General features: G+C 43.5%; 1 protein-coding gene across 1 annotated transcript; it reads right to left on the reverse strand.

Annotated features, from left to right (window-relative positions):
• Positions 1-5,451: 5,451 nt before the first annotated feature.
• On the reverse strand, positions 5,452-40,499 carry PDGFRA (platelet derived growth factor receptor alpha). Its single transcript, XM_042053396.1, has 23 exons — positions 40,250-40,499; positions 32,986-33,046; positions 31,303-31,617; positions 28,307-28,570; positions 27,469-27,599; positions 25,958-26,129; positions 25,669-25,858; positions 25,049-25,164; positions 24,445-24,571; positions 23,439-23,632; positions 22,899-22,993; positions 22,656-22,788; positions 18,480-18,584; positions 17,683-17,793; positions 16,782-16,935; positions 15,507-15,673; positions 14,251-14,366; positions 13,574-13,696; positions 12,897-13,008; positions 10,991-11,090; positions 10,764-10,869; positions 9,833-10,068; positions 5,452-8,831 (listed from the first exon to the last, which is right to left on the reverse strand). Exons 2-23 carry the CDS (start codon positions 33,032-33,034, stop codon positions 8,684-8,686), a joined length of 3,264 nt encoding a protein of 1,087 aa, XP_041909330.1. The 5' UTR covers positions 33,035-33,046; positions 40,250-40,499; the 3' UTR covers positions 5,452-8,683.
• Between the last annotated feature and the right edge of the window lie 31,590 nt (positions 40,500-72,089).

Here is a 72,089-nt window from a genome sequence, read left to right on the forward strand (position 1 = left end):
AAACGAGAGAGAGCTTGGAGGGGGAGTTTGCCTATTCTTAAATGTGGATCACAGAGGTGATCACAACTTTAAGTGGCTTAGAGAATTGTCCATATTCAAACTGGCCAGCTGATAGGTTCTATCAGTTCCCAGAGGAAACTGTAAGCACCCCTTAGCAAGGACGTCCCTTCCGGGACTATGCTTGCTAACCTATGACAGATGGTCTCAGGATTAATATGTGGCAGGTTGGCAACATCTTTTATGAGCCCTGTCCACACAGCTGGCAAAACACAGGCAGGACTGGTGGCGTCTCTGACTGGTGTGGAGTTCTAAGGCCATGGTGGGGCTCAGAGCCCTCCTTCATGCTACTCCTGGGCCATAAAGGTGAGGTGCCCATGGGCAGGGAGGAGCAGGCAGGCGCGTGCCCACATACCAGTGCCAGTGCATTATGCTCACACACGTGGGCCCTTTGTCAGGGACCCTCTCGGGAAAGGAGGCTCTTGCTGGCTCCCAGAGCCGACTGCCACAGGGCAGAGCAGGGGAACAAAATACATCTTTCATGCCTGGGCATCCCTTATCCACAGCCTGAGCAGCATCCCAGCAGACACAGCTCTCATGCCCATGTCCTCTCTCCCAGCATTTATTTGGAACCTCAGGAGGGAGGAGGTAAAAGTGGATTTCAACCGGGCCCAAAAAACCCAATAGCTTGCTTTTTACTCCATAGCAAAAATGGAATTTTCAGGAGAAAAATCTGAATACCAAAATATTCAAGCCAAAAAATAAAGTTTTTAATTTTTGGCAGCTCAGGACAGGTTTGGGCTGCTCAGTTTTTGACAGTAAAGCAACATATATTCGCACCATTTTTTTCGTCTTCTTTTACAGTATGCTGACATTTTCAAATGCATTTTCTCTCGAAATGCAGTTTCTCTTGAACATTTTCAACAACACTTTTTCACGGTATTTAATTCTCAGGGTTTCTCACTGCCAGGGGAACAGCCAAGGATCCAGGGAGGAGCCGTGGAAACGCATTAGCTATGCTGGCTCTCAAGAGCAGCTTGAAGTGGCACTGGACCCCTTCGATTCTGGCCCTTGGCAGTGGTTGGTGTTGTCCAAGTTTGAAGTGGGGCAGAGATGAGCAGAGCTCACAGCCCACCTCTGGGGGAAGCTGAAAAGAGTAGGCGCAGGAGAAAAGAGCCAAGTCAAATGCACCTTTGATCAAATGGCGCAGTCTTAGCAAGACAGCAGAAAAAACAGACTATGTCATGCCCCAGCATTGTCTCACTACGTGTGCCAAACCTTGCAGTCAAGAGAGAGCATCTCCTGAACAGCCCACAGCTGTAAGAGAGCATGGACAGTCCCCTGTACTTGCAACCAAAGGCAGTGTCGCAAGAGTCGGTGTTGCTACATTACGTTGTAGTTGGAAATGCAATGGAGGGTCCTCTATACATTCCTGCTTTTGCATACATAAAAACCAAGGGCAAGCAGGTCTGACCCAGCCCAGGAGGGTTTGGCAGTGGCACCCCTCCCGCTCTTCACAGAGCAATCTCTCTGAGCCAACCAACAGGGAGAAACAGCTCAAAGAAGCATGAGAAGGTCTCGTGACAGAGTGAGAAAACACATTTAACTAAATGCACCTGCATTTTTTTACTGAATGAAAGTGTTATGCCATTTTTTTTCCTATAGGCACCTTTTCTCCTTCAGGCCAGTCCACCTCCACTAACTTCTAGCTAGAGGAGGTCCCGCTTCATATGCAGAGTATCAGAGTGATGCATACACGTAACCGGCCACAGGCAGACACCAGGAACTACACTAAAAACGATTAAAATATGCTGATGAAATCCCACTTCTCAGCTCATCCAGCCCATCAGACTAGAAATTGATGGGGTTTCTGACCTCCTCTGAGCTAACAGCGTGAAAATATAAGTCTTGGTTTGGTGCATGCCCAGAGTGTTGAACTAATAACACTTGTCTCATATGTAAGCAGCTGCAAAACCTGATATTTACACAAGGATTCACAGAGATGAGAAAAGACTGCTTTTTTTTTTTTTTTTTTTCCTGCATGACAGGCTCTGGTTCAAATGGGAATTAATTTGGGAAAACCCTCTTCCCATACAGCATGCCAGGTTAAATGACTAGAGTAGACTCTATTTTTTGGATAATTGAAGATTAGCTTTAGAACATTGATATCGCTCCCAAATCAGTACAGGAGCATTTTTAGCTACCAAAGCACCCCTCATTTTGCATGTCAAATAGATTGTGAACAAAGTAGAACTCTACCTTTAGCAGCACTCAATCAACAAGATCACAAATGCACTTGGTATAAATACAATTACACCTAAATATGCTTGCTGGTGAGAGCCGCTTTTTTGCAGAGCTGTCTCTGGGAACCCACACATGCTTGGCTTACCTTCAACAAGGTGGCTGCAATTTCAAAGCTTAGAGCTGCCTTTAAATAGGCTTTTCTAAGACTCAGGTATCAGCTGGCACAGGCTTCTGCTGGCAACACAAGGTCTGTTGTCTCAGGTACCCAGAAGTAATATGCAAAAGATGGCTTTTATGAGGCCAATTAGTAGAGCTGGAAAACACAACCCAGGTTTTAGCTACCCAAGCCTTACCTCAAGACCTGATGTGAGTTTCTTCTCATTTTTTTCAGATTTATAAGGTGGTCTAATCTATAAGGTGGTGCAGCAGAGCTAATGGCAGGGTGGATACAGCAGTGTCTGATACATCAGATTGCTGCAGGGAATAGCTTGCAATTCAAGGTAATGTCAAACCTGCATGCCTTCTGGGGGTTACAGTTTGGGGGTCTTGGTACATACATTAGGCTGGTGCCAACTATTTTTTGAGTATCACAAAGGCACATGAATCTGGACCTCAGCTCTGCAGTGCTTCTAGTTCCTCATCTAGCACCAGCACAACACTAGAGCAACAAAAGAATGAATGCAGAGAAACAGACTTCATCTCAGGTGATATTAGGATATTTAAGGTCTCACTTCTTACCACACTTAAAATCATATTTTATTTTAAATCCCTCCCTCTCTCTCCATGAGAGGTAAGCTTTTTGAGGCAAAAGGCAGAGTGCCCTTCAGCACTATCAGGGATAGCAAGGCAGTTGCCAGTCTCATCCTGTAAAAAACTGTGGTTATCACAGTAGGTTCAAAGTTCTTCCAAACAAAACAGCTGGAGCTGATGGACACTGTATGTTCTTCCTATTGCTTTAAGAGCTCCAGCTGCCCTGCCTCTGCAGTGGCAGTACGTCTGTGTTGCTGTGCAAGCAGAAACAGAGAAAGGATGAGGAAAAGAACAATTTCACATATTTTTGTCTGTTGCTTCCATCTTGTGGCCAACTCGGAAAAGAAAAATTTGGGTCTTTATTTCAATAAAGTTATTATTAACAAATGAAAGGAAACGCTGGAAATTTTAGAGGTGGTTCTAATCCTTACCTCCAGTTGTTTGGATGGGAATGAATTGGGGTTGGAAGTTAGGTTTTCCCTTGGAAAAGCATTGAACATCAATGCTGGCAGACGAGGGGGCTGGTGCCTCCTCTGCCACACACTCTGTTTTGGTGTCACACAAGCTGCTGTGCCAAGGGGTGCAGGACTGAGATGGCATCAGGAGGACAAGCCCATGAATGCTGAGCCCAACCCCTTACCTTGCTGTAGGCAGCAGTGATGGGACTCCCACAGAGTATGGACTCTGCTTCAGCTGCTGGCTTCATGAGCTAGCCCAGATCCATGAGATGACTTTCTCTCCTCATTGTTTTTGAGCTGACAAAGGCTTTTCTTTGTTTCCCTTTCACTTTTCCTGGGGACTATGCCAGCACACAGCTCCCATACCACACAACCTCTAACAATGGGGATGTTGATGGGACTCAGCAATCTTGCTGAGACAGTTGCAAAGGCATCATGCCTCAGGTTTCCCGAGCCACTGGGAGCATCTCAAGGTGGCTGGGTAACTTCTTTCTGGCTGGTGAACATGCTGCTTCCTTTTTGCACCACTCATAGCCATACAAAAGCTTAGCTAAAAACCTTTTTACCTGCATAACCTAAAGCCATTCCCTTCCTATCCTCCTGGCCAGAAGCCTTCCCTTCTCTGCTCCTGGCAGAGTTCTGCTCTCTCCCAGCTCCTCTTTCCTGGGCAGACTGCCTCTGCCGTGTGCCAGTGCACTCCCTCAGCACATTTCCAGCCAAATACTTGCTAGGGATAATACTACATACATATATAGTATTATTATATATGATATACAAATACAGCCTTGAGACAGGGAGCAAGACGATGTCGGATCCCCAGTCTGGTGGAGCAAGGGGACTTTTGCCCAAAATGGATCTGCTTCAGCAAGAAGGTGAGAAGCTCACTACCAATGCTCCCCAGCACGGACAGATATGCTCACAGGCACACACAGCCGTACCCTGTGCTTGTGAGAATGCTCTGTACCCAGGCTCTTGCATAGAGAGAGATTTTGGTACCCCCACCCTTTATCCCACACAGCACAAATAACAAGTCCATTAGTCCTCATGTCTCACACAGCTGCTGAGCTTCCAGAAGAGCAGGTGCACAGCTGAGCAGGATGTAAGGGCATAAACACATCCAGGACTCTTTCCTGTCCCCCTGTGGTGACAGGAAGTGGTGTGTGTCCGTGCAGTGTTACAGGATAAAGAGTTCTTTCAGCAAGGAGACACAAAGGAGAGACAACCTACTCTCTTATCTAAGGCAAGGGCCCAGGATGCTGCACCCCATTTGAATGAGGAGGGGGAAATGTTAGATGGAGAGTTTATCTCTCAGCAAGTTCCCAGCAAGAACAGTGACTGCCACAAGAACAGTGACCGCCCCAAGGACAGAAGGTTGCTAACCTACCTATCCACAGGGCATTCCCACAGCCAGCCCTGCCTAGCTCCCACTGGAAAACCAAGACAGGCTTTGGTGCAGGAAGTGCAGCTGTCAAGTTTAACTCTGACTTCAGGTTGAAATCTTGCAAATCTTCTCAAATTCACATTCACTTAAATACACTGTGTAAAATTGATTACTGTGGGAGCACAGAACCATACTAAAAATCTGGTTTGATTCACAGAGGAGGTGAGTTCAGCACAGGTTCAAAAAACCCTGTAGCCAGAGGCCTTTCCTGAGTGTGTGCAGACCAGCAGGCATCAACTCCCCCAGCACACATGGTGCCAAGGCCAAGGGTTTCATCTTGTGCAGGGAGCCCAGTGCCCACCCACCCACTCAGTGCTGAAGCACCACACCTGCTGTGTCTTGGGAGGTAATATGACTCCGCACGGATGTCACTTGCTATCCAGGTCATTTGCTGCCAGCACTTCCTCACTATACCCACTGGAAGGGCTCGGAGACATACTTGTCATTATTGCTTGATGCCTTTGCAGAGAACTCAACCAAAAACCGCTTGAGGGAAAAAATCCCTGAGTAAGACTGATTTTTTATAACCATCTTTCAATAAGTGAGTATAGACCCCTCACATATCCTTAAATTATATATCATTTATTGAAATATAGAGATCTTAATTTACAAGATTTTTTCAAAGACAAAATATCAACAGGGGCATTTTTGAAATACATTTTGTGCCTACCACCACTCAGGCCAGTTTGCCCTTCTTCAAACATTTCACAACAGCCATCATTTTGGAAACACTTCCTTTTTTATTATTCTAAAATATAACTTTTGGACATTCAAAGTGCAACAGTTAACGTGCCTGTGGAATATATCACAGTAAAAAAAAATATAAACAAAGGCAGTGATATAGCTGTCATAAATGTTTTGGCAGTATTCTAGAAGTCTATATAAAAATACTTATATACATATTGATGTATAACATCATCATATCTCACGTCCTTCATCATGTAATAGGACCATTTTGTACAAGTTGCAGACCACGCTGTAAGGAATTGGTTGGCCATTCCAAATCAAAAGCTGCATTTCATAGGATAACACTGATTGTCGTTATACAATTACTGTAGCAAAAGGTTTGGGAATATCTCTTCCAGTGGCTTCTCAAAAAGTAAGCCGTAAAAAAAAAAGTCTGTAATACTGATAATATTGTGAAACTAAACAATTCATCCTCTCACACTTCTCCCTCTATAGTAAATCCTCTGTCTTCCTCTCCTTCTCATTCCAGTTTCCAGGCCAGCTTATCTGATTCCAAGCCTGCAGTGAGTTGGGTTTGGCTAGACCCCTGCCATGGATGCAATTCATCTGCAAAATACTATGACAAGATGGAGAATTAACATTACCGTGTACCAGAAAGTGAGCCAGCTCTGGTTCACCATTTGAGTCTAGCCTGAGATGCACTGTGAGATACAGAATGAAGCTGGTGAGGGGAAGGCAAATCTGCATGAAAATGTCCTTAGATTCCAGTAACTGATATAGTAAAACATGCTGGGGCTGATTTTCAAACCCTGAAGAACACTAGGCCATGTGCAAAAATGCAGGTGAAATTGCTTGCCTAATTTGAATGTCTAGTTGTAAAGACTATACATGCAAATTAAGGCACTTGTGCTCTCAAGTGGCCATACAGATATCTGGGATATCCATAGTTAATTTGTGTTTCCTCAATTCATAGTTCGTAACCGGAGGGAGATTTCACATTGTCTCATCTGTCCTGGCTGCATCAAGAGTCTGTTTCACAGTTGTCCCCATACAGAGCTCAGTGATATGCTTGGCTAAAGCATGGTCCCAGGTAGACACTCGGTCTTGATCTGTCAAAAGTAGAAGTAGAGAATGCACCATCATTCACCATTCCTTCTGATTGTCAGCTTCCGTCGGGGTTGAAAATGTGGGGGCTCGCTTCAGGTCCTGTTTTCACATTTGCTGTGATCTTGTGCGCCGCCTCAGCCAGGTGACAGTTTGAAACCCAGACCCAGAATTATTTGCCTGTGTGGTGTCCCACACCATAACACTGCCAATATTGCATTTGATTTTATTTGGTCCAAAACTGTCCACAATAAGTGAAGTCAAGGGGACTTGCGGAGCTTTTTGTAGGGCCATTTGAAGGTAAACTGTAGTTTAACATGGCAGCATGTTCTGTCAGTCACTGCTGGTCCGTCTTTCACACTTCCTAGGAAAATACTGCAACACAGGAATGAGTTTGCACCACATTTGCATTGGTTATGTTGTAACCGAGGCTGGGCACATCCTAAGAGGTGCTCACTGCACTGAATTAAGGCAAAGTTTGAAAGTTGAGCATCAGAAAGGATGGGGCCCTTGGCAGCGATGTGGCTTTTTTCACATGTAAGTCTTCCAAAGCATCATATCTCAGTAACACATTGTACAGTGATAGCAGTAATCATAATACTTTGCTCATATAAGTGGTGTCAAAAACCAACAATTGCAGACTGAGAACAGGTTCATTTTCATGCACCTTCTTCCAAAAACCACTCCTAGAAGCATTTACCTTTTGTAGTTGCAGTCTGCAAAGACAACAGAGCTTTCTGCTCCTGTTTAAACTTGAAAACTAAGACAAGAATATTTGCTGCAGAATTATTTCTGCTTATTTGAACTCGAGTTTCAGTCTCGTATAGGAGATATGTCTTTATTTCTTGAACAGTTCAAATATCGAATCAGTTCTTCACAGCTAACCCCAGGATAAGATTTTGAGTACCCATGAAACACTAATAATGGGATATTGCTGGTGGTTTATCATAATCTTCCATTCCCCAGCATCTTGGGAATCTGTCATAATTTTTTTTTTTAAATTTAAATTTTTAGAACCTCAGTCAGAGGAAAACTAATTGCTTCTAGTATATCTGATTAGAAAAGCTCCTCAGCTCATTAGAGGAGAAAAAATCTTAAATTTTTTCTCCATTAAAGTAGTTTTAGCTAACCAGAACAATTATCATTCTGTGTAGATCAGAAAAAAAAAAGAATTGTTTCATAAAAATTTTTGGGCTGGAATTTTCTCCCCTGCACTTAAAAAGCTTTTACTGAAGGACAATGGATTTTAAAATATACATTTAGTGTTACTGAAAGCAGTAGTAGTATTATCTTGAAAACAGCTACCTTCTATAGTTAATAAAGACTTACTAGGTTCTAACACCTATTATAGACTGACTTTTAATTATCATTATTATTATCATTATTATTCCCCTTTACTTGCACTAATGGTAAAAAGTAACATGTTTTATAGTACCAGTCAGTCCCTTGTGGTTTTAGACCTTTTTGGTCCAAAAGTGGTTTTTGCATGTTCTTCAATTCACATGATAGTTCAACAGCAGCTGACATTGAGATTGAGGGAGGAAGTACACAAAATTCGTGAGTGACCTCTTCTGAAATCCATGGCATATGTTCAACGTGCACCTCAAAAGATCCTTGAGTAGACAGTTATTTACATAATTACAATGGTGAAGTATTGCTGCAGTGGAAAATTGATCCATCAAAGTCATATGAATGCCCTTGAAACACAGAACTGGTCTGTTTGTGGCCTTTTCCTTCATCCTCCTACCAGTTCGAATGGCAAACAACACTGAGATGCTACTGAAGTACTGCAAGAAGCAACACTAAAAAATCCATCTTCAACATGTCTCTTTCATTTATACTCAGGCTGATTCCTCTGCCCATTTCTGGGAGTTCCTCTCTACAAATCCACCTCCTCTTCACATCCTTGACCTTTCAATAAAGTGGTTTTCTCTGTGGAGCAGAAGTCTGTAGACAACACAGGAAGCTTCCCGTTGTGCAGAGCTGGAATGTGTCGGTGGGGTTACAGGAAGCTGTCCTCCACCAGGTCTGAGGAGTCGATCCCAATGTCATCCATCATGTCAATGTCCTCAATGGTCTCGTCCTCTCTCTTGATGAAGGTAGAGCTACTGGAACCAGTTTCAATGGCACTTTCTTCAGATGTCTGTGAACTGGAAGAGACAAATACCTCAGAGATAAGGTACATGGTGACTGTGGCTGGGTAAATATTCCAGTCTCTAGCAGAACCGAACACTACCACCAGTTTCTTAGGACATGACAAATCTCGTATATCAGAGGTAGTGAATCACCTTGGATTTCAAAGGAGCAGGTTGTTCTTATGTTCCTCCAAGCACTTTCAGCCAGACTCTTGTTGGACAAATAGTTTTATGACACTACTGTGACAATAGGTCACTTAGGTAAATCTAGGGAGGTCAGGTGAAAAGAAGATAGCAATAACAGACAGTAAGAGAACAGAGAGAGGTAATATGTCTTAATTTTGATAGTACTTTTAGGGACTTCTTTCTTCCCTCTCTTGAATAATGCACAAAAATATACCCCAAAAAAAAAATTTCCAGGTTGCTGATTCTATATACTATGAATTAAGTGCTGAATTAAACCTGCGCCATTCACAATTAGCGTCACACAGTGTTGTGTTGTAGTGGAATTGGTCACACAAGTTGACAAGAGAGAAGTAAAGAGTTCTGGATACCCTGCTTTCATAGAAAACTATACCATAGAAGATATTATAAACAACTTCTCCAAAATTTTGAAATTTGTCTCATACAAAAAAATCAATCCTTTGAGATCTCATATGAAGCTCCAAGCTGTTGAGCTGTGGAGGTAAGATGTGCTGCAAAATGTGCCCAGAGAGCTACCAGACAACCATTGTGACTTGACCAAGCTTTTAAGGGAGTCCCAGAAACACGCAGAAGCACCCTACCAACAGTCCCCTTACCCTGGCAACCACAAAACAGGCAAAATTATTTTTTTCACATTGGAAACACTGTGGTCAGTCATGCTACCATATTTATATGCAACTCCCCCAATAAGTAGTTTCAAGAGAGCTAAGGAAACCATTTGCAGAGTATGATGCTGGAAAGTGTAAATGGACATTGCCAAACATGATCCCAAATGGTGACTATGGGCTACGGGATCTGTGAACTGCACCTACCTGTGTCTGTTTCTTTTGCCAAGCTCATCTTCAGAAACAGGGTCAATGTCAGGCAGGGGAATGATGTATCCACTGTCAGCACTCAGCCTCTGCTCATCAAATCCACTCTCCCTGTCCTTTAGCTTGTCTTCGTTCTTGTAGGTTACACCAATGTAAGCATTGTCACAATCCCCTCTCATGCGTGTGACAGCTGGGTGATCACTTTTCAGGAAGTCCAGATGAATCTTCTCATAGCTCTGAAAATAATCATTTCAACCCCCTCATTAGATGCTATTCACTAAGGCTGCCTTTCTTCAGATGGGCAGCTGTGATTCATTAGCCTAGAAAATATTCTGCCCTATGAGCCAGCAACATTGGATAGAGAAGTCCAGAATCTTTAATTGAAGGGAGAAGTGACACCTAAGTTTTAGATGATGCAGGAGCAAATGTAGCAGCACAAAGCAGACAAATAGATGTGAAAGAAGTGTAGGGAGAAGGGAATTAAGGTTGGTGGGGAAAATGAAACACTCAGTGATGGGGCAGACACAACTTGGCCAGAGCTATCAGAGGTATGAGGGGAGAACTTGCTGGCTTCAGGGTCCAAGGAAAGAGACAGGGAGATTATACACATGGGCCAAGAAGTCCCTTTTATAGAATTATTTCACTGCCTACAAAATACCATGAAAATACATAGTTCTCCAGTAGAAAAATTGAGTTGATAGGATTTAATTAGACAGGAAGAGTTCTGCTTCCCAGTTAATACCGCAGAGCTGCTTCTCTCAGTAAGCTCGAATGAAGAAACTGAACGTGCAAGGTCCCCATGCTAATCACACAATTCACATAGGTTAGAATGTGCCGGTTCAGCACTCATGGCTCTGATGGCTGGAACAATTCTTATAATTCCCTCTGAAGCAGTATACAGAAAACACGAAGAAAATTAAAAAGAGCAAACCTTTTTGTACTCTCCAGGCAATAAACTCTCCACAATTTCACTCAAATGGTAGAAAGAAGGTCTCTTCTCTGGTTCACTGTTCCAGCACTTCACCATAATCTCATACCTGCAGATAAGATGGAAACCAATTTAACCAACTAGTAGAGGAACATAACCGACCAAACAGAAACTAAAGCCAAAATTCTCTGGAGACTGGCCAGGTGTGGAAAAGCCAAATGCACACATACACTTCATTGGTAGCATGATCGGGTTTGGCCATTCGGTATCCACTCTTGATCTTATTGTAGAAAGTGGAATCGACCATCATGCCAGGATACGGTGTGCCACCTGCAGACAAAAGAGAAGCAAAAGTACTACTCTGTACTTGCCTATCCATGCGGAGTTCCCAAATACTGTCTTCCTGTTCATGTCACGCAGTGTTAATGCTGTAATTTAACATGACATCAGAATGATTCTTTCTTAGCCAGTGTTTCACATCAGGGCTATTGTCTTGACGACATTAAGCCCTAATGTGAAACGCTGGCTAGGAAAGATTGAAGTAGTTACTAGTTAGAAAAAAAATATTTTTACAGTGTTTATAGAATGTATTGGGGACAGAGAGTGTATGATACCTGGATGAGGTCATCAGCCTGCATTTGGCATGGCTGAGGTCACAGCTCTGCCCTGCCACTGCCTTTCTGTGAGAACTTAGCCCAGATGCTTGCTCTGTCTGGCATTATTGTCTTTGGCACCTGTAGGACAGCTGAGAGTGACACAGCCTGAGTAACACACCTCATCCTGGCTGCAAGCCCAAAGCCTTGGTGTAAGTCCCCTTCGTACCCCACTCGTCCCAGCTGGGCAGCTGGCTTCAGACAATAGCTAACATGTCACATGCATGGGTTGTCAAAAAGTTAGGACTTGGCCCAAGCTGACACAGTTAACTAATAATTTGGGGCTGCAGCACACAGACATCGTTGCACTCATGCTTGGTTGTTGCTGATGTGTAAAAGGGTCATTCAAGCTGAAGTCAGCATGGTAGCAAGATGTTAAAATGTTCTTAACAAACACTGCTGAGGATATGTTTTACCCTCCAAGAAAAAACAACTTTCCCAGATGGAGGAGGCATACAATATTATTACTTCAGAAACCTCAGCCCTTTCAAAAGCAGGATTTTCACCTAAAACTTGGCTTCAGAACCTTCTTTAAAGGTAGGGCAGCAAACTACAGTGCTTCACATCCTGAGCTATCTAACAGCACTCCCATGCCTCCAAGGGGTGTTGGGGAATGGATATTTACAGCATCCTATAATGCCCAGATATTACAGTAATCAATACCATAAATAGTGGTGCAACTGTTGTTTTCTGAGAAGCAGTTATGTGACAACTTATTCTAGAAAATAACATTAGGCTTGGGCTTGCCGTGGGGTAGCAGTAGATCCCATACAGGCATGACTAATTCTGCTGGCAGTAAATCTGGGCAGTGCATGCTCACTGAAGCGGGCCATCGAACCATCCAGGAGGCTAATTAATGAGGCTGATGAGAGAGCCAGGCTGTTCCCAGCTGGGAGCTGTACATTGTCTGTAACTGCTATATATTGTCATAACCACTTTATGCTGCCATAAACCAACTGTGTGAACAGTGTTGACCTGCAAATGAGAAATCAGTGTCCCAGAAGACTGACATTAATTTTCATTCTGTAATGGGACTGAGACAGTCTCTTTTGAAACGGGTATGAAGAGACTGTTTCAAACCAGCTGCTGAGCTGGGCTGCAGCCCCAGGCACCCCATTGCAAGGGAGAAACATGTTCCTTCTCATATTAGACAGAAAATCAATCCTGTTGTGGCACACCAATACTTTTCCACAAAAGATTTTCACACAGTTTTTTTAGTTTTATAGAAAAAAAGTATATTTCAAAAACAAAACCCCCAAACATTCGAACAAAAAATCCTCACCAAAACTAAAGAGAACTTTGGGAGAGTATGGACATTTCACTTCACACGCAACACTGGAATCTGAAGCCCCATATAGAAGAACAACTAAGAGTGGGTTTCACACATATATTTTTATGTGTAGAATTTGAAATACTTCATGTAGAACAGTTTGAATTGAAAAAACTTAATCACTATACATAGGAAAATATTCACGGTACATACCAAGAGAAAATATTTCCCACAGCAGAATGCCGTAAGACCAGACATCACTTAATGTTGTGTACAGGTTGTCAAAAATACTTTCAGGTGCCATCCATTTTACTGGGAGGAAAGTCTGTAACGAAAAGAAAGAAAGCCCAAACACACAGATTAGTCATTAAAGAAATGCCTACCATTGCAATTGTTGTTTGATAGCCAGGACTAACCTCTCCCTATAAGAAAAGTTATATTAACCTTGCTAGTCTTTATTTTTAATTCAATTTAATACAGAGGTACCAGGATGCTACTCGTTGCGCCTCACAAAAACTAGTTAAACCATAACTGTATTCATTTTGTTACTAGCAAATGACCAGTCTGATTGAAGGTATGATGCAAAATCTGGCACTGCTGAACTAGGTCTGATATGTCATTGTTTGACAGTTCCTGAATAATTTATCCAGTCACAAAACTTGCCGGTTAAAAATGTACGACTCCGAAGTACTAAATGTGTACTTTTTGGCTTTAAAACAGAGTCAGAAAAGTTACAGGAATTAATGAACTGAAGATAAATTGTTCTGAGGAGCATTCATCCCAACGGTCAATTACTGTAACCAACACTGAATGGCAAGAACATGAAATAGCATTTAACACCAGCAGTTTTCAGCTCAGTTAAAGCAGAGCTCTGGAGATTAAGTACATACGCTGCCCTTGGAGACATAGTTGGAATCATGCATGATGTCTCTAGCCAGCCCAAAGTCACAGATCTTCACAATTTTTCCTTGAGCCAGGAGGACATTACGAGCGGCCAAGTCACGGTGCACACACTGTATGGAGAAAAATGAAGTTGTTCAAGGACATGCTTATTCCATGGGAGCCATTGCCCTTACAAAAGGGTTGACTTTCTAGGTACAGTCCTAACAAGAACTTCTACTGAACAAGCACCTGCTAACAGGGGCAGGAAGGCACCAGTCCTCAGGACCAGCGAAGTCTCACATGGATGCATTGTAGGGGGGACGCAAAAGTGAGGTCACCCTTTCCCATTGTACCCATCATGTACTAATGATATGCCTATGCTTCTGACCATGCTGGTCTGTGACTGTATGGACCCTTCACCCAGACTCTGCTCTGATCCTCCAACATCTCTGACACCTTGACTCCAGCAGTGCCACTGGATGCAGCAGGAGAAGAGGCCAGACTGCTGCTTTGATTTTTTTCCCACCATGGTGATCTCTATCTCCAGGTAAGTGAAAAAGCTGTCTATATCTCCAAAAAGAATACTATATTGTGTCATATGCTCAAAATCTAATTTAAAACCCATAGCTGCAGAAGAAAATTTTACACCTTTTTCCATTTTACCTGCTTTTTTAAATTTACTTACATTTTTAGAAGCCAAGAATTCCATTCCCCGTGCAACCTGGTAGGTGAAGCTCAGCAAATCCAGTAGGCTGAGGCCCTCTGAACTGTCATCTGAAAGAAGGTTTTTGACTTCTGATTCTATTGAAAAAAGAAGAAAAATATGGTTTTGCTGTGGGGTGTGAAAGTAGCATTCATCTTTCCCTACCTATCATGATTCTGAGATGATGATTTAGAGTACCATGACCAAAACAGTCTTTTCGTAGTAACTATTACCACTTTTAATGTCTGCATCAGTCACTGACACATACTGCATTCTTAAAAACAACCAGGGTTAAATAAAGGTTTTGGGTTTTCTCCTGTCTGTAATTTTTTCCCCTGGGAACGATAGGAAAAAGTAAAGTTAAAAAAGTTTCCTGGAATGTCACACAGGTTGTTTATTCAGTGTGTAGTACAAAAATATTTATTCAGAGGTGATGCCTTCATTAGGATTTTGTGCATGCATGTACATTTTTATCTGTTTATTTTTGCTGAATGTTGTTGTTTCCTAGGAATTATTCACTGGGCCTAATCCAACACCAGCAAAAAGGGTCAGGAATTCTATGGCAACAGATCTTATTTCTTTCATGAAAAATGTCAGAAAAAAACAGTCAAAAATTCAGTGATTCATTTTCCCCGACTGTCCTAGAGCACAACATGAGTGCGTAAGTCTGCCATGTAAATCTGGGACTGGATATGGTTCCGTTTCTGGGGCCTGGAGGCAGAAGTGACAGTGTCTGTTTTTAAACAAAAGCATATTTGCTTTCTGAGAACAGGGACAGGGAATGGATGCATTCATTAGCTTCATTACATAATCCAGGAAAGTATTTGGGAGTGTTCTGGGTTTGGTAAGTTTCAGTTAATGTGAAATGTAAGTGGAAACAGAACAATATAAACTACTATTATTATTGGTCATTGCTATTGCTCAAAATCCTTCAAACTACAAGACTGATAAAATCACTGCCTCCAAAGAGTGCCTACAGCCCCATTGCAGAGCACAACCACCCAGCGCTTCAGCACAGAAACAAATACGCAACTGGATCCCTTCTGCTCCAGCAACAAGCACTCCTACCCCCAGAGCATAATGGAAGAGCACAACCACAAGCTTTTAGCTTACAGCTTATGCTCTTGCTGAACAGAGCTAAGCAGTTTGTGTGCATTTAGAGGACAAAAATAAGATATGTGTTTACACTAGAGTAATTTGTATTAATGATATATGCAGAAGGGACAGTCCTACATTACCTGTCATGGATTTCTTTTTATACGAAGCAGGCCGATCATACACAGATCTCTGAATATCAGAGTATTTAGAGCCCTCCTTCCTCTCCAGCATTGGCACATACTGAGTGGTATCAGCTTGTTTCATGTCCATGTATTCTCCAGTGTTTTCAAACGATAATATCACGTAACTGAAATTGGAAAAAAAAGTACAAGTGTATTCAGCTAGTGACTTCCCTGTCACAGCATGCATGTATCTAACAGTTCGCTTAAGGTGTACCACTGTACTGATGTGAAATCCAACATCTGGCTTCTTGTTAGGGAATACATATATATACATATATATCATTACCACATATCATATATATAACATAACCATCACTTATTAATACATGTTACTGTGTATCCTGTAGTCAAACACAAGCACTTCAAATGTAGGCTTTTGCCAACAGTCAGGTATGTAACCATGCCTTATGTCCCAAAATCCCACTGAACTCAAGTATCACTACCTAGGGCTTTTAGCTCAAAGTATTCCAAATGATAGATGTAATTTATTCACCCAGACAGTTTGCATCAAATCCAGTCCTGCTGAACAAACCCATGCCCAGATGAATAGTCCTGGCTTTACTCAGCTACCAAGTCAGTTATCTACTTGTCTGAGTGGTTTTTTGAATGAATCTCTGTTTACCTTTTAAATCCTGGCTAGTTTTATGGCATTGCTTTATTGCTCAATGCATGATGACAAAATTCCTCAACCATCGTCTGGAAAAAGCTATGGGATGAACATTAACCATTAGGAAACTGTCGAGAGTGGCTATTGGTAGATAAAGGAGAGGACCTGAGCTTGGAGAACAAGCTCTGCCAGATTGTTTGAATGGAAGGAGTTTTAGACAGTGGAAATTCCCCAAGCATGGAAACAAGCAGACAGGTAGATGCCCTTTACTTTTAAAAGTTTGGTGTGTAGAGCCAAAAGGATATTAAAAAAAAAAAAAAAGAAACACTGGGCTGTGATTTATTAACAAAAATCTTCTTTGGGATGTCAGGGTGTCTATGGAGAAACCACAGGGGTCCTTAGACTGCAGGCATCTCTACATGCAGGTAACACAAATCCAGGACAGGAAGACTGAACAAGAACTATTGAAACCTTCCCAGACCTATGAAACCTGACAAATAAAGGTCTAACGAGAAAAACTAGGGAGGGCTTTAAACCAATGAATGAGAGTAATGGAATAAGGGTTAATAGTGACTTAAGTCCTTAAGTTGCATATCAGGTATTTCTTTTTTCCTTTTTTTCCCAACCTTCTTGTGCTTTCATCAGCAGGGTTCATCCCAAAGATATCCAAATCTTTTTTTGGCTTTTCTGGGTGTCGGTTCAGGAAGTTGTCCCTGTTCTTATGCAAGTAGTTCACCAGATCACCATAAAAACAGTATTCAGTAATGATGTAAATAGGACCTGTTAAAATAAAGCAAAATTATGCATTATGAGTGGGGTCTTTGAAAAACAGAAACAAACACAAAAAGACTCCAAAAGTAGTAGAAAATGGAGTTGTGAGTTAATGCATTTCTATCTATTAAGTTATGACTGCAATTATTACCAAATATCAGGCAGGTTTCTGAAACCTATATTTGTTTATATTTGTTGGTAAATCCTTTACTTGAAACCTGTGTTTATGCCTGGAAATAGAACACAAACTTTTCTAAACAATGTCAGAACAATAATATAAGAGCAAACATTTACTTGAAAGCCTTCGGGTACACAATATAGTAAAAAAAGTGCTCCGAATTAAATTTGTACAATTTTATAAGATCTGGCAGTTAGAATATGTAGCCAATGTTATCCAAACAGAGGAGCAGTTGGTTAGATAATCTCCTGCCTGGATTCTGCCCCGTTGGAGCTCTCCTCCCAATCTCCTGCCCTACCTTTGTTGTGTCTATGATTACATGGTGCAAAAGAAAAGGTCCTTAGTAAACTAACAGGCAAGACTAAATAAAATGTTTAAAATGCATCAATAAGCATTTGTTCGCTGTGGGAAAGAAAGCTGGGAAAGTACTAGAAGTTATACCTAGGCATTTAACAGTCTACAGAGCTACAAATACATGAAGATTACATAAAAAGCCAAAAATCTTTAGGCATCGATGTGCTTGTTAAGTGCTGAATGATGACCCCACAGCAAACCTTTATTTTGTCAACCAAACCCACCTGATTTCGTACAAGCTCCAAGCAGATTTACAATATTGAGGTGGGGGCCAAGATGTGTCATTATCTTCAGTTCAGACATGAGTGCCTGTTTTTCACTGGATCTAGCTGTAGCTGTAGAAAAAACACAGTAGCCACTCAGTGGGAGCAATCACCTTTTTCATATTAACAAACAATTTCTCCTTGCTTGCCTCATTGGAGCATTGCTGCCATGGTTTCTTGAAGAAGACCATATCCTTTACTTGATAAGTGTCTTTCTTGGGACTTGGAGAGGAGTCACGAATGATTAATAAGGGACTCACTTGATGTGGCTCAGTAGCTGACCCAGTCTGTTTGTTCCTCTCCAGGGGTGTAGTGTGGCACAGAAGCACTCTACAAGCTGCTCATTCAACACAAGCAAGCGCCCCATGGCTCCTACAGAATCACTGCATCAGATTCTCAGTTCTCATGAACTAGGAAATCTTCAGTGAACTTAAGATTCTTACACAAGACCTGCCTATTTCCCTTTGTTGTGTAGCTCTCATCTGTTCACAGACATTCATGGTTACTTTAGCTTTCTCAGTATTTGTTGAGTTATTGTGGCTGCTCAGCTAAACCTGAACTTTGGATGTTTTCAAAAGCCATGTACCTTCATGCTTGAAATGCCATAAAACAATCTAACATATAATTTTAAAATCCAGTCATCCCACCATTCATTTTCAACTTTAGATATGAAGAATTAATTTATAACAAGCAATGTTTGAATAACCCTGTGGGAACCTGCCCTACCTAGCTTGGGAAATGGAACCATGATGACTTACGTTTCAGCATTTTCACAGCTACTTTCATCACTGGCTGAGAGCGACTCAGTCCATATGCAGTCCCTTCAACTACTTTTCCAAATGCACCCGAACCAAGGATCCGACCTGAACACAAAGGAGAGCATTATTTATTTCAGAAAGTAACAGCAATTCAGCTCCTTTCCTGTCTCCATTCCTCTGCAAGTTGATTCTTGTGTGGAAAGGGCACATTCCCTTAGCCAGACCACTGGTATTATTTCTATTCCTGTTGTTTCTAAGCAGAAAAAGCAGATATGAAATACTGTCATTAAGTACAATTCTTAAAAAGATGCAAGCAAACATCAAGAGCACACCTGCACCTGGAAGCTCAGCTCATTGAAATTCATTTCTTCCTGTACCCTGCCATCTTCACTTTATCCTCTCTAATCATGGCTTGTCCTAGGCTCAAGCTGACCTCTTTGCCTCAGTCATCACCTGATTAAAATATAGGTGTGTACCTGACTTACAAATCTGAATTGGGTCCCTCAGCTGTAGTTTTGTTCTATTATGTAATGCTGGATACATCCAGCAGTAAAATGGACTAAAGCACATCAACAGCACATTCAGAAATAGACAGGCAGGACCACTGCAGATCTGCAAGAAGCTGAAATGCATGTTGACCATGTATGAAGGGAGACTTCTCTGAAGTTTAATGTACAAGTGTGTTTCATCTGCTGGAATAAATTGTATTGCAAATTTCCAAGTGCTGCAATGAAACACCTAATATTTATAGATCCTTTACTCTTCCCACAAATCACTTTAGACAAAAATTTTGGATTAATATATCCTGTCTTCTAATATGGATACAGTCTCCAGAAGAATTGTGTACAGATTGAGCAATATTTTAGAGAAAAATGAACTGTACAAACATACTCCAAAATACTGTATTTCATAGCTTCTGCATTGAAAACCAAGTTCATCAAGGCAACACTTAGTGAATGAACCTGCATGAGGTCCAGATGCCAGAATATAATCATATGCCTGACAAGCTGTCACTTTGATTTTATGTTACTTTTTGACTTTGAGCACAGAAAGAATTAATAGTGACTTTTACTATGGAGATAAAGCATTTTGTCTTTGACATTCGTTTGCAGTTTGAACTTGTCACCTTTTACACTTCTGAAGGTGTTATCTGGCATGCAATGCCATATGTTTCTGTTATCCTCTAGTTACTACCCCCACTTTTATTGTACACATGCTTTTGAAAGAAAATTTCCAGCCTAACAATATCTACACCATTAACAAGCACAAGAAATGGTTAGAGAATGCTTAGCTGAGTTAACACTGACAAACCTCTCCAAAATTATGACAGCATAGTTTGTCATGCCCACAGAAACTACGTGATTTCTTTTCAAGATTCCCATGCTCCAAAGGTTGTCCTTTCCAATCAGAATGTGAGAAAGCTTCACACTAAATTTCAGACTAATTCAAACAACACGAGTCTGAAATTTGGCCCCTGAAACTTTTCAGACTAAAGGCCTGGGAGCCATATGGCAGGATGCAGCCCTTCAGAATGTGATGGCATTTGCTGATGCTCCTTGATCTTATTGTCTTCACAAGCCAATTCCTCCCCAAAACCATATTGTCAGCTGAGCATGAGGCACACATCTCCCTCTCCATCACCTCTGCTGGGCTGGGGTGCATGTGGAGACAGTGAGAGCACTTCCGGAGTGGCAGGGAGCCATCACTGCTATTTCCCCTTTTCAACCCTCTCTGCAGATGTAGCCCAAGCCCCATTTCTTTTACATTTGAAATTTGGAGCCAGGTGGGAGCTAACTGTTCAAGAACTGGAAGCATCTGTAATGCCATCGTATTCTTGATGAGTGCTTCATTGAAGCTCAAAATTATAGTGGGAGTTTACTTTTCAGTATAAAGGCACTGCTATGACCTGCTTGCTGAAGGAGCAATGCTGCTTCACCACCATAGGGGGACTGTGCAGACACAGCAGCAGCTCAACACCCCTCAAACTAATGGAGGAACAGCAGCTGATTCAGCCTCTGTACCCATCCACAGAGCTTATCTGCTGTGGCTGCCAGAGAGGTGCTGCTTCTCTGCTCAGAGAACAGAAATACAAAGGTGAAGTCTGTGAATTTGTTCCAGATGCAACCATCTCAGCTGGGTGCTTCTTTTGCTAAAATTGACCTGGGATAATCAACCCACCCCAAATGAAGCAATAAGTCTCTTGGTCTATATTAAAAGCCAAACAAGCGTCAAACTTTATAATCTACCCAGTCTAGACTCATGAAATTAGGTACCACATCTCTGAGTGCTGTGTGACTTGAATCTTAACTTGCCTTTTTCAAATGGGCATGGGTCTGATTCTGTGTCAGACCAGCATTTCATTTTGTTGAGGTCACCAGGACAAATGAGTGGCTTGCTGGGAAGTGATGAGAGCAATTCTGCTGTCTCTGTACAGCCACCCTAGTATCCTGAGCAGCAGCACTCAGACCCCATTCCTCAAAAGGTGCTGCTCTCAGCTCTGTCAGCTAGACAAGGAGGTCCAAGTCCTGCTGGAACCTCACTAATTCTCAGCAGAGCCAGGAGAAGGCAGTGGTGTTCAAACAGCTCATGGCATTACTGCACTGTTCCTTCTGGTACACATCTCCTGGACTTGCACCAGTTAATGGGCCCTTTAAACAGCAGTATCAGCATGGCAGATACTGTGGATCAGTGAGTGCAAAGGGAAATTTGCAGTGTAACCCAAATTTATCAATTGAGGCTCCATCCAGCCAATGTTCAGAGTTGGCATTTAACACAGCACTGCACTCCAGGAACTACTGGCTAGAAAAAACAAATAAATGCCAGCTGGCTTACACAGCTAGGATGAGAAACACTCATCTGGCTGAGCCGAAATGGGTTTGTAACCTGCTTCAGAGCCTTCCTGAACTAAAGGTGTAATTGCTTTGCTGTCATCTCCCACTTAGATAAGAGAAAATCCACACAAACCAGAATTGTCAGCCCTGGAAACAAAAGAGGGTCCCCCCTCACCAGCAAGAATTTAATATGACAGAAGTGCCAGCGGGTAAGTATGTCAAGAAAAGCACTTGTGCAATCCAGATTGCCAAAAGGATATGGAGCATTGGGTTTTAAAGTTACTGACTATTCTGAATACACTTGTAAACAAGAAAGCATTAAAGCAGGCTGGTGCTCATGAGTCAGAGGGAGACAAAGTCACAGAGGTGGTCTTTAACAACTCAGATCTGACAAATCCTATTTAGGCATATAATTAAAGTCTGGGTTGTAATAACATAATTCCATAAAACATCCACCCTCCTCTAGTCTTCAATTAGCAACATGAATTTAATTAAAGGATATTGTTCCTGAACCAGAAATTTTTGTCTTGCTTCTTTCAAGAATTAACTCTTTCTCTCTGATGGTGAAGAACTACACCAGGGGAGTATGTTGAAATATATCAAACAAAAGACATTTCTTCTTCTTCTCCTCTGTTTTGTGATACAATTTGGTGCACAGATATCTCCAAGAGAGGCAAGCCTTGTATGTTTAAAGCACTATTTGGATAGAACATTAAAATCTTCTATAGTCATTACTCTTTCAATTGATATAAAAGCGAGATTGGGCCAGCCTTGAGGAAGTAATTACGACTGAATTCTGTATGAATTCCAATGAGGAACAGCAAAGCAAGAAAGCAGAAGGGGAAGGAAGAAGGACAGTAGCCACAAAAATATGCAGTTACTCAGCACTGATATGTGCGTGGCATGGATTAATAATTGAAAAAATATTTTTAATAAAACTACATAACTAGTTGCAGATTTTCTTGGCCTCTGCATGTAAGTATATAAATGTCTTGCGATAAAATATACTGACATCCTTCTTGTGGATGCCTTAGCAGAAGTGAGTGTTGAAAAGGGCATTTAACACTGAGACAGTCCCCTAAGTCACATAGGGGTGGACACTGCACACAGGGCATGTGGAGGAGAACTAGAATGGAGGCACAGGAGACACTAACACAAAGACCTCAGGGCTGATGCCACTGTAGAAGAAGAAGATCAGGAAGGAGAACTGAGGAGAACAGACAGACACAGAGAGACTGTGGACTTTGTGGCCATAACTTCCATTGCAAATCCTGCAGAGACCTCAGAATGGTCATTAAATTTCTCCCCAAAGAAGGGTGAGGTTATTCCCTTACAGAAAACTTACCAAGCACTAACCCATCTCGAGGAAACTCCCATCTGGAGTCATAAGGCAGTTGCATTGGGTCCACATAAATATACTCGTGGCCATCAGGGCTGATAGACTCAATGACTCTCCATCTAATCTCATATCTCGGCTTCTGCAGAGCACATTGAATGCAAAACCAAGCATTAGTCCTGTACCCAACTTTAGAGCAGATCAAAACCCAGCAGGACTCAGCACCCAAACTGAAATACTTTTCTACATTACCTGTTTCCATATGATGACCAGGACAATCAGTGAAATTATCACGATCACTAACAGCACTAAGACAGCAGCAGCCACCGTTAGCTCTGATCTCAAGGCTGTGGAGTAAGAAGATAGACCATATTTTCCTCCTGAACCACAAGGAACATCACACACATAAGACTCTCCTATCACTGCAGTTGCCATGTCCTGCAGAAGTGGCAGGAGCAGTTCCTGAGGCTGGTGACTGTAAAGTCTTTCCAAGGCCAGAACTGCTCTGCCATCTTGTTTCAAAACCAAATGCAGATAGTCTAGAAGAATGTCCCATAGCCAGTGCTAATAAAATGGCAAAATGAATTATGGAGCCACATAGTAAGCAAAAAGCAGATGCACCATAAAGACCTGTAAAATGCCTTACCCTCAGAAGTTCCAGGGTGGGAAAAAAATCCAATTTAATTCACTATCTACAACAATTCACATTTTTAGCCATTAGGAAAACTGGGGTGAGTTAGAGGAGGGTCGGACTGGCTGCTGAAATTGCATAGAAGGACAAAGCAAACTCACTGGGAGCCACAAGCTTCAGTTCTCGAGTAACAGCACCAAGGTCATTCCTTGCCACACATCGCACCGCCAGGGTTTCCTCTACCTTCTGGAAGGTCACCTGGCTTTCCACCATATTTTTCTCATCCAGGTGGGCTTCCATGTGAATATCAGAGATATTGTTAGTCAAAAGAGTCCATGAGGTGTCATTGCTGCACCTGCAGAGAAGAATAATGGGGGAAATAGGCATTTGGTTTAAGTATGGGTAAATAAGAGTGAACAGAACAAAAATTACCTTTCCCTGCAAATTTCTTCTGACAACAATACATTTAAGGGCCAGAAGGGTCTTTAGATTGCCTCTGTGAAAAACCTGCACCTTTCTTCCCTCAAAATAATTTGCATACTGATCCTCCTTACTGTTGATTAGAGGGCCCAACAATGCAGCCCAGCAGGTCTGGTAGAGATAGACCTTGGTGTCACTGTGTATCCAGTGGAGTTATGGCACTGGATGGATCTCTATTTCTCACAGAATCCTTAGCACTGGACAAGGCTTCTGGGGGCAGGGCTAGGAGGACAACCGTCCCACCAGGCAGTAAGTAGTTTCAGCACAGTAAGAGGAGAACCCAGCCTCCTAGCCTTCTTCCATGCATCATCTACCCCTCCCTGTTGGATAATATCCTAAGGAAAAAAGCAGCTTTCCAGTACACACAGAAAGAGCCAGTATAGAACTAGCAAAAATGGGAGCAATTACACCACATGTCTAAAATACTTAGAAGGTGAAAATTATAATTAGGGGGGAATAATTACAAGTGAAAATATAGAAACACACAGGAGTGGTAATGAGGCAGACTGAACTGTTTGGGAAATTAAAAATATTCCCTGAATGGAGGGACAGCTACTTCTCAAAATCCTTACTCAAACCAGGACTGTGAAATCCACAGAGTTGGCTTATTGAACAGAAAGCTAATTATGTTAAGCTAATTGAGGATACAAGTCATTTTTCAGATAAGAAACCACCCATTCCTCTTACTTTTTAATGTCCTTGCAAACCAGCCATTCCACATCGGGAAGTGGGGTCCCCTCTGCCAAGCATCTCACTGTCTGCCCACCTGCAGAGCCATGGTGATCATCCACAAGGGCTGAGATCAGAGCTGGAACTGGGAAGGAGTCAGAAGTTTGTTAAACTATTTGTCAGTGCCTACAAAAAAAACAACTTCAAATTTCAAAGCAGGACAGGTGTTGTTTGGCCAACATCTTAGCGAGAGCTACAGGCACAGACTCATCCAGGAGGTGCTTGTCTCCTGTAGGACAGAGTGGATTCTAGGCCAGAGCAATGAGAAGGAAGTGCTGCAGTTGTGCCACGTCTCCATGTCATGCTAAATTAGCTATCATTCTGCTGTCAGCTGGAATAACTTAGCTGGGAGGATAAAGTTTCTTTTTGGCTCAAGGCCAGTGCAGAAGTGAAAGCCAGGATCAGGGTAGAAAAGCTCCAGAGACTAACACACACGCACTCCTCCACTCACCCTGGTTCATGCCTTTTGTATATCCATACTCCAGGCAATCCAGTGTGTAAGTGGATCAAGTCTTTGCTGTGTGGCATGACTTCTGGAGGGCAAGGCTTTGGGGTTCCTTACCTTGTATTAGCAATGAGAAGGTGTATCTTTTAATCTCATCTTCATTTTCAGCAACCAAAGTGTAGTATCCACTGTCTTCCTCCTTGGCCCGTATCAATTTTAAAATACTCTGAAACCTGCAGAAATGCAAGGTGTTGTTTGTATTTTTAATACAGGCATAACAAATCTATTTTGGTGCAACACATAATCTGGGTATGTTGCTATTACAATATAGTGACATTTAGCATTTTTAGCACGCCTTTAACTAAAGTCATTACTCAAGTGGTAAATAACTATCAACATACAACTGAGAAAGAAGCGGCCTTAGTTACTTTCTGCAAGGACCTGACAAAGCCCTGATTTTACTGGAAATAGCTGCAAATTTATTGGTGTGGAGACATGTTGAAGGGAGCAAAGAGGTTTAGTGCTCAGGAACCTTGAAGAGGTTGATGTTATGGAGGGAGTAAGAAGAAGTAAATTAGACATCGCCTTTTAGAATAGAAAACAAATAAACTATTTTTAAATGCTGCTGAGGAAGGAGCAACAAACCGAGGTGTAAAGAGTGAGCAGGAGCAGTGCCCAGGTTTCTTGGGGAGGAACTCGAGTCAGCATGGCAAAGTAAGGGTCAGAAGGTTTTTTACCTTGTTTCCTGGACTCTGTTGGAACTAGTAACAATCTCTGTAAGATTTTCAATCAGAGTCACATTATCCTTCAACCAGTACATTTTTGGTGCTGGGTAAGCCTGCACATCAACAACAAAGTTTTTGACTTCATGAAGGTTGACAGCTTCTAGAGGGCTAAACTGAGGCTCCAGGTGAACAAAGCCTTTGTCTGTAAATGAAAAAGCCTTGGGTAAACAACACTATGCAACATTTTTCAAGAATGGTGTTTTCCAATGTGTTAATAATTTACACTGAAATCAGACTATACCATGAACTGTAATGACTACTTTCTTATTTTCCTTAACCTCCTTGGTTGCATGCCGAGCAGTACATTCATAATCTCCTGTGTCTTTCACTGATGCCTCAGGAATGGTCAAGGTGTAAACCAGCTTCTGCGATGGGACTTTGATATCATCAAGTTTTATCAGACCTTTTTCTTTCTGTAGTTTGGAGAAGGAAAAAAAACCTTGCTTAAGTAACTGAACTGAAAGCACATCATTGAGGATCTTTGATACCCCTGAAATGAGAACAACCATCTAAATCCTGTGTTGCAGAAGACTTGTTTACTCAGTTAAGGATGCCTTTTTCAGCCACAACAGAAGAGCTGTGCCTATAAATAGACCCTTTTGGGGGCGGGCACAGAAGGTTGAGGAGGTTGAGAGCTGATATTTTGTTCACACGAAACAAATACCTTTGAAAAATTGGGTAAGCAACTTGAAAGAGTGATTCACTGTTTATGCACTACCTTTTCCTCAGATGTGAAAGGCGCTTGACTCCCCTTTGTTCAGTGCCCATGAAGTAAGATTAATTTTTATCCCCTTCACCAGACAAAAAGTAACCAGTTACTAGATGCTACGTTCTGCATCCTCTCAAAACAAGAATAATTTATTGACAAGGAGAAAACTCCTGAGAGTAAAGGGATGGTAAGAATGATGGACCATGTTATCATGAGAGGCTAGTACAAAAATGTACTGGGGCTAGTTTTGAAAGGTGGTATATAGCAGAGACTAGACTGATGTGTAAGATGGAAAACAAAACAAAACTTGCTTAAATAATTTTTCCTCTTGGGCTCGTAACTTACCTCAATAAAAGGTGGGATTTGGAGTAACAGCTAGGTACACTTCAATTATACCATTCCTTCAACCAGACTTTTTACATGGGATACTCTGAAATTGCCTGGAACTGGCCCTAGCCAAGTTTCACTGAATAAAAGTTTTCACTGCAAAAGGATGTTAAACCAGTTTGAAAGATTTCAGGGTTCTACAAAAGTTTTAAGATTTTCTTACTAGATGTTTCTCATTAGTAATTACAGTGACTGTAAGACTCATTTCAGTTTACACCTGCATAATGAAGAACACTTAAGATTATAGACTTGATTCTTCATTGTCCTTTATTATCCTCAAGAACCAGGATTTAAGAGAGCCATTTTAGAGCTTCAGACCTTCAGTAGCAAGCAGAGCTCTACTCAGATGTCCAACACACCTAGATCTTTCTATTTTCACAACATTTCTCTTTTTTGCAGCAGCACAAGACCTGAGGGACAGCATTCCTTCCTCAGCCATACCTCAACTTCTTCTCAGGTTTTGCTTAGTTACTAACAGCAAATTTACCTTTTGGGACTGACTTTCTTTTACAGTAACCTAAAATTAAAAGAACTTACTTGGTTTTGTCTCCTCAGCTGTCCTCATTCAGATAAGAGAGAATATTTTACAACCGCACTTGCTTGCCTAATAAGTAAGTACAAACATTGAGGAAAAAGAAATAAAGAGAGATATTTACCACTTTCCCAGGATAATTCCACTGTAAATTAACCACCTCATTGTCAAAGACCACACAAGTTACTACGATGGTCTCGCCTGTTTTGTAGACAGTTTTAAGAGCTTCAATTTCAACAGGCAGCTGTGAAGTAGCTAAGGGAAGAGAGAGATCTCATTTAGTTTTTAAAAGACTGCAATTTTCACATGGTGCTGTTTCAGAGGATATCCATTTCACTTCCTCTACTGAGGAATCACCTTGAAAATTCAGTGAAAGTACTGCTGATCTATACTAATATAAACAATTTGTATTTAAAGCATGAACTGTACAGGCATTGAGTTCAATCCCACAAAGAAATTATCCACAAATAAAATTTCAATTAGAAGTTCCTATCTCAAATCCCCCTGTAAAAAGGCATTGGGTATAAAAGCAATTTCCCCTTTTGCGAATCAGTGACCTTGAGAGTATTTGAGAATTCCTTGATGGCCAGGAAAAATGTTTTCAAAATAATTAAATCATTATGTTTTTCAGGCTACCCAAAGGTCTACAGTTCAAAGCTGCTGGGAAACACCAGCCTTTAAAGTTGTGTTTCAGCAAATAGGATGAAAATACATGGACTACAAAACATTTTTCTTGCAATGATTTTGGAGAAAAGATTAAGTTAGGGACATGTTATTCTCATGAAAATTTTAAGTAAACATGCAACTAAGTAACTGGCAGTACCTGCCAGAGGAGCAAGGAGTTCATCATTAGAGAAATATCTGATATAACCCTGTGATGCTGGTCCTAATATGGCTCTTACAGTGTGGAGAAAGAACACAATCAGTTTTTTCTTTTTTAAAAAATGAACAGAAATAAATACCTCTTATAATATAGATGAGGAACTCATCAGACTTGAACTCCACACCTTTAACCATTGTTTTGCATGTGTATGAGCCCGCAGGAAAATTCCCTATGAAGCCTTGTTTGGTGTCATATAAAGCAGGCACAGACTTGTCTAAACTGTTAACTAAAGTCACTTGAGCATCTGGGTCACTTGTCCGACAAGGGATAACTGTGGGATCACCTTCTTCTACTAAGATGAACTGGTCTTCTGGTATAGAAGGAACAAAAGGCATGTCTGGATCTGTAAAAAACAAGAGGTAATATTACACTGTCTTGTTTGTAGCAAGTCCACGTACAAGGATTGGATATCAATGACCACCTATAAGTCATAACTGAAACTTGCATAGTTCATTCTCCCAGTTTTTCAGATGTTGAAGGCAAGGTTTTCTAATTTCATGTGGTATCTCATTTTAACTATTTCATGTGACATGTAATGAGACATTTCTCCTAAGCAGAAAACAGGAAAGGGCTTGGGTTCCTTTATGACAACTCAGGATGCAGAATGAAAAGGACAAAAGATCCTCTCCCCAATATGTTAAGTGTTATTAATCACAAGTCACATCATTTTAAGTTAGATTGTTTCCCATTTCTTATTAGTAGCTGTCTCCTAACCAATATATAAGCAGGGGTAAAAATAAAAATAAAATAAAAAATCCAAACACTTTCCAAGTAAAAAAAAAAAGTAGAAGTCAGTTTCATATTGTTTATGTTGAACACCACTAAAGCCACATTTCATCAAAAATAGTTCAAGGTACTTATCTTCATGTATTTCTAACATGTCCAACATTACAGTTATGAGACATAGTTAATTATGGTCACAGCATGTGGTTTTCAAAATATAGTATTCAACTAGGAAAAAAAGCAAACAAGGACCTGGTAGTTTTATTTCTTTCAAAGTCAACAAAATACATGCCAACTTTCCTACCCAGCCAATCCAAAGTCTGAGTTTAAAACATAATTGCATAACATTATGCACAAAAAGCATAGCTCTCAAATCATCTCCATTTGGCCAATCAGAATAAACAAATAATCCCTGCTAGCCTGAAGCTTCTGTGCAAAGCTTTATAATAAAATTTAATAAATAGCAATCCAAATCCCTCCAACAATAGACTTTCTGCTGCACTGGCAGGCTCTTTGTAGCAATATTCCAAACACAGCACTCCATCCCAAAAACTCTGCCAACTCCATGTATTCATTTTCCCACTGTAATTTAAAACAGAAACAGGATTCACCTAGTTTGGTTTTCTATGTGCTGTTAGTGAAAATAGGATATTGTGTGAAGTCTCAACGTAATCCTCCCTGGCTAAAGTGGGTTGCTGCCACCCATTGCCCTCCTAATTCATTGCAGGAAAAATAATTGTAAAGACAAAGTTTATAGTGGAAACAGAGACATTCTCTATAATTTGGAGAAAAGGATATGTTTCTGCGTTTATGACATCTTGATGGTTAGCAAGTGGAAAAAATTACAGGGTGTCTCTGCCCTGCAAATCGGGTAGGCTGACGTCTAGAGGCTTTCGAAAACCAAACCAAAAAGTCCCCTTGAAGAAATCTTCCATCTCTTTCCTTTATGTTCCTTCACTGTGTGAGTTACAAGACTGCTTTACATAAACAACATTTTCGGGTTATTTGGTTAGAGCTGCTTGGATATTGAGATATATGTGCCAAAGCTGGCAGCCCCTGCTGAAACATCTTGCTTCAAGAATGAGCACAAACACTTTACATTTGTTGTGGCAAACGGAGGGAAAGTCTTGGAAGAATCACTGTCCTTGAATCACACACTGTCAACAGCAAAAACTTAATGCCACTGCAAAATACCCTTTAAAACAAGTCCTGTTATTGCTTCCTGGCTTTTTGCCCTTCCAGAATCTTCCTTGCCGTTTGCAGACATCCTCTCCTTCAGAACATACTGCAGTTTTGCAGGATGATTTGCAATCTCTTCTTCTCTCCTTTGTTTCCTGTTCAAAATATTTACTGCAAATCCAGTGGCCTGATCTCTTCTGGCCCTGCAGTTGTGACCCTCACCCCCTGAAGCCCAGCCAATGCCGAGGAAGCATCCAGACAGAGCTTTACAAAAGCAGTCAGTCGTGGCTCAGCCTTTGGTGCCTATCTCAGCTATGACAATAAAGATTTTCATCCCATGGAGATCGTGGAAAGCCTTTAAGCAGATTTCCAGTCAGAACAAGGGGGTGGGAGAACAAAGCTGGAAATAGGCACTTCCAAAAAGAAGGGATGCCATTTCTTCTGAGTCCAACAGTTTTCCACCACTAAAGAGAAATGCAACACAGGGCTTGGGAAGGCTGTGTTTGCCTTGAAAATTACAGGGCACTGCATAGTAACACCATGTGTTTAATCTTGCATCAGATTGGCCAGCAAGAACACTTCTTTCGCCTCCTTCTGACAGCCACCCCCAGGACATCTCTGTTGCTTTACTCTTCCCAGACCCTGTGTACACATGGGTTTTTTCCAGTTCTCAGTTCAAGCATAATGCAGGTTAAGAACAAGATATGGCCTTCCTCATCTGGCAGAAGCTTTAGTATCATACATGGCACTGGTTTGGTCAGTACATATCCCAAGATATCCCAAATGCCCCTGAAAAGACTAGCATTTCTGTTAATCCCCACCTGGGAGCCAGGTGAACCTTAAGGCTGGACATGCTCCCACAGATGAGCTGACCTGGCCACCAAGGTCTACTCTCCAGGCCCTGATGGTCAGAAGGCCTCAGCTCTAAAGTAGTGAGTTCATCATTCTTCTTAAGAAATAAAATTCTTATCAAAAAGCGTAAACCAATAGAAAGAAAGAACATATCCACAGATTCAGAGGGGCTGGTCTTGATTTACACACTAGGAAATGGCCCTGGGGTTATTTCTCTCCCTCTAACAGTAAATTGTCACCAGCAACACACCTCTTCTCAACATCCATGGTTCAACTCTCCCACCCAAACCTCCAGGTACAGCTGTGGCATCCCCCACTTACCAGGCACATAGATGTAGATGTCCTTCCCTTCCACTTCCCCATCCTCCACTTGTGTGTGGTTATAATAGCAAACATACAAGCCTGTATGAGCCGCCGATGCATTTCCTACTTCCAGCACTGTCACGAAGAGGCCACTGTTGTTTTCTTCGTGTCTAATATCTATCCTGTGGTTTCCCTCGGTCACTGGGTACTGCCAGCTCACTTCACTGTCTCCAGAGCATTTGAGTGTGAAATTGGAATGCAGCTGTACCACCATTTCATTCCTATTGGGAACAATAGTTGGCAGAGGAAGCTGGCAAAATGTTATGAATGGTCCTGCAAAAAGACACAAATAAATAGCATGTGAATACACAAAACAGCCTCAGCATGGGGATGTGAAAGGAAGCAAATAGGATCCAGAGGAGCTTTTTTTTCTGGCTATTTCAGACCAGGAAATTTGCCCTTGTTAAAAGCCAGAGCTTTGCCCAAGGGATAGCAAATGGTTTTCCTTTGAAATGTTAAGTGTTTGCTTGCTGACTTCTGTTTGTCAAATCAAGAGGTGAAAGACAGACAGAAGTGAAGTTAGAGATAGCTCCCAATTGACACCACAGCTGTCCAGCCCCAAAGGTGTACACAGCTCTACTGCAGACCAGTGAATTCCACACCCTGGCTGCTCAGTCGAAGGTATGTCACACCTCCTTGCAACCATGGTTAGGAAACCAGAAGTCCTGTCAGCCTTCAAGCAAGCTCACAGCTGAAATTTGGAAACCACTTCCCAAGACTAACACTTGCATTTTACATCTGACTTCAATTTCTGCAAAGGGCCAGAGCAGGACTTCTACATCAGGTCTACCTCTAGCCAAAATGTACAGAAGGCTTGTAGCCAAATAAAACTGCAATTCACTGAACTAGATGTTGTAGATGGCACTGGTTTTCAGACACAATCTCCAATTACAGGCTCAGGATTGCAAGTCTAGGTAATTTGCAGGTGGGTTGGTGCAGGTCCAACTCTGAAAAAGAAAATTAGAGGATCCAAACCCTACAAAATGAGGAACTCACCAAGGAAATATGTTTGTGGTTTCAGTCCCCCGAATGACCTGTACAATAAACAAACACTTAGGCCCATGGCGTGAAATTGGCCCTCTCTGCAATAAACTGCCACCAGGAATCCGGACTGTCTTTGAAACCATTTTCCACTCCTGCCCAGAGTTACCTCTTTCTACAGGCCCTTTCTATATTTGGCACCCTGTGGCAAAGCCTGCCCTGCCCTCCCATCACCATTTGTTTGGCAGGTGTTGGGAGGCTGGGCCGGCAGCCCCGGCGAGTGCAGTGCTGTGCTGTGGCATGGGAGGATGTGGGGAGCCCACACAGGCAGCCTCTCCTGCACCACTGCTGAAGAATCCCCAGTGGGGCAGGTGTGGGACAGCCGAAGGTGGGCAGGCTCACTTTCCCTGCACAGTCAGACAAGTCAGGTGGGAGGTTATATCAGCACAGGAGCGCCAAAGTGGCCGATATGGGCCAGCAAAAGTACTGCCTTCTCAGTAGGTCTCGTCATAGCCTACCAGAGGGAAAAGCAGAAAAAACAGGTTTGTAGCCAGCTGGCAACCATGTGGCATTTGTTATTGTGGGCAGAATGAATGCAAATTTGAGTATGGATTTATGAAGAATTAGGGGTGGAGAGGATTAGAGGACTGAGGAAATTACCTGTGAGAAAACATCCCAGGATCAGGAACGTCCATGGGGAAGTACCCATAGCTACCAACAACTGAAACAGAAAGAAGAAGGCAAGAGAGAGAGAGTCAATGGACTGACAACTGTATAAGAGTTAGGAGGACTCTTCTTCTGCAGTGCCCAAGGGCAGCTTCCCATCACTCCACATGGTGCCACAAAGAGGAATGGCCCAGGCACCCCAACTCACAGCACAGCCCAGTGAGACTCATGTCACCTCCTCCCACGAGCTGCGTGTGGCCACAGACAGATGACAGGCAGACGAGACACCATAACCCCTTCCCTCTACTGGCAGTGTAAGGAACCAAGTCCAGATTTGTCCCTTTCAAACAGCCTGCAAGCAGCTCTGCTCCCCACTGTAGCCTCTGGGACTGAGCCCACAGAAATGCCCCTGCACAGAGGCAGCACCCTCACAAGCATTGATGAAGATGTAACATCTTCATGCAGTAAGTTCTGACCTTTCAGCTGCAAGCAGCTTTTATGGGAGAAAAAGCACATTTTAAAGCTACTCTAATTACAAATAGTACAACCCAGAGTGATCTTTTTGTTTTGCCATTGTACATATGTGTATATATAGCTTACAGAATACAATGTAATACAATAGTGCTTATTGCTTATTTAGCAAGAATTCCCTTGATTGAGAGACATGCTATTTAAAACATATGCTGAAATTTTCTAATGAAATAAATCCATGACAGACTGTAGGCCAGCACTGCCATTCACAGAGCATCTCTTTTCCCAACAGTGCAGAGAGTCATAGATCCCATGCAATGTTTTCAGCTTTCAAACTTATAATCCTAAAGCATCTGTCTTATAGAGGCAACAATAGCAATCAGCATCTATGTAATTTTTGTGCCATGTAATGACATTTCTACATAAAACCCTCAAGCAGCGTGCTAGGTAATTTCTAAAGGAGAAGATCCTACAATCCCTGCTCCCACTGAAACCAACAGATGTTTTGTTGGTGACTTCTAATAGCAACTGGATTTGGCCCAAATCCAATATATATTTAAAAAACACTGCACAGAAGAGCCCCTAATTTGAAACACTGACCAAGGAGTGAAATAAAGGACAATGAGCCAAGACAGGGACTACTTTTCAAAGGTTCTGGAGAGTTTCTATTCATCCTCTGGTATTCAGTTCCTGATGCTGAGATAGGAAAGCACATAGGTGCATCTAGTTGTTACAACTGTGGCAGTGCCATATGGGAGCAAAATGCTTACAACATGCCAAGGAGTGTTTCTGATCTAGTCCTGCTTTCCTCCTGCAATGGGTGGAGCAGACAGCACTGCTTTGCAAAGCAAAAGAATTTGAAACTCAAATTAAACATAAATGTCTCAGAAGCAGGATTAGAAGACTACCTGCCTCAAAAACATGTACAAACACCTTCAGAAATTCAGCCAACAATGTTCCAGCAGAGACAAGGCATTTTGCCTAATTCTTCAATTAGCAGTAATTGCCATATGTTTATGTATCTGTCTCTCTTTGATAATTCCCTCGGTTTCAGCCTCCTTACTCATTTTTATCACATTTATATCTTGCATTTTTTTCTAATAAAGTAACCCTCTGTAACTCTTTAAAGACTTACCATGGTCTGCTTTACTGATTTGACTCCTAATCTCCCAAGATCCACAAGACTATGTTACCCCACTTCTGCCAAGCTCCCTCCCTTTTCTCACTGAAAAGGCAAATCTCTCCCCCTTTTGTGTTGTTTTGCCAGACTATTCAGTGCAAGTGATGCAGCACAGGAGAAGAAAAAACAAAGCTAGCTCGTGTCTTGCACACCAGAAGCTCTGCTGAAGTGGACTTGCAGAGCTGTGTGTGTGAGGACTGAAGCCCAGTGATGTAAATACAGGTGATGGCATTTCCAAAGCGCTACTTTGAACTTGCTGTCTTGGTTGGGCTGACACTGAAATCAATGAGTGTCTCAATGTAGCATTGCAGTTTAAAAACTCAAGGTCTTAACTAAATTTGCTTTCTCCATCTGGCTCTTCTTTCACAACCCAGAGCTTTGATCTTTCCTCAATGACCCGTTAATCTCATCAAGACCCGGAGCAACACTTCTTCACTGTGAAAGACAGAATAATATACTAAGGTTTCACCATCATCTGTATTCAAAACCTATTTGAACTGAATTTAGTTACATCATGGATCTGACTTAAGAATGCTAGTGCCATCACCAGTGTACCCTCACACATCCATGCTAGACTCAAGGTTTACCACAGGCACAATTTCACATTTATGGGCAGGAGAGAGTTTGCTCATTCCCACAACACCAAGCAGCTACACCTATCCTGGTTTTTCTTTATTTACAGTCACATACACCTTTGTATGCACTTATTTAGCTCTTTTACCCTCCTTCGGTTCTCAGAATCAAATCAAAGGTTCTCTTTGTCCCCAACTGTCCAAATCTCAGCCCTGGATAAACACATAAGATTCAGTTCCTAACACTAGTCTATCAATCCATAACTTGGTGTAGCCTTGCTGAAGCCAGTAGGTTTATGCAAGCTGAAACTCAGTATTAACAGGACACATACAATGTGAGTGTGAGCCAACCTTAATTCCTTGCATACTTAGGACATTGCTAGCTAAAATAGAAACATGGGTGTGTATAGTAAAAGCTAGGTGATGCCCTGAGGGGTTTGCGAAACTCCTTGCAGGGCTTTGCCCCGGGTTGAACAGTCATTGAATTTACACAGATTTTGAAAGGTTCTGACTGAAATCCTGATACCTCTCTTGTGTGCCTTAGTGATTAAAAAAAAAAAAAAAATCAGAAAACTAACTCTGAAGAACTGTTATCAGTCAGGCGTCAATTTTCCAAACACTAACTGGTAAGCACTGGCTTCCTATAAAGGAAGGTTTCATTGACTGCAGTGCAGAAGACGAGGTAAAATCAGCGTTCAGAAACTCAGTGGAAATATATGTTTGGAAAATTATGATATTCCTAGGTGAGTGCTCTACATGACCTGAAGAGAAAGAGCGGAGTGGGACCAAAAAGAGCCAAGGGTATATATTATTTTCATACTGCTATGAATCAACCGAAGACCTCTCTCAAGACAGAAAACCAGCCCGTGTACCGGAGCACCGGAGGCTACTGGGCTGATTTCCTGCCAGCTATGTAGCCACTGCAGTTCAGCCTCGTGGCCACACGATGGCAATGTTGATCCACATTAACGAGCCACATGCCTTGTCCGGCGAAAGGCAACGCTCGTCTCCAGCGTAGCAGTCTAAACTGGGTCTCCTGGATCAACTTAAAATTCAAAATTCCTACATTATTAATCTCACGTGATTAAAAAAAAAAGAAAGAAAAAAACCCCACAAAACCAAACAACACACCAACCCTGGTCCCATTTTCTCTGTATTTGCATAAGTGATAGGACAGTATTTGGATTGTAAATCTTGGCACATAATGATATGATTATCCTTGTTATGAGAGGGCTGGGTAATTTCAGTCGTGATTTTGTCAGAGTGGCAGTCTGTCCTTCTGGGAAAGCTGATCTTTTCTAGGAAGAGCTACGGCCAGCCCAAGAAAAGACATTTCTTTCTTGTGGTATATGTCACCAGCTGAATGTGAATGTTCAGACAGGACCTCCTGAAACATTTCTTGGTTCTCAGTTCCCGAACTGCAAACTCAGCTCTCCACAAGAGCAGCGCTGCCCTGCAGCACTAACATGTGGGTCTGATGGGTTTTGCTGGGGAAAGGCTCAACGGTTTTCAATGAAAAAAGACTGGCATAAATATTCTCCAAAAATGAAGCTTGTTTCACATCCCTTTACAAATATTTGAATCCAGCATAGCCTGTACATAGAAAAACCGTGCATCAAGAAAAGCCCAAGGAATAACCATGCATCGAGGATAGGCCAGTGCTGGGCTCCTGGTGAGTACTTTGGGCTCTGCAGGACACATAGCGATGGCTGCCTCCTGATGAGCCTTCTGCTCAGACCCAATTCTTCAGCCTAACCCTCCAGGGCAGAGTTCCTCGGTCTAGGATCTAAAGGTGGTGGGGGAATTGCAAAGCCTAAATTTTCCCGCTTGATCAAAGGAGGGTTTTCCAGACTGTCCCAGAAAACAGGAAAAGCAAACAAACAAACAAACAAAACCCCTGGCACTTCCAAGTAATACATCTTCCTTCAGTTCTCAGAATCAAATCAAAGAACACCTCAGATCCCAACTCAACCACTAAGAAGCATTGTAAGGAAAAAAATATCCATCTCTGTTGACCACAAGAACTAGGAAGCCTAGCTATTGCAAACTTTTCCCTTGGGTGCCCATGCAAAGCTTTATAGGCTTGAAAGTGGTGAGTCAAGCAGGAGAGCAAGGCAAGAGGGAGAGAAAGGATCGCTTGCTTTCTTGCTTGTTTTTTTTTTAATTATCATCAACTTTTGCCACCACCAGGAAAATTCACCTCTCAGAAGTCATTCCTTTGTCTTTAAGTGTTTAAAAGAAGAAAGGGAAACATCGTCTATTAAAAATTTTAGAGTTCACGTGCAAAAGTAGGTTCCATTGTAGTCCTGATGGAATAAGGAGGCAAGCAAGGCAAGGATCATATAAAGTTATACATTTCAGCCTCATTTTTAGACCAGCTAGTATAGCTGCAAATAATCTGCGAGGTCTGGGCTATGCAAGGCTTTCTGTCTATATATACTTTACTTCAATTCCAGCCCAATGCTGTAGTACAGAAGAGAGGTATTTTATTAAAATATTTATTGCTTCCTGCTTTCTTGAAACCTAATACCTATGTATTACCCTCAGAGCCACATGAAGATTTCCCGTACATAACAAACTATTAACAGCAAAGATGGCCGCAGTGTCCGATGGCAGCTGGACTGGCACACCTCCTTGCCCCTCAGTGCCTGGAGAGGAGTACCAGAACAAGGGATCTCATTTAAAAGACGCAGGAGAGTGCCTGCAGGCTGGGAGGGCTGTTTTGCTTGTGGACTCCTAAATCCCAGTGTTTTGTGAGGTCTCCTTTTTCTTCAAACTTTTTTCCCCAAGCTTTGAGGCTGGCTAAACCACTGTTTAGCTGAGGGTCCATTCTAAAATGCTCATTGTTAACTAGAAGCTAAACCCGAAGTCCCTTGCTGGGAGATCTTTCCCTAGCGTTTCTACACGCAGAGTTAAAAGTCAGATCTCCACAGTTCAGATTTTGACGAGATGATGACAGGAATCTTTGATGCCTGTCTCCTTGCTTTGATCCTGTCTCTTGTCCCATCAAAGGACACAGAGCTTAGTCAGCCGAGCTGGGACTCCAACTGGTCTCTGCATCGGCCCTGGGAGATGTCGAGAGCATAACAAGCCACCCTGCCTCCCCTGGTGCGTCCCGTCGGGGAGACAGCGGCGACCTGCAGCCAGTCGGGACTCGGGTGTGGATGATGGTGGGAAGTTCCGTTCACACTCTCCAGCCCCTATCAGGCTGCAGGCGCTTGACAGACCCTGCCGGCCCGTGGGAAGCCCGGGCGGCAGCCCCCGGGGAGCGGGACAGCGACGCTGCCGCGGCTCCCCCTCGGTCCGCCCACCCTCGGCGCAGCCCGACGGCTGTAGCCGCTGCAGATCAAAGGCTGCTCGGGACACCGAGCAAACCTGGCAGCTCCCAGCCACCTCGCTGTTTGTCTGGGAAACAGTAGGAAAGCCTTTGCCAAACTGGAGAGACTTCTTTTTTTTTCCTAATGAGGGGTAGCCGGGAAAAAGAAAAAACGGGTTAGGGGAGACGGAGAGGAGCAAACCGCAGAGGTATTTCCCTACGGAGCTGGTGCTACGACCCGACGCTTCTTCTCCAGCCCTCTCCGTCAGGCGAAGCACGAAGCCCCAGGGCACGGGGTCTGAAGAGGGAGGGAGTCCCGGCGGGGGACAGAGGTTGCGCCCCGCCTGGAGCTGTGGGACCAAGAGGGAGCGATGTGCCCGCAGTCCCGGGAACGGGTTCGTAGGTCCACGTAAGGGCCGAGGCGATGCGCTGCCCGCTCCGGGAGTGCAGACTCAGGCCCCGAAGGAGCGCTAGGGAGCTCGAACATTGGCAAGAGACGCGCCGAAAATGCCGTCGAAGGGCTCTGGAAACATGCCCCCGGCACTGGTGGGGGCCAGGGCATCGCTCCCGCCTCTGGTCCGCAGCTGCCTCCCCGACGGGGTGCGGACGAGCCCCGGGGACTGGCGGCTGTGCCCTGGGAGTGCTGCTGCCTTGCTAGATCTGTCGCTGCTGGCTCCAGAAAAAGCTGTCCAAGTCCTGTTCTCTGGAACGGTTCCTGAACTATGGGGATCCGCGTCCAAAAATGTTGAGCAATGCCGCGGACAGCCAAAAAGCCGTTTCCTACTTGCTCCTAGGACTTTTCCAAGGGACTCCAGCCTGGCAGAGGCTGGCAAGTTTGCAACTCCGCGCTTGACAAAATCCAAAAGGTGGCCGCGAAGACTTTGCCCTTCCCAGGGTAGGAGGCAGTGGGGTCCAGCAGTCCGGCAGGGCATACGGCAGGGCTGGCGTTCCCGTTGCGAGAGGGGCTGCAGGCTGGAAAGGCTCCAGGTACCAGCCCTTCCTAAATTCAGCATCTTCCCTTTCACCGAGACACGTAAAAAAAAAAAAAAAAAAAAAAAAAAGACGGGGCGCGCAAGGACGGAGATCAGGTCGCCTTTCGGGGGCTGTGTGCGTGCCTTCGCTCGGGATCTCGGGACATTTTAGGCTACCGGGTCAGGGGGAGCGAGGTGAGAAAGGGGATCTAAAGAAGGGAAGGTGATGAAAAACAAAGGGTGGGGGAAGGGACGGGAAAGCAGCGGGGTGAAGGAAGTGAGGGATGCGAGAAGAGGGGGAGCCGCTTACTTGGTCGGTGCGCGTCCCCGCTTTCCCCAATGGGGCGGGCACCGCCGCTGCCCGCGGAGCCCCGGCGGGTCGCTCCCGCCCCCGCGGCAGGAATGCGGCGCGGTGGCCCCCGCCGTCCCAATGTGTTTGTCATTAGCGCTGCCCGCGCTGCTCGCCGCCGCACCCCGACGGCCGGAACAGCGCAGCGCCGCACCCCCACTCCCCTCCGCGGGATCGCCAGCGCCCGCCGCCTGCGCCTCGCGGGAAGAAGCCCTCCGCTCGGCTCAGAGCATCGGGGAAAAAAAGAAAAAATGAAAAAGAAGAAAAGAAAAAGAAAAAAAACAGAAGAAAACCCCCAACAAATAAATAAAGAAAAACTAATAAAATAAACGAGGAAAAAAACGCGGGAGAAAAGGCGTAAAAAAGAAAAAGGTGGGGAAAATGCCCCGCACCTCTTACCTTCTCCTTTAAAATCCGCAGCCCCAATCCTGCAGATTGTAAAACATCCAAAATATGTCCACGTCTTTTGTGACTTTCCCTGCTCAGCCGCGCTCTTTCCCTCCCGCTCGCCCTCCCTCCCGATCCGACTGTAATGGTCTCACAAACCGCGTCCCGTAATTGATTCAATGTTATAGACCATCCTTCCAAAACTAATCATTTGCTTTAAGTAAATAGCTGTCAGGAAATGAAGCCCCCCTCAGGCCCCTTCAGAATAAGAGTGTGTTGGCTCTCCCGGCGCCCCCAGCCCCGCGGCCGGAGGCGGGCGCGCCGGCGGGAGGCTCTTACGCAGGCAGGGGGGCAGTCTCTGCCTCCAGATTTCAGCAGCCTTGCAGGGGAGGGGGAGGTTGGCCATATGGCAGGGGCGAGGGGGAGGAAAGGGGGAAGCGGGGAGTTTTGCACTGCAGGGGGAGAAAATTTAAAAAAAAAAAAAAAAAAAAAAAAGACCCAAAAAAATTTCATGAAAACTCAGAGTGCTCCCAATTTCATGAATGAGCCTTCCCTCCTCAGACCCTCCAGGACGGTGGGTCGGGCGCCGGGTTCGATGTCCACGGTCACAGTGTGAGCGTATGGATGGGGAGTTTGATTTGGAAACGAATTCGCGGCTTCCTCGTGTCCTTTGTACACCGCTGAGCTCGGGTTTGGGCTAGAAAGCTGGATGGACGGCCGTGAGCCAGCCAGGACCAGGAGGCACAGAGAGAGAGAGAGGGAGAGACGAATCACTAACATTTATGAATGAAAGACACAACGAAAGGTAACCTTCGCCAGGAGTCAGCCCCCCCAAAGCCCGCAGCTCCGACGGGACCGAGAACGCTCTTCTCTTCGTCTCTGCCTTCGCTTTGCCCAGCGATAACAGACCCCAGTAATAACCAAACCAGGGACACGGCAAGGGCCGGAGGTGCCGGCGGAGGCGCGGGCAGCGCACGTCCGAGCCCGTCCTGTTTGAACACGCTCCAGACGGAGCTTTGATCCCCGCCGGGGAGCCAGCACTGGGTATCTCTGCTTTGTTGGCCGTCGCTATCACCAGCGATAAGCGGTGGCCGAGGGAGCTGCCGGGGAGCTGCCCTTGCCGCCCTTTTGCTGCAGGCTTCGTGCGGAGCGAGGCGAGCGGAGCCGGCGGGGCGCGGCGATGCGGCGGCCGCGGGAGAGGGGGCAGTGCAGCCCCAGGAACGGAGCGGAGCGGAGCGGGCCCCTGCCCGCCGCCTGCCTTCTGGGGAGGGCACCGGCCCCACAGCCGCGTCCCGGGGCTTCTCCCGTTTCCTTCCCACTCCGGCACCACCACCACCCGCACCTCTTTCTCCCATTTAGTATTAAACAAAAGTTTGTTCTCGGAGTCAAAAGTCAGGACCCAGTGGCTTTTCTCTTTCCTAAGGGAGGGAGAGTTAAGCCTCTGAAACGAAGATGCCCCGAAGAGAATAGAGGCAGAAACAAGAACCAACTCCCATGGATGCGCGCTCAGGTGAGGGACCCCTGGCTGGGCTCGCAGGGTTCCCGGCGGCGCTCCTGGCCCTTTGCACGCCCTCCACTAGTGCATCCTCGGTTTGGGTGAGTGCACAACCCCGCTATTGCTTCCACATGTTCCTCCAGGAAATCATCGGAGTCAGATCTATGAGCAGCCCCTGGTCGGAATGCTAACAGGATACCGTAATGCTTGTGAATAAACAACAGGCTCCCAGTGAGTCAAAAAAGCACAGAGAAAAAAAAAGAAGAACAAACAAACCAACCAACCAAACAACACACGCGAAAAAAACCCCACACCGCACCCTGGAACTCTCCATCTGAGAGGGCGAGCGCACCCAGCAGCCTGAACCCCTTCATTTGTGGAGGGAAATGCTCTATCATGACTTGGATCAGAATTGCGGGTTCTAGCAAATTTAAGCCCCGAGAAGATGAGCGTCAACTGCCTATGCGCCGGGGCGACCCTGAAGGGCTCGGGCCACGATGTACCGGTGTGAGCGTATCTGGTTTAAGGTGCGGCGTGATTCCTGGCCAACCACCATCAGGATGGGATGTAATGCGAGAGTCAGTCTTGCGAAAAGAAAGGAGCAAAAGGAAAGGGGAGGAGGCGCCTTCTGGTTGCAATTACCTGCTTCATTTGAATAATGCCTTTGTCATGATCATTATCTAGAGGTCGTTAACGGTTTCCACGTAGGATCTCACAAGACCCAGCGAAAAATAAAAATTGCAAACTGGGGGACTGGGAAGGCTGCCTGATAGGCCGGTCTGGCGCTTCGGGCGGGGGCCCGACGGCTCTGTGGAGATAGGGACGGAGGTGTCTTGCAGCCCAGAGACCCCTCTGGGGAACGGTGATACTGTTCCCGACGTGGCGTCCCCTTCCCCACACTAAGGGCCGGGCCACGCCGTCCGCACGCCCGCCGCCCGAGGAGCTCCGAGCCGACAGGAGCCGGGTTCTGCCCGCTCTCGTCGTCGGGCCGATCCCCCTCCGCAGTGCCGGCGGTGCCTATGGATTGGTCCCGCGCAGAGGAGGTGGTAGTTAAAATAAACCCTCCGGGACGGCTGCTGAGCTCTGCCTCCCGCCCCCTGTGGTGCAGGGGGGTCCCGTCCAGGGAGGCGAGGGGGATGTGGGGTTAGCGAGAGGACAGGCTGGGGGCGGGGGGATTTTTTACCTCTCCTCTTCCCTGTCATCCCGCCTTCCCCTCCCCGAAGGGCTGGAGCATAAAGCATCCCGTTAGAGTGTGTTTATGTGGTAACAGATGGAAGCTGCACGTCTCAAACAAAGTGCGGCGCCCGGGCTAGAGCCGCTCTCGCCTGTTTATGCTCCCAACCTGCCCCCCGGGATGGGCGGGGGTGTGTGTCCCCCTCCCCGGGCCCACGGCGCCGTCAGAGTCCGGGCAGCGGACGCGCCGACGGCTCGGGTTATTGCGGGGCGGCTCTTTCCACTCTCAGACGCTTCCAGGGGGACTGGGAGCCTTCGAGGCCCCTTTCCCCCCTCTTCTGCTCAGCATCCCCCTCCCTGGGGAAATCACAATTTGTTTCAAGTAATAAATCCTTTCCTGCGGCTCTCTCCCAAGGGTGAGCCGGGGAGCGGTTAACTGGATAAGCCTATTGAACCACCTTGTGCGGCCACCGGCGGGACTGGGCAGGCGAGAGGGGGTACCCCGGCCCGGGCTCCGCGGGAACCCCCGCTGAGGGCCCGCAGCCTTTTGACTGGATGGGAAGGCATGTCTGGGTTGAATTATCGTTACCCACGTTCAGCGACGCACGGAGCAGTCAGTAGTCACCCTTTTTTCCTTTTAGAGCAGGAATCCTGCGTGAAGAGCAGCTACAGCCTGGAGCAGATACCCCTCAAACCCCTGAGAGAGGGAGAAAGCAGAGCGGCCTCACATCTGTCTTCACATCTATCGCGTAGGGAGGAGAACGCAGCGGTGAGGGCTGCCTCACCTAGGAAGGGGAGCTAAGCAGGGGATCGCCAAGGGCCCGAGCACCTCCGGGAAATGTGTTCTGCCAGCGGGAAGGTCTTCTGTACATTTACAGTTCTACCAGATTTTTAGATTTTTATTTCTTTCCGTCTTTCCACAAGTACAGATACCCTTATTTTGTTTGTTTAACAGAATTTGGCTCTGAATAGCAGGGATCCCGTGTCACCGGGAGGACAGGCAGCCAGACAAAAGAAATTAACTTTGCCCAGCCTGCCCTCCCTAGCCTTTATTTTTATTCGTCTCATGGTTGGTTGAGGTAGTTCCCCGTACCCGTCGTTTTCCTTCCCCATCCCCGTCGTTTTCCCACCAAGGCCGCTGCTGCCACGATGTCGAGCTGTTTTGCTTTCATTGTTGCGTTTGGCTCTTGACATTAAAAGATGCCAAAACAGCCGTGGAAGCCTTTTTCTTTGAAAAACAGACTTTGTTTTTCCTTTTGCTCCCGCCCTTTTGTGACTGCAACAAAATAAGCAGCCCGCTCTGGTCCAGTAGCAGGCTGAACCCAGTTGAGGGGCGAGGCGAAGCAAGGGGAAAAGGGGCTGTTACCCGCCCGGCCCTTCGGCGCCGCCTGGCTCCGCGCTCCGCTCCGGCCCCCAGCCCCGGGCGGGGAGCCCCGGCCCCGCCGCCGCACCGACGGGTGGGGAGGCAGCGCCGCAGGGGTGCGGGCACCTCCGGGGTGCCTTCACCGCCGGCCGAGGGCGCCCGGGCAATGCTAGCGCCGCCCGCGACACTAGAGGGCACCGGAGCCCGCGGGAGCAGCCGGCCGAGCCCGGCAGGGGCACCGCGCCCCGCCAGCCGCCGCCGCCTCTGGGCTTCAGTAGCGATCGACCGGCTCTGGAGAACATGGCGAGGAGGGGCCGTCCTCCCCCTCCCGGGAATCTAATGGCTCCAGCCCTGTAGGTCCAGCCCCGCAGGTCCAGCCCGGGCGGGCTCAGCAGCTCGGGGGATGCGGCACGTTGCAAGTAAAGCAGCGAGATAAATTCCTCCCGTGCCACAAATGAAAAGTTTTCCCTCTGAAATCAAAGGATCCTCTGCTGATTCAGCCCAGGTTTGACTTCGGTTCATAATTCCCGAGACCATTATCTCTGCCTTTTTTCTTTCGAGCTGCTACAATTAATGGATTACAGCAGGACAAAACCACAGCCAGACCAAGCTGCTTTCGTTCTGCAGCTATTTACTATTAGTACCAGCTTTGCACCCCTCGGGCTACTGTGCTAGGGAACCCAGCCCTGAGTTCTGCACGGGGGAGCTGGATGCTGTGGAGGCCACCCTGGATGTCGTGGTCATGGTCACCCCTGACACGGCGGGCATGGGCCAACATCTGCATCAGTGTCAGTCCCCACATATGCCTGGGCTGATCACGTCCACCATACATTCCTACCATGGGCACAGGAGAGCCAAGATAGGCTGAGCATCGTAAAGTGTCAGACTCAGGAGAGAAACAACATGTTTGTTTACTGAGTACCCTGAATTACCCGTGCTCCAGGCAAGGGATGTCATTTTTCTGCTTCATCCCACATCTTTTCTTCTGATGCTTAGTGATTAGCATACACCTTTGGGTGTGATTTGTTGTGGAAATACTGGAGCTACAGCCAAGGTTTATGAATTGTAATTAAGTTTCTAAAAGGATCTCTCTCCTCACCGGATCTTTAGTGCTCCAAAATACCCCCACAAACAAAATGCTGTCCCTCTGTTTCTGTGGCATGGAATGTTTCTGAACATGGATCTTCCCCATCCTAAGGATTAAGAAGATGGAAAGCCATCAATGCTTCCTAAGAGCTTGCAGAACTGGGTTTTGTGTGGAGCCACCATTAGGAGTTTCAAGAATCAGCATCTATGTTGTCACAGTCAGCAAAAAGCTCCAGACCTGGAAATAAATGTAGCCATTCCTCTTAGTCATTGAATTTGTTGACTCATTTTACTCATATTTACTAAGATTATGCTGGAGGTTTGTCAGCAGGAGCCATGAATCACACAGTCGTTCTTCTTGCAGCACTATGTGTCTCCTGTACTCAAGGTTCTGTGGCCCTGATCAGTGATGGAAGAAATCAAGCAGATGCCAATCACACCTCGAGCCATTCCAAGGAGTGGCCAAAGCCCACATGCTCGTTTTTCTTTCTTTAGTTCAGAGACAGGAGAGAGTGAAACACTGAAATGTCAGGGGAAACTGTTCCTCCCTTTGTTACTTCTCCAAAAGACTACTTGGCCTTTTTCACTGAGATCACCTTGTTTAACCTGTACCTCATCTAATTCTGCAGAGAGACTTTCTGCCTCAGTTACATGATCATTTGCCTGTCTGCTGTTGACAGTCCTTTAGAGAACTCAGTTATACTCACTCGTCTTGAACAAGGTGAATGTGGAGGGAGAAATGAGAGAGTGAGATGAGAAGAAAATGCAGGTAAAGGTTCCTGTAGCCATGCATGTGAAGCTACAGTTCAGGCTTAGACAGGAAAGCTCTGGTGTAGCTCAAGAGCAAGGATACAGCAGCATGTAGTTAGATTATGATCCTTAGACTGCTGTCTTTTTTTGTCAGATATTTTGCTTTTTAATCTAAATTATCTTTTGAGAAAGAGTCTAATGTGGAAACTGGGCCAGATTCTGCTTTGTGTAAACCTGGTGTAACTCTAACTTCAAGGGAAATATTCCAGATTGAATCTGGGATAATTAAGATTAAAAATTGGCTCTGGACATCTTTTCTTTGGCAATAAAGTTAGAGAAGTTCTGCAAGGAAAAATAATTAAAACCAGGGCTTTATTTCAGTGCTCTTTTAAATAACATGTGCTATAGGCGCTTTGAAGGCATTTGTTCTCTATGACAGCAGTATTTTAAAACTTTCACTAAGTTCCACTAACCAAGTTAACCCTTAACAACCATCTCTGCTTAAACCACTATGTACAGAAACTTCTAATTTTGCAGGACATTGTCCAAACAAAAAACAAATTCCATTAAAATGGTACGATTGCTGCCATGGCAGTAGCAAGCTTCTGCTTACTGGTGAAGTTATGAATTTCACTGCTCTAGCCACAACACAAGCATTGAAATCATTCTGAACTTATACCTTAATCAACATGGGGTTTTTCATGGTGCAAACCTTGTTATCTGACCGCAAAACTCAACACACTGAGAAGGAGCAATTGTCAAAAGGCAGTTCCTTAGTATCCCTGGAAAGCACACTCTGAAAGGAGTTCCTAGAGGAACTCTGAAGTACTATAAATTACTGCGCAATTTTCTATAAGAAAACAAGATGTCATTTAACAGTTTCTGTGTCCAATATCATTGTATTTGTTACGCCCATGCCCATCATAGAAAATATATCACCGTAGTTTGATTGCAATTGGTGAGATGTTGGCCAATTTTTGCCAGGTCTGGCTTTCAGCCCCAATGAAATCACAAGGACATTTGTCATTGTCTTGAGTGGCTCAGCTTTTCATCATGGATTAATCAGGTCTCTCTTTAGGGTGTATAGGAAAAGAAGGTGTGAAGGGGAAAGTAATTTATCTTTGATTCCTTGTGGTGTATGAAGAATACATATTTGGAAAATGTATTTTGCTCTTTTTAAGTGGGGTTGGCATGTAGGAGGAGTCCAATCTGTATTGTTATTTCAGAAGTACATAAATATCAAGCCTTGTCGGCCTTCTTTTTTTGGTAGAGGATTCCTTGCTGAATCAATGAACAAAGACAGCATGGTGAAGTTGACTCTTTCACAGACTAATCTTTTAATCTCTTTGTTGAGCAGGTTTGCAGAATTTGGAAGCAACAAGACACACATCACACCCCAACCTTCTGTTGAAATGAGCTTATCCACCATCCTTTCTCTATCCTACATGAGTGCCTTGGAAGGTTGCAGGAAGCAAACATGGGAGGAGAACCCAGATTGCAGCTCTGAAAGAACCTGTACTGCAAGTCAGGAAGATGGAGCCCATTCTGATTTTACACATTTGAGATTTCTTTCAGAGAAAGGGAATTGTAGGGTAATCCCTCACCTTCCTGGCCCCTATTCCCATCCATGTTCTGCTTCCTTTGTCCCTTGTTAAAAGGGTAAGTGCTGAAGGAATAGCAATAAGGATACAAAAAATGCCCAATTCAGAAACAGTTCTCTTTGTTTATCAGTCATGGACACCGCAAAGAAGGAATAGGTACAGATCACTTCATCTCTGTTTTATATTTCATAGTCAAAGGAAATACAAGCATGCTGTCCTTATTGTCAAGGGAGCACAGAATTTCCTTTCCCTCTCTTTGCAAAGAGAAAACACTTGCAAGGCCAACATAAATCCAAATAAATTCTTGCAATTCCTATCCATCATATCCATCACCAAACTTATATCCTTAGTTATTTTTCTCCCAATGTATTATATACTACTGTAGGAAAAAGGTGTTATTAAAATCCGTGCGTCTATGAAACTTTGTTGGGAATTTCTTGCTAAGCAAGCTGCAAGCAGAGTCTCTGGTAGAATCTATGAAGCCTGCTCCGATTATCCTTTTCCAAAACATTGTAGGATTTAGTCAACTTGACAAGATGAAGGGTTTGAGGAAACGCTTTAGTTCAGAAACATTAGCAGCTGTACAGCTGGGGGCTGATAAAAACAGTGCTCAGAAGTATAACTGTAGCCCCTGCCGTTAACAGGGATGTTGGAGGCACGCAGCTCTCTTTAGGGGAGGTTAAAATACACAGGTAGTTAGACAGTTTGAGTGGACAGAAGCCATTGTAAATATCTGAGGAGTCTAGTGCTTTTTTTTGTGGGAGACAAATGGTCTCCCAGCTCACTTAGCACCTGCCAGTGTCTCTCTGCTGCCCTTTGCCCTGTGAGGCTGCTTGTTCTGACAGCTTCTGAAGCTCTCCTGGCTTCAAATTCCTTCTCCGTATGTTGGCCTTTTCCATTGCTGCTTATCCTAATATTGACTTAGGAAAGGAGGAGAGTTAAAAATAGCTGTCTCCCCTACTATCTACAGACCTTCTGCCTAGCCTTGCTTTAGGCCTGTGAATCACAAACATTGGTTTAAACCATCATTAGCATCTGAATGAAGATAAAGGGACAAGAGGAGCTAGGGTAGGCAGTCACCTTGTGTAAGTATCACTCCTCAGTTATTTTGAAGAGCAGGAGAGGACCAGGATCAGAGTGGAGGATGTTTGCATCCCATTTCAGCAGTGAGGATTATTTGGAATTAAGGATGTAACAAACCGTCTTTCAAAAAACCATGTTGGATCCCTCAAAGCACCCACTGGAGCCTGAGTAAAGCCTGTTGTCACTCTTGGGTAGCTTTGTTTCCTCCCTTCTCTCTGCCATCATTGTTTCTAAGCTGCTCCGCCTGCTCAAACCCAGGAGAAGCAAGGGTGAAGCCCCAGGTCACAGGGGTATGCAGTGTGAAGGGGGATGTGTGTGACGGGGAGGAGGCGTTCATGCTGCAGTGGGTGGCACAGTTTTATGAAGGTCAGTAAACCTCGGCTCCATCAGACCACCAGAGAGAGTGGGTTTCCCAGCTGGAATCACTCAAACTTGTGGCCCTGCACTGAAAAACACCCTCGCTCCAGTCTCCAGGAATGCATCTCTGCCATGGTTAGTAAAAGTGTCCCAGAATATCTCAGCGCCACAGTGTTACACAAGAAGAGAGCCAGACTCTGAGAAAGACACATTCAAACTGGGATTGAAACCAACTGCTGGCTTCCCACCCAGAAGCAAAAATAAAATGAGCATAGTCTGTAAGCAGAGGCATCATGGGCTTCTTCCACCCAGCTCCATGGCTTCGCCAGCTCTGCAACTCCTGCAGCATCTCCAGAAACCACAACAGAAAGCAGACACCACAAAAGTCAAACCCAAAGTAGTCTGTCATGAGGTGTCCTTCAGGGAGAAAAGTTTTCAGATCTCTACAGAGATTAAGAAGTGCCAGGAGTGGTGGTTTTTAACCTGTTTGGGTAAAAAAATAACCCTTTCATTATGAGAGCAGGTAATGAATCCAAAACATTGCAGCATTGTGGCTTTGGTAAGGAGTCAGTGCTGAGAAATATGATGTCATCCTGATGTCAGCTGGAATGTGTCACATCAATATGGCAATGTAATGACTAATTCCTGTGGACTTGTGTCCCTACCATTTCCTGGGGAGGACCAAGGATCAGTCCCACCACATCTGGGCATATAGATGTGGCCAGAGGGACAGAAGAGTAACACACTGGAGGATAGGTTCTCTGCTGGAAAAGACCTGGATGCAGTCCATGGTCTCCTGGGGTCAGGGATTATGCTAAGACCTGGAATCAAAACAGGACCACAGTGCAAGAAATGCCACATGCAGAGGGTATAGGCAGAGTACTTCCTAGTCTTTAACAAGGTGGTGACAGGTCTCCTGGCATACTGAAAAGCATTGGTGCCAGTCCTCAAATCCTTCATTTGGATGGGGAGAGTTTTTACTGATGATTAGATGATTAGGTCCACATTAGGGGCACGAGTTTGTCTGGGGCAGGGAAAACCCAGGGTAGACAGAAGAGCTAAGCCTGTGGAGAAAGCATAGGCAGAGGCCTGTGTCCTCATGCTGGCATTTATATTATTTGTGCACTTAGATTTCACTAAAGCAGGTACAAAGCTACGAAGGTGAAAGTTCAGACCACTGTTGCTGACCACCTACTATTTCTGTTCATATTACCTTGGAAAACTTCGGGCCCATGTGTACCAACACAAGAAATACCCTTTGGAGTTATGGTCCAGAAGACTGGGTTCAACCAAGTGAATGAAATGGATCAGCTCATGTTTAGTGCTAGTTGTACAGGGAGAAAGACCAGTCACTTCACAATGATTACAGTAACTTCACTGATGTAAATGAGGGATAATGTTGAAATCCACAAAGTTACAGTGAGTGAAGAGTGGGACCAAGACGATGGGTCTTTCTTCTTTGGACTCATAATGGTCACCCATGATGTTTTTCACTTTTGGGAAACTGAAATGGTAAATCAGAAAATCTGTAAGGACAACATTATACATAACAAGCTCTACCTACAGGGGTCTGTTAGATGTCTCTCAGAAAAATCAGCATACTGAATGTGGGGTTCTAAGAAAAGGTTTTAGTGTTTTTGTTAGGAATATCACCAAAAGGACTTTGTTTTGGAAACAATAAAAACCAGAGCCAACTTTCCACTTCCAGCATCTCCCATTCAGAAGGAATGTGCAGAAGACCTTGATATGATATGAATTAAAAGGATTCTGCCTTTGCCAGCCCTAAATTCCAGGAAGTGAGACATAGCATCCTCATCTGCTCTTGCAGGCAACATTTGTTTTTACTCTAGCCTAAATACCAGACTGTTTCCTAAATCTCAAGAAGCTGACCGTTCACTTAGATTCCTCAGCCTCTCACAGCAGAGGAGCAGGCTCTACACACGCATTTCAAGTGCTCTTGCATGCCATCCAAAATTGACTCCTGCCCCTGGAGATTTAGAGGCGCCTCTGAAAGAAACACAACGGGATTCCAATGTGTGCGGAGCTGGTGGGACAGAACTGCCCCAAGGCCCCTTGGTGGCAGTGCACAGAGTGATGGGACCAGGAGATCCTTTCCTATCTGAAGCCAGACTAACACAACAGCTCATGACCCTGCAGGGGAGTAGATTTCATAAAGTAGGTTCAGAGCTTTGTGAAACCCTTCCATAGCCCTGTAAGGGCTGCTTTCAGATTTTGCTTCTTTCTTTCCTCTTTACAGTGCCTTTCACTATTCTATTTTCTGTTCACAGACAGCAGGCATCCTAGTTGCTTTGCATGCATACTGCCAAAAATATGCAGAAATGCTCTCTCTCTGGATTCTGAGCTGGCAGATATTACCAAGCCAGTCCTTCACTCCCTGCAGATCAGCTGGGCTGATGCTCTCTGAGTTTGAAGTGCATCGTGCTAGCAACATCTGACACTCTTCAAAGAGGTTGTGCACTGCATCTGGTGGAGTCACTGGATTTGCTGCTATCATGTAGAGGAAGGATGCCGACGAAGAGGCTTCTGCAGCCACCAGACAGCTATTAAAATTTAGAGGTCCTGATCCTGAGGGCAATAGGGTCAATAAAAGTCTTACATTTGTTGGGATGCCCATGCCTGCTTTAGACTGGTGAACCACCACCCTTCTGCTTCCCCCTCCTCTCATCAAGTGGTGCCCTCTCTGGTGTAAGGTAATTTTTAAAAAAAACATGAAAAATGCGCTGTAGCATACTAAATATTTTACTAAATACTTTCTGAAGTTGCTGAGGGATTTAAGTAGTGAGCAACATTACTCAGAGGTAGTATAGTAGCTTTTCATCTTGAAATACAATTAATTAGATAAAACAGAATATTTTGGCAAGCATTGCTCTTTCCCAAACATTAAAAAAATATTCTTGTAATAACTACATAAGAATTAATCAGGGACTCCATAAGCATTTGGTCAAAACCCATACCTCTGAATATCATATATAAAAAGACTTTCTGCTTGGCCATACTACCTGAAGCCTGAGTTAAGATCAGGGTTTCTAAAACTCACTATAAGGTTAAAAAACTTCCACAAGCTATACCAATATGTACATCTCCTCATGTCAGGGGTTCTTTTTCAGTATCACTATGAAAGAAACTCAGAGCATTGAATGTAGCTCGTCAGGACAGGATAGATATCCTGTCATCAAGTAGGATATCTTCCATCCCAAATCCCTCTGCAGCAAACAGTGCAAAATTGCTGCTCCCAATGGGCTTCTGGCAGCTGTTAACATAAATTAAAAACCTACAATAAGCCAAAACAGATCACTGCTTTTTTGCTGGAAATTTTTAACAGACTCTTGTGGAAGTTTTTTTTCTTTTTCTCTAAGAAATCTCTCCCTTTTAGACAAAATTAAGATGATCCAAATTGTAGCCTAGAAGAAAAAAACTGTTTAAAACACTACCAGGTTCCCATCTTCCACATTTCTTTGAGTTTTATTTTTCCTTTCTTTTTTTCTCGAAGTGTATAGAAAAAAAATAAAAAGAGAGAGAGAGAAGAATGGGAAACATCCCTGTGGCATGGTGACTCTCCCCAGCTTGAGAGCTGACACTGAGCATTGGGGTTATCTCAACTCCATATTCCAGCTGAGCTTGTTTACTCCTTTGTGCAGTGATGAAGATGTGCTGGCTCACTTTCAAGCTATTGCAACAGTCACATCCTGAGACTCTTCCTCCATCTGTCTGTCTTCAGACTGTAGCACATTCTCATTTATTGGACCAGGGACAGAGAAAAACTGGGTCAAGAGAAAGACAGGTCGGTGCTTGCTCCTTTGTGGCAAAACCAGCACCAAGGCTTTAAGCTGTGCCTGTGGCACAGGCAGAGCAGATGCTTTCTGCAGTTCTGGACAGAGTCAGCAGATAGATACCTGAGAGGGAAGGAGACTGTGATGGATTTGGTCAACCTGGGGATGCAAGACTTCTCTAAACAGTTTTGAGAACAGAGAGTGGTGAAAAACAGGAACAGGATCAAAGAAACGTACACAGTTCCTTTCCAGCCTCTTCTGCCTCCAGTATCATCTGGTTGATGTGGCTCGCTATGGCTTGAATAGGCAGGGTGATTGCAATCCTAAATGTTCCTACAGTATGTGAAAAGACAGGAAATTTTGAAAAAATAAACAGTTTTTTGAAAATATTGATAAGTGTTTGGTATGCTGTCTCAGGAAAATGAGATATGCAGCACTTTCAGTAATGCAGATAATATACATACAAGAAAAAGTTAGGAGAATATGACTGCATATAACAATTAGGCTATTTTTTACTTTATTTGACAACTATTTTGAAGAGAAAATAGCATTTTAGAAAGATTTTTCATTTCCTATACTCATATTAAAAGGATTTTGAGGTGCAAAGGTCACCCATTTTTCTAAAGGGTGTGGTGACATAGATCAAAAAGTTATATCACAGCATTAAATTTGCTTCATTACAAACTTTGATCACTATCGGGTTGTTATGATTCTTATTGGAGAAAACCTTTGAAAAAATCAAGTCACACTAGCACAGTTTTGAAATGCTATCTCAAGCATTTCTTTTGAAATTCCTTTGAAATATTCTTGTCACATTATTTGTTCTTACAAGTTTGTTTTCCTGATCTTTGAGTTTTATATTTTCACAAGGAACCTTTTATTTAAAAAAATTTTGACTAGCTCCCTCATAAGAGAAAAAGATACACAAAGTTTGCTGAGTATATTGTATGTTACTTGCCTTTTTTGATATTTACCTTATATGCAGACATGGGCATAATTTCGAGGTGTAGCATTACCTTACATTTTGATTTCAAGAATGCTGTTTTATTTATAAGACCTGACAGATTCCCATAAACCAGCGAAGTTGTGCAATTCTTCTCCCGTGTTTTCATCTCTTAGCACAGATCAGTAATTTTCAGAAAATAAGGATATCGCACCACTTCTGGAACAATGTAGATAATTTCATAAGTTGTCTCCTCCAGAGAAAGATTACAAAAATCTATTATTTGATATTCTGACTAATACAGAAACTGCCAAAACCAGCTTCATTACTGTCTAGAGTAAAGAACTGAAAAAGTAAAAGGAAATCAGAATATGAAAAATCCAGGATTTATGGGCAAGACTGTAAGAACAGCTGTACTGAGCAAGACCAGAGGCCCATGGTCAACAGCGAGTAACACAGAAATAGAAGCAAATGCAGAAGGAGACATTTAATATTTTATGTTTAATAATTCCCAATGTCCAGTAATTTTTCCAGTTGCACTTTTTACCCCAGGAGATTCTTATTCCCTGCACATCCAACATCAAGGAGCTCCTTGGAAAGAAGTGTCATTAGAGTCTCAGGAGAGATGAGTACTACACAACAATACAGAAATTGGCAGGGTTGGAAAGACTCAAAGTCAAAATGTGAAACTAGATTTTTGAGATGCTAATAAAGAAAACATAAATTACAGCTGGCAAATATTAGGGAGAAAATTAATAGGAAGGGTCATATAAACTTCATAAAGAGAAGCACAAAAACATTTAAAACAACCAGTAAGGTGTTCTTTACCTGCATTGGAAGAGCTTAAGGAAAGAACGTGGAGTTTGCTGGGTCACTAAGGATAAAAGGCAAAACTTTAAAAAGACACGCTTGCTAAGAAGCTAGGTGATTCCCTTTCATTTATGTTTATCATCAGAAATACGGAAAGGTGTCTGCACTGAAGTTGGTCGCTTCCTTTAAGAACCATTAGGCCATCTTGTAGACGAAAAAGTCAGAAACAGAATTTACAGTGCAGTAAATCTCCAGTTCCAGATGTTGTATATATGTAAAGGCTGGGATGAAGCTCAAGGCTGGATTTGCTGAGCAGCCAGTAACAGCATACAGTGTCCATGGTGGCTCTTCCAGGAGACCAAAGGACTGCAAAGGCCACAACTGCTCTCCAAGAGCCTTTCTAGAGCAGTACAGCAAGGAAGAGTCTGCCAATATAGTCTGTTGTCATCAAGCTGGGAAGCATCACTGGTAGGCAAAAGGACCAGGACAGTGGGCACAAAAGAAGTTGAGGACAGAAGCAAGAGAAGTGAGACAAATTCTGGCATGAGAAAGTGCCAGGTCATCTACCAATGGTATATGAACAGTTTTTGCTGTGGATATTAGAAAGACTTGTAGACTGGCAGGATAATTTTTATCTCCTACACACATAATGGTCGAAATAAAATAATTTTTTTTTAAAAAAAGCAATCAGGTAACAGGATATATCAAGACAGAAAGTAACATCAGAGAGATGGAAGAACAAATGCCATTCTATGAGGCACTGGGTTTACCTTGTTCAGCTGTATTCAAGAACACCCATGAAAAGGAAATCCTAGGTACAGGAGAAGAGCTACACAGAAAGTGGGAGGACACCCAGAGAGCTCGGCTACCTCAGTCTGTCAAACTGAAAACTGAAGAAGTACAAATGTCTTGAAAATGTATCAACAGAGTAAATACCACAAGAGAGAAAACTCATTTTAAAAAAAAAAGAATAAATGTGCTAAAAGATATTGGTAAATAAAACACCAATAATGAAGTAAATATTGATGATGCATATGTTTAGGATGATAAATAAAATGCTTCCATTCTGTCCCCTAAAATGCTGGGCTGGTCACCAGGAGTACTGCAGCAGTCTGAGAGGTGAAAGGTCTCTCATGTCCCTAGTCTCAGAGGACCAGACTCTATCTTCCTGAAGAGCATTTGTTTTGCCAGAAGGAAGGGACAGCAAAGGTAAGTGGCCATCAAAACTGTTGTATCCCATTCTCAACTTGGGGAACCAAGCTGTGAAGCAATGGCTCCTCTTATGGGGAGGAGGCATCTCCCTCACCAATAACCTCTGCTGTTTATACACCAATTCACCTCTTGCTGATGGCTGCAGTAAATACAGTCTGATTTTGTGGAGCTTTAAGATACATGTAAGAGGCTCATGCTAAGAGTTAGTGCTGAATTACAACACTCCACAAACCACTGCAGCGCAGAGAGGTATATATCTCTTTATTATGATTTTTAAAGGTCCTAAATAAAAGGAAACCATTAATTGCACTGATAGTTCATTAATTGGCTCTTTAGAAGTTCTGTATTTGCTCAAGATTTCCTGGATTACTGGTCAGGTCATCAGAAAGATTATACCTTTCTGAAGCTTGCAGTAATTAGCTGCTAACTAGGGTTACTCCTCAGTATTGAGTTAAAATGCTGGGACAGGAGGCAAGGAAAAGACCAGGAATGGAACCAAAGCTGCAGCCTGCTAACTTCACTGGTACATGGCACTCTCCTCTGAGAGCAGATCAGCACATTGTTAGTGCATCAGCTTGTGAAGGCTCCTTCTCAGCACACAGCCCTTCAGAAGCTGGCTGGAGGCGACGGCATTTCACTAAATACCTTGGCCATGCGCTGAACCGTCTTGTTAGACCACCATGAGTAAAGGAACACTATTAAATCAGGCATAGCTGGAAGTCATGTTAGAAGAGTGGTCTGGACCTCTTGTTATTTATATCTGTAAAACAATTAGCCCTTGCACTCTTCTTTCAACACTTTATTCTATCTTCTTTTTGAAACGATGAAGGGAATGAAGTTTGTGGGTATTTCTCTAGGTAACTCTGAACACAGTTGCCATCAGTGTGGTCTCAGGGATTTCCCTCTCCTTTTCAGCACTCACATCTAAGTTTCTTCAACTAATTGTATATATGGGCTGGTGCTGTGCCAGCCTCTTCTCATTTGCATACACTTGTTGCCTCTTTGTTGCTGACAGACACAAAATGAAGATTTTCCCCAAGGTGGCGAGAAATATTTCATTCTGTTTGCTCAGGCTCACATGGCAAATGCCACCCTTGCTTTGTGAGTTTCCTTGTCATTTCTCTATCTCCCCTTCTTCTCTTCTGCTTCCAGAAAAAAAAATATTTTGTCTTGAAATAAACTTTCTGCATTCCACTTGCTGTTTTTGTAATGGTGTAAGGCAAATACCTGCTTTCCATTACTCTAGCAATCAGCCAAATTTTTTTTTCTCAAAGCTTTGGGAACACTTACCTGAACAGGGATGCTGGTACACCTCTGTGGGTGTGGTTCACCCTTCACCTCTGGGAACATCACCTGCAACTCAGGGAACACAGATCTCTAATTTGAAGCTGAAGGACAATACTTCTGTTTCTATGCTCACAGCTCATTGAGTTTTAGAAATAATTTGTGTCAACTGCATCCTAAGTCTGTGCCACACCTCCATTAACATACCTGCAAATCTATTAGAAAAATACAGTGTTTGACTGCATTGAATGAAAATGCTGCATGCTTCCTGCAAAAAGTGACAAATTCCACCATTAATCAGTGAAAAAGGAGGTCTCTGTATCAGCACACATGGAGGCAGAAGGGGATTAGAGTCCTTTCAATAATAAAAAAGGTATAATTTGAGGCTTCACTCAAAGCCTGAATCACAACCCATTAAACCTGCTGGAGTAAGTCCAGAGGCTGCAGTAGGCTTTGGATCAGTTCCAGACTCCAAAAAATAAGTAGGTGAAATTTAATATCCTGAGATATACGTGATTCCACATTAGACGACCTAATAATTTCATTTTGGGCTTCAATTCCATGCATCTTGTCAAGTCTGAGGCCTTTCTAACCTCTCAAAAACAGCTGTAGCATGAATGGTCTGAAGAAAACACAAAGTAGATGTCTACACTACACAGCAGGACATTCTACAGAGACCCCAGAGCCACTGCTGACTGCACATTGTCCCCTCAGCTGCATGGCACCATGCCCAGGCTAATAAGACCTGCTGGGCAACATAGTTTGTTAACATCATAGCAGCTTGGCTTTTGGAGCTTCCTCTGCTCCTCGCACCCATCCCCACATGGAAACTCTACCCACTCAACTGCTCATAGGATTGCTCCCTGATATGCTTCTCCTAAAATGGCTCAGGTTAGCCAGAATCACCTCGTTAAGCCAATTAAGTTAACCTGGTCCATCTCTATTGTCTATAAAAGAAACGAATGGCTTTATCACAGGTGCTCCATGAGCAGATGGAAGTGGTGTGGAGCGCCTGGGAGCGTAAGGATAATCAGCTGTGTCAGAACATCGGTCACCCAGCTGCCACCAAGGAGTTTACCCCAGAAATGTTGCCTTGGTCTGTCATCTAAAAGTGTCTGCGTCTTTTTCTCTCTTAAAAACAGTACACCAAGTCCTAAACATCTTATCCCAGGCAATGCTTGCAGCCTTTCACACTGGTATAACTGTTTTGCTCTTGAGCAAAGCTGTAGCTCATCTTGCAGTTAGGAATTTGGGATTCAGCTTCATATTGATAAAAAGGCACCAAATGCAAGTATAGCAATTACAAATAAAACTGGAAAAAATCCTTTACTGACTTCTTTTGTCACATTTCAGTTGTTACAGGACAGAAAGCAAGTGTAAAAGGAGAATGGTATTGCTCCATCTGCTATGGGTTTCTAAGCAGAAAAAATTCTCTGCCGTCTTAAATACACAAACACCAATACGGTAGGATAGTATTTTCCCCAACTTTGGTTTTGTCAAGTCTTATTCCCTCTTTACACTGTTGATTATGTTTCTATGGGAGAAGAAGGTCTATGATTGCAGGTTTCTCACCAGTGTTGCACTTTCTAAATACTAAAAAGGCTGCAGTGGCAATTTTGCTGAAAGGAAATACAGTAAGCAACATTTTCCCACCATGCTTTAAAGTTGCTTTTGAAGTGGAGTGAATCAGCACTGTTTTTCAAATTCCAGGAAGAGGCTATAACTCTTATGATCTTTAGAGGAATGGAAATAACAGTTGGTCATTTTAATGCAAAAAGTAATATTACTCTAATGTATCATTTGAAACCGCCACACAGCTCATTATAACTATTTTTAAAGTCAAACTGTAAGGGAGTTAACCTCATAAATATGAAAATGGTCTAAGTCCTCTGGAAATGACAATACTTTCTTGATAGGCCAGATTTTGCACCACCGAAATGAAGAAAGATTTTTGCTTTCTTGGGAAAAGATGAGAAACATTTATGTTGTCCAAGTTAAGCCCACTGTTTTAAATGACAGCAAATCCAACTGAAAACATTGAGTGCTGCATTACAGGCATTTTCTCTCATCAGTCAAAATATTTTCCTGAGCCGTTTAACAAAATGTTCATCAGCTCAGCATAAAGAAATCCCACTCTTGCCTACGTGGCCCAAATCAGGAGGAATCCCATTGAACTAACACCATTGGTTCATCCCTGATATATGAAAGGAGAATCAGGTAAGAGAATAAAGCAGGTGTATGTTACCTGCCATTTTATATGAACTACTCCAGGAAAAAACCTGAGAGACTTCTCAAACTAAGCACTTGTTAAAATTATTATTCAGCTGTATTATGGGGAGTCAAAAAAGAAATCTTTATACATACGTGTTTGCATTTTAAAATATAGATTATTTTCCATTAAAAAGGCTTCATTCTTTCTTGCATATTACAAAAAAGTTTCTTTCAACAGGCCAGATCCAATTACTGGTGTACAGCATGAGTTTCCCAAATTCGTGGTACTGCAGAAGTGCTTCATGAATTAGCAGTGTTTAGGAAAAGGAAGCAAAGCATACCAAGAAATCCGCTCTGTGTGGACAATATACAAGCAGCGTAAATCTGGGGCCAAATACAAAAACTTATAAAGATGACCTGAAACTGAGGTCAACATCAAAATGAAGAAGCAACGTCATCAATAAAAGTGTATGTAATATTGTATCCTGTATGTATCCTCTCCATCTGTAACTAATCTATATCATGTGCAGAGGTGCTTCTAACTAAAACTTCACGGAAGTTAATGTATTAGATAAATCTGGTACTACCCTCTCTTTTTTTTCTTATAAAGTTGTCAAAATAGCGCAGTAGATACCAATCAGGCCTCGTAGGCTTTTGACCAATCTTTGCCTCTTTGCCAAGACTGCATGAGCAGCGTTCCCTCAATAGCTCTTGACTTTATGATGGTGAGAGCAGAAAATCCCAGTCCCTATTGTTTCCTGACGTACTTGCCATACAGCAACCAAGTGTGAGCTGCTCTGATGAGTTCACTCTGAAGCACACCCCACGCTCTGACAGTCATGGTACAGGTTGGATGGGGATGGAGGAACAGGGAGAAGCAAGAGGCTTGACCTCACTTATTCTACATTTTTTGGCCAGTGGGTTTACTTTCTTGCCTACTAAATGACTAATGTCTAGTCACTACACCAGACTGACTATGCATCTGCCCATAACTGCTATTCCTAAGTGAAATTATTCTGGGTTTCCTCTGTTAGAGCACCTGATCCAAAACAAAACCCCTCTGAGATATTACTACTCTCTCTAAGGAGTAACCTTCCCCAGGAAGATCCATAAAAAGTTCACAGAGGCAAAGATGAATATAAGGAATATAGAGAGGGCAGGACTGGAGAACAGACCTCCCACCCACATAAAAAAATTCTACACCTGAAAAATTCTCCCAGGTCTTTCTACATCACTACCCTGTCCCCAAATAAAATGGGAAAAAATGTAGGAAAATCTCATAGTAATTTCTGAGCTGGCATGGAATACATCCAAAATTACTTTTCTCCCAAACATTAAGGGTTAACATTTAGTAGTAAGAAAGCAAGCGGGAGCATCAGACAAACTTGTGAGCAGAAGACACCCACTGCTGCAGCCTTCAGAGCTGTAGCATGATGAGCAGCAGAATTTGCCCAAGAGAGTGTAAAGCCAGTTTGAATGAGGTTTTTATGCCACCAGACAGACCAGGAGAGGAAGACACTGGCTGATGGGGCTTGATATATGAGATCTGAAAGTGAAAAACCATCTAGCCTTCTTTTACAGTCATATCCACCAAGAAGGAACTCAGAGTAGCCAGCACTAGCCTTCTGTGTGCAGGTACTCAAGCTGAGTTTGTCGCCTCTGCATTCATGGAAAGAGAGAGGTGTCTCCAGAGAGTGATTCAGGGAAGCACTTAATCACATACTTAACCTTTGAAGTGGGCTCAAACAATATTGAATTCTCTAATTAAAAGGGAACATTGCCAGTGTATAGCCATAGCTATGAGAAATGCAATGGACACGAAATACTAAGAGCATCAATCCCCTGTTACCTCTAGTTAGAAACTACTCTCAAGATTTCTCTTTAGAGCACATGCCTTTAGCTGACCTATTGCAGAGTAGAAGGAGGACCAGGTCAGTAAAGAAATCATCAAATAAGACGGACTAGGTTCCCAAGGGGAAATCCCAGTGCACTTACACTGGTGAGTGGGATTAACAATAGCACTGTCAACTCATCTTGTAAATCCACTACAGTACCTCTAGAATGGTTCACTTGAAATACTATAAACAAGACATCTTTTGTGTTCAAAGTGACAGAAATGTTTGCTTACAGTGAAATGTGTGTCTCTCTCTCTAAAGCTCTTTTAGTATTTCAAGAGATTCAGAAATCCTCTATGCAGTATAATGACTGTTTTCCAAAGAATTTGAACACGCTGCTGAGTATTCTAGGCACATTGAAAGTAAAAATATTCCCTTGACAATGCTGTATACTCAATTTTATCAACAAAAAAAAAAAAAAGAAAGTATGTATGTAAATGCTGAGGCATACTTATAACATTTTATAATCATTACTTAGAGCAGAGGGTGGGTGGCTGTCTTGTTTTTGACAGTTCTCACATTTTTGCAGTCTGAGGAAATGTGAAATAACAGGCAGCTCTGACACCCTGTAAAATATATAGCATTGCCAATTCTTGTACTTGGATTTTTTCTTCCTGCCAGTGAGAGTTCATTTTGTCTCACTTCAGGCATCCCGTCTAAGAGTTTTTTTAAGCAGGCTGGAATACAGTCCCTGAAGGAAAATAAGTATGCTAAAATGGACAAAACCTGTGCTTTTTACATGTTATTTATTTTTCCTTGGGTTGTTGTGCTTAAGCTAAAGTTGTTTTCAAATATGTGCTTAAATTGTTACCATTCAGTATTAACAGAAAATAACCTGTGTTCACATTTCTGCTTGAAAGAAAAAAACCATAACAAATGGCATTTCCACCGAAGGTGTCTTACTGTGTGTAAATTTTTTTTTTGCATTTGTATTTTCTGGACTTTTTTGAATGAATGGGCACTTGTTATAGTGCCTCACCATCTTCAGAGCAAAGGCTGCAAGTTTTCATGATGAATACCAGAAATACATGTATCTCTCAAAATTTGCAGTAAAGCTTTAGTAGTATACCTGGATCTCAAAGCCAAGGGTCTGTTGCCCACAAAATGACAGTAAAATCTAGTGTGCACAGTAATTCAGTATAAAAATTCTCTCCCTGAGCATTTAATAAAGCATATTCTTTGTTGTTGTTGTTGTTGTTTGAAAATGTAGGTGTTTGAGGAGTAATGTATGACAATGCATAGAAGCATATAATAGGAATAGCCGTCTTGTGCGACATTACAGTCTAGGGTTTGTATGCCCAAAGTTCTCAAAGTTCTTATGTCAGTCAATATTAGCTTAGAAACTCACCCTGCAGTCAATGAAATCAAGGAGTGCTTTGTCACTGGTTTCAGAGGAACATGCTCTAGAAGAGTAGGCATTCCTCAAAGTGAAACACTTCCCTCTTCCAAACATTTTGGGTGACCTATAGGGAGACGTAGAACACTGGAATGGCAATCTGTTGAGTGCAAAAGGGCAGATGGCTCAAGGGTATAAACAAATGTATCAGCATTCAGCAGCAGTCCTTCATACTGGGCTGATCTTGAGTAGTGAGTAACAGAGACAATAGCATTTGCAAAACTTGGCCTTTGGTCTCATCTCTGATCATCTGTACTCAGTGGTGCAGTATTTTCATCCTCCTCACTCAACATAAGAACAAGAAGTGTCAGTAATTGTTCTCTAAGAAACAGATGGGGGAAGCTCCAGCAAACAACACTTTATGCAAGAAACTGAGAAACTTAAATAAGTAAATAAAATCAGCTACAGCACTATAAAAACAGTGACAGCTTTCCCTACAATTTTAGCAGAGAACTATTTTGAATCAAGGTGCAGTTTTTTCTGCATAGCAAATGCAGCAAAGTAGTTTGGTTCCTTGAGGGTTAATATTGGTCTAATGAAGCCTTAGAAGAATAGAAAAAGAAAGCTGATAGAAATTCTCCTGCATTGTTGTTATTTCTGGGTTGCCCACAGCATTGGTGATGATGCCATTGCTGCATAAATGCATTAGCTCATTTTCCTGTGGACATCTGAAAGCAATACCAACACCAGTCTCTTCAGGTTTGCATTTGAGTATAAACCTTCAGAGACAATACATTTCATTTAGACAACACGTTAGCACCTCCTCTTTCATAACCTGCATATCTGGAAAATTATTTTGCCCTCATGTTGCTGAGAAGCGCAAATGCATTGTGATCCATTCAAATAAACAATTGCACTTATTTCAGCACATAGCACTTCCAGTCTTCTCCTGTGCTTCAAAACCTATTCCTTTGACTCAGAATACTGATAATAAATTTAACATGAGATCAGTGGCTATACATACATGGTGGGTAACTTCCAAATACTACAATAGCAGAAGGGCAGTAGGGCCCTAAAAAAGGAGCATTTTTAGATTAAGTACCAGAAAGTATTGAAAAACGCAAAATAGGAAAAATAGGAAATTCCTCTGGTATGGATAATTAAAACAGAAGCATACAAACACTTTTTGTGTTAGATGGAAGACCTAAATAGAAGACCTAGAAGTGAAGCCATCACCCATCCCATCTCCTTATCTTTTATCTTTACATATCTTTTTCTAAAAAATGTAATCTACATTATAAACTTAGCCTAGGTATATTTCCCCCCATAAGCATCTCTTAAAATTGTCATTTATTTGCTAAAAGATGTATAATGCTGTCATTTTCTGAGTGTTCTGATAATATGCCAAGTGTGTATGTAGAGATATATAGAGAGATACGTAGATATCTATAGTAGTCACAAAATCTTGTAATCCATTTTTAACAAATTCTGTTAACAAATTCAGTGGTCTACAAAAGATTTACCATGAGAGTTAGAGAGTCACCTAACTGGAGAGACTTGGCTTTCACCTTGGCCCACACTTACTCTCAGTCCTGCTGTAGCCCTACTCCAACTCTGGCTTTAAGATTTAGCAGCTCTCTAACAGTCAACAGCTCTCTAACAGTCCCCAGAGGTTTTTCCATAGGGATCTGTTGGACCCTTGCTGTAATTCACTCCTGAATTCCTTTTTTCACTTTTCTTCTAGCTGTTTACAAGCCCGCCAAGCTCTGCCTACAAACCAGCAAAGCCTTCTCAGTGCTTTTCCAGGAGGGTGGGAAATGGCCAACAGCATGAAGCGGCCCAGGCAGATATCACCATCCTGCTTCACTTTCTAAAATAATTACAGCAAAACTTTCATGCTGCTTTCTGCTCCAGTTAGCTAGTGTATGTGAGCAAACTCCCATTTATGTATACATCCTGCTTTGCTTGTGCAAACTCATGTTTGCATGGACACTTCAAGGTTTGTTTGTAACTCCAGTTGTGTTTGCACATATCTGAGCCAGGCACAGGGTTTGAAATGTTTGTCCCTTGACCTTTTTTTGCTGAGAAAACTGTTCATCTTAGCAAAAACATCCCATTTTTGAGTGCTCTAAGTGGATGGAATAGGCTTATACAGAAAGCATTGCTTTAGTCACTGTAAAATCACTTTCATGAAGCTGTAGAACAGTTAAAATATATTTATTGATCAGCATTAATGTACTTACAATGGAAATTTCTGTTCTCCAAAGATGAAGATGTATTTGCTAATTCTCTGCTGCAGGGCTACAAGCGTGCAGTCATTCTAGCAGAGAAACCAGCAAATTACACAAAATAGAGAGCCAAAGGGTGTTAGGACCACACAAGTGTACCTTGTTAGGACTGGAAAGGGTTACCTTTGTGCCATTCCCTTTCTCATTTACAATCATTGCCCCTAGAATGGATTCATGTTGTGCCATTTTCCCTTCTAGCTACAATAACAATGAAGTTTTCAAATCCCCATCCCCTCTTTGATTTGATGGTCATTCCTGTTCTCTCTTTTATACAGTCGGGCAGCCTGAACAGTAAAATCACCAATGAATCAAAATACTCCTTTTCTTAGGGAAAACTTTTGTTCTCCAGTTGGGTTTTTTTTTTTCCAACTTTCACATTTTGCTTTCACCATACCTTCCAAAGAGAGCCCAGGGCGGAGCCACCACCCAGCTCCCCCGAACTGACCCCAAACTTCCATCTTTTCTTCTGCTGCAATGATTCCCACTCTCCATTAGGTGGCATTAATTCAAATTCTATCTTGGAGCAAATTGGTCCAATGACTGTTTCCCATTAAAGTCCCTCCCTCGGAGTTGGCTGGACCATGTCTTCTTTCACTCCTTGTTTCAGACCTGGATGTTGCCCATCTGTAGAGCTGTTAATTCTGTAGGCTCGCCAGCGTCCCCTGCCAAGAACAGGCCTTTGCAAATGTATACCATTTTGATTAGTAAATAATCTTTTCAAACACAAAATTTCCTAAGTGTTTCTATAGTTGCTTTCAGTGTGCAGAAAGAACAGTTCATGCACATGTTTAATAGTACATATGCGTATAAAACCAACAAAAGAACAATAAACCGTTTCCCGACATTATTCCACTTGTTTCCAAAGAGTAAAGATCTTAAAAAGTGAAAGAGAAGCATTTCCTTATCTCATTCCTAAACGACCCCCAGAAAGAAAAAGGGAATAACACAAATCCAGCAAAAACACTTTTTTCTGTGTTGGTAATTCTGTGAAAGGCAGCATTATGTAGTAGACAGGCTGGGATATAATACACCCTGCTTTCCTATGAAAATTTCAAAAAAAAAAAAGTATTGCTGCAAAATGTGACCTACAAGATTCACAAGTTCCCTCAAGATAAGCTGAAGCCTGAATAAGATGAAATGGAAAAGCCAAGGTGAAGATACAGAGGGGGACATGCTGGCTGAGAACTGCAGCTTGCTGCAGAGGCTGGGGAAGTTGAAGCTGGCCATTCTAGATTAGGGTAAGACAGAAATAGTTTTCAAGCATCTATATTTCCTGTTTGCCTTTTTACACAAAAAAATAGTCTTTAATTTCAAATGTCAAATTTCTTCAAATGCCCTGGAGTTTCCCTTGGTGGGAAGGGCATTGGGGAGAACACTAAAATAGGGAAAAAAATAGTGAATCTTTTCCATTTCTCTTTAGAGTATGGGAAGAATTAAACACAAGACTAACAAGGGGAAAACACCAGTTATGAAAACAACAGATCAGTGTTGCTCTAAATATGCACTATGTTTACTCTCTCCTCTTCCTGTAATTTTACGCAAGTCTTTTCCTTTTAAGTCAAAACCCCCTACCTCTTATAGGCAAAGGACCACCAAAGTATGTCAGCTTTATGGCTTCAGGCTGATATTCCTGTATCTTAAGCACAGCAAAAGTCTTCCTCAGGAGTAAATTCTTTCAAAGTCTGCATTTACACTGAAGGGGTTTTTTAAACCATCTCAACTTTGACCTAGCAGCTATGGGAGTGCAGGTTCTACCAGCAGCTGATACTGCAAATCTCATATTCCAGAGAGATTAAGTTTATGACAGCGATCTGTCTGAACCTTCCCCTGTCTGTCTCTCAAGCTTGTCCCACCCACTCAGCTCCCCTGCAATTTTGGGATCTATTAGCCAATGCCAATTAGAAAAGTGTAGAAGTCATACAGATGTACTGATGCTCTCTCCTCTCATGTAGGTGCAGGGCTATAAACAGGATGACCTGATCACATCCTTTGATTTTTTGTATTTCTCAAGAAATGGAATGAAGGCAAGGGCAGAAGTTTCCGTAGGAAAGAAAAAAGAGCAAAACATGGGACAGACCAGAGAACTGTGAATGACCAGAGGCAAAGGCCATCCTTTTCAGCAACAACACTGTCCTCTTTCATGAGACTCCAGCATAAACAGGGCTGACACATCACTCTGGCAGCCTGCACTTCTCAGGATTTACTTTCATTTACTTGTACATGATTTCCCTCAATGCAAAAAGTAGCATCACCCCCTTTGCTTGTCTGATGGGCACAATGCCGATACCCTCAGGATGGTGAGCTCCAGTACTGCTGCTCCAATCTCATCAGCATCAAGTGGCTCAGGTCAGCACTGTGGCAGGGGACATGTCCTGCCACCCCATGGAGACACCTCCTGACACAGGGCAAAATAACTGCTGGCCCTATTACCTATGCTGATAGTACAGACAATGAAGAAACCCTCCAAGTATGAAGGTGATGATCTCTTGATCCTGAATATTTCCAAAAGTATCAAGTCCCAAATCAAGGAGTCTGAGGGATTCAGTGCCTGTTTTGGAAAAGATCTTTTGCTGGGGTTTTCCTTCTTCTCAAGCTCATCTATAATGGCAGCTAACCTGCAAGGTCTGAATTGCATCCCTAAATCAAATTTCTAGCTTAAACTCATTCTGATAGTTAGTTCTAAAGATAAAAAGGTCTGCTCATTTTATCACAAACTGCGAGACTGTCTCAAGAAGAAATCCATTGCTGAGGCAGACTAGTGGGGAGTAAGATGCATTTGGAACTCAATGAATTTTACCTTTGCCTAAGAAAGAAAAAATAAAAAAGCTTGAGAGCTACTTTCTGTGCATGCAGTCATTACTCATATTTAATAGCAATTAGAAAAGAGAAAAAATTTGACAACTTTACTGCAATTTGACAACTTTTGCTAAAAATCCAGTGCATTGAACTGCCACAACCTATTAAACTCTACATTGCCTAAACCCACTCAGTCCTGCACTAATTATATAAGAAAAATCAGACCTTGAAAAACATTTTAGCAAGAGAAAATAGACAATAACAAAACACCCAAAAACTCTTGTGATCTTTTCTTAATGGCACCAGCATTTCAATAATGATTTTAAACTGATAATATGAAATTGGCAGGTTGTGCTTAAAAACAATAACAAAAACAAACAACAAAAACCCCTCCTTATGGCTTTCCATTTGACTGTCAAAAAATGTGATTTCAAAACAAAACTATGGAACTGGATAAAAATTATGACAGCAAAATTAAAACTGATCTTAATGGCATCAAGTAGCAATTTTTTGTTACTCTTCTAGCTCCCCTCAGGGTTATTACGGATTTTAGACAAGCAAGATTGACTCACCTACACTGTTCTCCTGTATTCGGTTGAGTCAAGCACATGTCTAAAGATATAGCAGTGTCTTTATGATTACTAGTTCAACCCAAGTCAGCATAGGATCCCTGTCTATCCACTCCAGAAGATGTGTCAAAAGCCAGGACTGGTCTTTCAAAGGAACTGAAACAAAAAGGAGTGTCTCTCTCCTTCGCAGTACCTAAACTGGGGGTGTCTACTTGCTTTTCTGTAGCAACCCTGAGGATTTGAGGCCATGGCTACTCTGAAAACTGTTCTAGAAGAATGCAATAAGGGTGGTAGGTTAGCTGAAATCTAAACATACTGGAGAAAAAATAGAATACCAAGTTTTGTTCAAATGCATTTTACATGTCTTATGCTCCTTGACTTAATCCTATTTGCATCTCCTGCATGTGTGGTTGACCACATTCTGGCTTAAACTTCATGCCATTTTGAGAAGACTGCAAGCACTTATAGCATAAAAACAGATTGAATTTTCCCTGTCATGTTATACTTCTACAGAAGGAAAGGGAATGATCTGTGCACACATGTATGCGTTGGTGGTCAGGGTTGAAGACCGTGATTCCAAGCACAGCTGTCTGTGCAGTAGCACATAGGTCTGAGCTAAAACTCCTCTGCTATTATAGGAGTCAGATTATTTAGAGTAAGATAGCTACAACATGTATGGTATTTCTCAGACACTTTGGATTTTGAGGTTTGAAATTGTGTTTTACATACCAACTACAGCTATGCATATATTACGTCCTGTTGGCTCAGGAAGGTAGAACTGGAAAGCAAATGAATAAATGAATTGTCTGGGTCAGTCTAAATGTTAGGTCTCCAGTATTTTGTCTGGATGGCCTTCAGTCCACCCCGGGGTTTCATGCCACTCAGCCTGTGAAAGCCTCTTGGCAGTTCACAGTTGACCCCTGTTGAGTGACAATTAAGAAAGAGAGAGAGAATTCTTGCAGGAAACCGACAGCTTTGCTAGTATATTAATCGACAGTTTCACAGCCCTGTCCTGCAGCCTGGCAGGCAGCTTTCCTTGCTCCTCTTTGCAAGGGGATGCTCCTGCCGCTGTGAGTGAGACCCGGCCCGCCGGGGCCTCCGTAGGCCGGGACTTGTACGCCCCGGGCGGCGCCCACCCCGCCCCTCCTCCTCCTACCACCCCTGCCACCAAATTACATATATAGATAACGGGAATGACGCATAAAACACCAAACAAACATACCCAACACCCAACCCAGACCCGCGGTTGTTGGTACTTTTCACCGCCCCTTCGCATAATGAATATATTCGCGTTTCCTCCCACTCTCCCAATGGGCTACCAGCTGCAGAAGTCCTGAATAGCGAGCTTAATTGGGCTTTGTCATGCAGAATACCTCCATTTTCTATAGCAGGTTACAAAGAGGCCCTTGGCAGACGTGGCGGGCTCCTGTGGCGACGGCGGGTCCTGCCTGGCTGCGCCAAACACCTCCGCACACCGCGCAGGTAGCGCAGCCGCCACCACCCCCCGGCGTAGGGCCACCTCCAGCCCACCGCCCCCAGCACAGGGTCACCTCCAGCCCACCGCTGTCCGAAGCTGCCCCCTGCAGGATCACAGCTCCTTTTCCGCTGCTCCCCGGGCTGCTCCTAAACGCCCCCGGGACGCTCCGATCTGGCCGGATCCCTTTCCCTTTGCTAACACGGCAGGAACGTCGGACAGAGTTTATTTCCGACACGACCTTTTATTAAACCTTGGACCTTATGACCAAGTGTTCCCGTTTCACTGTAAATTGGTGTGGTAATGATTAATTGGCAAACCCCGGGCTCAAAAGAGATTTGCCATTATGGGCTAATCATACATTCTCTATTTGATATAAATGGTGTAGAGCACGGAGTGTCAATATTCACCGTGAATTACATCTAATTATCATTTGGAATCCAAGCTACTACTTCTGCCCATTGACTGGCATTGTTTTCTTCGGACTTAACTTTCCCCCCCACCCCCTCTTGTTTCTTGTTTTGACAGTTTAAATCCAGGTCTATATGACATAGAAAGCTAATAAAATTCTCATTTCATTGTTAATCTGATTTCATCGCAGTATAGGTTTTACCCCCACACCTGCGTAGCAGGGTGTAATTCCATTAATAATAATGATAAAAAACCCCTAAATCAACATATTCATTACATGTCTTTTCCCTGATGATATATTGTGAGCAGTGAGAGTTGAAAAAGAGCCATTTATTCTCACCGTGAATGAGTCTGCCTGGAACTGAAGACTTCACCTGCCTCCTCAGTCAATTAGGAATGTATCGAAAATTCTACCAGAAAACGAGTTAAATTAACCGTTAGCTAATTTCCTTGTGTCCCTCCTACATAATCCCCCCTTTTCAGTTTGCCCCAGAAATTACCACATGTTGCAAGGTTCAAATAGTGCCTAATGAAACAGTGACTAAATGGTTCTCTCAAACCCACAGTGAAGCCCTTTTGCTGTGCCTTCAAAGCCTGGGGGGCTGCAGCGATCGGGGGTCCCCATCTTAAAAAAAGATTTTACATCTATATATATGAAATAATTAACGACTTTGGCAGCAAAATCTCCCCCAGCAGGGCTGCCACGTCCTTCCCTTCCCACCGCGGACACTCCGGGGCTGCGGCAGCCCGGCTGCCCCCCCGGACAGAGGAAAGGTATCGTCCCACCAGAACGCGGCGGGAAGGGCCGGGGACCTGAGGGGACACGACCATGGAGAGACTGCGCGTACACGCGGGAGCGTGCCTCGGCGCGGGTGGGAACACGCGTGGTCTGCCTGGGGGATTCCGTACAACTTTATTTCCAACACCCTGTGTCGGTGCTTCCTCCGAGCGTGTAGCAACTGGTTTGGAAAGACCGCCCCTGTATTGCCGGGCTCTGCCGGGAGACAGCGTTTCTCGCTGGCGGCGTCGAGGTCTCCCTTTCGCCTTCTTTACATTCACACGCAGGCGGAGCGTTTCCCCCTATTTTATAGAGCGATTTCACGAAAATTGTAAACCTCGATTTTACCGAGGTTCCTTAATTTAAGGACGGGAAGAAAAAAGCAGCTCCGGATCAGTAATCTTCTACGTAAAACCCTCCCGAAGAGAAGCTTTGCCCCACAGTCACGAGCTCTCATTCCTGTCTAAAGCGGCTTCACTGAAGTGTCATCTACTAAAACTCGGTGAATTCCGCAAAGAGAGTAGAGTCACTTATTTGAAACGGTAAGGCTAATACAAAGTCATCAAAGCACTATGGTTCTTGTCTTTAAGTGACAACCCTCTTTATTGAACTGTTTGAAATACGCCTCCTGCTTTTCAATGTCTCTCTATCCATCTTTGTCTGCTCTTCAGAAAAGCAGACAATATAAAGCAAAGCCTGGCGAGCTCCCCACGCTCTGGCTTGGGCAGTGCCAACGTTAGCCTTGAAATTGTCACTCCTTCATTAATCTGAAGCTAGTTATTTTTCCAGAGCACACAGCACACGCTTCCGATCTCTTTGGGTTCGCTTCCAAGAGCTTAAATCCCCCCGGACACGCCGGCTGGGGTCGGGGCAGGGGGGAGGCGCGGAGGGGCCGAGGCCGGCGCATCGCCCTGAGCGGGGCCGGCTGGGAGGCGCGCAGGGGGGCGGAGAGGGATGCGGAGCAGATCCTGCGTGAAATCGGCCCTTTCACGGCGAGGCTGAGCGCGCTGCAGCGCGGACACACGCCCCGAGGTTTTCCGAGTGGCATAGTGGGTTTGGGCTGTTTGTTATTCCGCTGTCATGCGGGACTCCCCGGCAGCTGCCCGGCGCACGGCTTTCCGTCACCGGCGGGGGCCCGGCGGAGCG

The sequence above is a fragment of the Corvus kubaryi genome, unplaced genomic scaffold (assembly GCF_017639235.1).
Source record: "Corvus kubaryi isolate FWS band 111438036 unplaced genomic scaffold, C.kubaryi_AGA036_p1.0 split1-131, whole genome shotgun sequence".
NCBI classification, from domain to species: Eukaryota; Metazoa; Chordata; class Aves; order Passeriformes; family Corvidae; genus Corvus; species Corvus kubaryi.

Coding starts and splice junctions, on each gene's coding strand:
- PDGFRA (XM_042053396.1), bottom strand. CDS start 33,034: ATGGGTACTTCCCCATGGACGTTCCTGATCCTGGGATGTTTTCTCACA. Junction 13,697..14,250: donor AATTCTTGGCTTCTAAAAAT/GTAAGTAAATTT, acceptor TTCTCCATACAG/TGTGTGCACCGTGACTTGGC. Junction 10,870..10,990: donor GATCATGCTACCAATGAAGT/GTATGTGTGCAT, acceptor TCTTATCTGCAG/GTATGAGATTATGGTGAAGT.